The 72,089-nt window shown below is 34.5% G+C and overlaps 4 protein-coding genes and 1 long non-coding RNA gene across 6 annotated transcripts; 3 read left to right on the top strand and 2 right to left on the bottom strand.

The window, feature by feature from the left end:
- The first annotated feature begins 6,328 nt into the window (after positions 1–6,328).
- Positions 6,329–7,728, top strand: LOC117341304. The gene is made up of 2 exons (XR_004535605.1): positions 6,329–6,644; positions 7,050–7,728. It is a non-coding gene; the product is annotated as an uncharacterized LOC117341304 (long non-coding RNA).
- Positions 7,729–11,308: 3,580 nt separating this feature from the next.
- Positions 11,309–17,798, bottom strand: LOC117340692 (probable cytochrome P450 CYP44). Its single transcript, XM_033902456.1, has 9 exons — positions 17,765–17,798; positions 17,322–17,559; positions 16,463–16,653; positions 15,843–16,038; positions 15,132–15,306; positions 14,475–14,635; positions 13,644–13,722; positions 12,056–12,218; positions 11,309–11,519 (listed from the first exon to the last, which is right to left on the bottom strand). Exons 1-9 carry the CDS (start codon positions 17,796–17,798, stop codon positions 11,365–11,367), a joined length of 1,392 nt encoding a protein of 463 aa, XP_033758347.1. The 3' UTR covers positions 11,309–11,364.
- An 18,351-nt stretch (positions 17,799–36,149) lies between these two features.
- Positions 36,150–38,262, top strand: LOC117340691 (probable inactive 1-aminocyclopropane-1-carboxylate synthase-like protein 2). The gene is made up of 4 exons (XM_033902455.1): positions 36,150–36,251; positions 36,989–37,130; positions 37,854–37,999; positions 38,248–38,262. The coding sequence occupies exons 1-4, from the start codon at positions 36,150–36,152 to the stop codon at positions 38,260–38,262; spliced, it is 405 nt and encodes a 134-aa protein (XP_033758346.1).
- Positions 38,263–40,238: 1,976 nt separating this feature from the next.
- LOC117340690 (uncharacterized protein PF11_0207-like) lies at positions 40,239–41,417 on the top strand. The gene has a single exon (XM_033902454.1). The coding sequence runs from the start codon at positions 40,239–40,241 to the stop codon at positions 41,415–41,417; it is 1,179 nt and encodes a 392-aa protein (XP_033758345.1).
- A 3,729-nt stretch (positions 41,418–45,146) lies between these two features.
- On the bottom strand, positions 45,147–57,071 carry LOC117341291 (1-aminocyclopropane-1-carboxylate synthase-like protein 1). Of its 2 annotated transcripts, none has more exons than XM_033903144.1 (14): positions 54,453–57,071; positions 53,778–53,881; positions 53,252–53,311; positions 52,789–52,865; positions 52,440–52,509; positions 51,788–51,854; positions 51,333–51,427; positions 50,762–50,836; positions 50,463–50,563; positions 50,240–50,369; positions 49,421–49,562; positions 47,339–47,484; positions 46,661–46,814; positions 45,147–45,832 (listed from the first exon to the last, which is right to left on the bottom strand). In XM_033903144.1, exons 1-14 carry the CDS (start codon positions 54,472–54,474, stop codon positions 45,774–45,776), a joined length of 1,302 nt encoding a protein of 433 aa, XP_033759035.1. In that variant the 5' UTR covers positions 54,475–57,071; the 3' UTR covers positions 45,147–45,773. The 2 variants fall into 2 exon arrangements, with proteins under 2 accessions (XP_033759035.1, XP_033759036.1); XM_033903145.1 differs by having other exon boundaries at positions 53,279–53,311.
- Positions 57,072–72,089: the final 15,018 nt, after the last annotated feature.

Below are 72,089 nucleotides of genomic sequence, written 5' to 3'. Positions count from 1 at the left end.
GTTATGTGAAGTTGTGTGCACTTGTTCCATTTCATTTCGGATTTTACTTTGCTAGATGCCTACACACGGACGAAATGAACGTTTCAATCAATAAAATGACGGTAAGAATGATGTTAACGAGTTTTGTTAAATTTATGCAGTTAGGGGAAAGTCGGGTAACTTCGATCATGCGGGCAAATTCGATCACTTTACATATTCTCACATACATTACGATTACTCCACAACACAGTTTTCAAACATCGTTGCTGGAAAAACTGGAAATCCCCTTTGTTATAAAAAGAATACATGTCACATGACGAAATATACGTGAAGCGATATGATTGGTTGTTTCTTTCCGATGACGAACACACCTCCAAAAGGCGGCTATTTCGATTACGAAACTCAACTATACACTCAAGAGATTTTTATTCGCTGAGAGAGTAAGTAATTGTTTTAAAAATGCTTGTATCACAATTGGAATATTCTAACTTAAAACTAACGAATTATATAAGTTTTTGATTTATGTGTAAATAACTGTTATATGTATTTTAAATAAGCTATTATAAATGATCGAAGTTACCCTCCACGGCAATATTCTAGATGCGGGTAACTTCGATCACACGTAATCGAAGCCAATATGCACGATCATTTTATGATTATTTGTAAAATGGGTCGTTTGCTTCTTTGAAAACTATTTTGAAAATAAGATAATATTTCAGAAGTGGTTCTCCGTACCAAACTAGATCCTTCAGTCACAAATGAATATGTGGTCCCAGGCATCAAACTTGTATGTTAAAAAAGGGGCGTGGTTATTAAAAAGGGGCGTGGTCAACTGTAGGCTACCGGTACATAAGATTAGATCTATATATCGTTTAAATTTACAGGATGAAGTATCTTATTATCCCCGGGATATCAGTTGTTGGGATGCATCACTGGGGCTACCGGCATTTAGAAGTTGGAGAGGGATATTTGCTCCAAAGGGTAGTGTCGGATGTAAGGTACACGACGAGAGCAAACTTCAAGGGGCAATCGACATTCTGTCTTCCTTTTTGATTCCAATATGAAGTAAAATCGAACTAGAAAAAAATGTGTGGACAATTTACACTTCGTCTTTGAAAGTTTAATATATATAGCATGAACGCCAATCTGATGTGTTGCTGTTTCTTTCTCAAGCTTAAACTATTTTTTTTAAATATTGAATATCAGTATTCAGCAAAAAAGTACATGTACGTACTACAGGTCAACTTTTCCAATACGATAAAGGCGACGTATAATAGAAATTGTATCGATGCCGAGCCGTTTGTTACTTGATAAATTGTATACCATACACACAATCATACATTATTCCGATAACACAAGACAATCATGTACTATAATGTATTACTTGATACCAGCACATACACAATAACGCCATTCTTACAAGTCACGAACAAATATATGGTCATTTATTTCTTCGACATCATAGAGCCACTATAATATTATCATATAATCATTTTGATTCACTTTTGTACTGACATACATTTTTATTATTGAAGCAAACATTTTAGAGAATACAGGAGAGTAGTTATCTCATTTCGATCAGGTTGAAATATGGCAACATTTTGTCATAATACGGACGTCTCATCATAACAATATAGTGTATTTGATATTTCGTCAATATAAATATCATCAGAAAAATTAACAGTAATTGAGAGAGAGCAAAATAGTCTGCACCAGTTGTATCAAATAGGAGCGGTACCGACATAGAACAAAACAGAAATGTCTAATCACATTTATCATTTTTTGTTGTAATTCAGTGATTTCTATTGGTTAAAATAGCATCATGAATTGTACGTGATATAGCGTACAAAAAACGTATAGCATGCTGCAACAATATTATAAACCCCATGTTTCTAAAAATAGATCTGGGTTGGAACGTTTATACTATAATTGTAGCAAGCTATAAGGGTTTTTGTACTATAATCTTGAAATTTGTTGGTTTTGAAAAAAAATATCTTTTTATTGTTAAGAATTAATAAAGCAATTGTAGCATGCTGATATCGGTCTATCAATGACTGTATCGCACAAACCAAGAACAATATCAGCCTCGGAATTCTTCCTCGGTCGATATTGTTCTTGGTTTGTGCGATAAAATCATGAAACAACCTCATCAACATGCTATAATTGTATAATGATCTCGAGAGCGTCGGACCATGCACCACCTTGATCTGCCCGATTTTACGCCGTTGAACGCTCTAACGACTCAGCTACTGCATCTTCATAGGTGTTGACGTTTTTGACAGGGTATCTAGTTAGGACGGAAACCACACTACAAATATGTTACTGTACAATTGGAAAAGAAATATCAATATTAAGGAGTGTTTATTTACTTACAGAGATGCCCCTAAAGAAAGGGAAAATCTACCAAACATATTCAAACGAAAATTTGGATAATGCAATACAAGCTGTGAGAACGGGTACACTCTCACAGAGGAAGGCTTCTAAACACTATGGAATTCCTCAGGCAACACTATCTGATCACCTTAGAGGCAGGACAGCGCCAGGGGCAAAGCCTGGACGAACACCAGTGCTTCCGTTAAAGGTAGAAGATGATATAGCCCGGAAATGTTCACAGGCTGCCACCATGGGTCTGGGCATGTCCCGTCTCGAAGTTTTAGAAAAAGTTGGTAAAATAGTAAAGCAAATGAAAATAAAAACCCCTTTAAAAGAAATGTCCCAGGGAAAGACTGGTGGAGCGGGTTTAAAAACCGCCATTCGGAAATCACTCTCTGTGTCCCAGAGAAACTAACCTCCGTGCGTGCCCGTGGTCTGAATGCTATCCATGTGGTAAAATATATGAAAGAGCTCAACGAGATAATCACGAGTCTGAACCTCAAAACACATCCGGAAGGTATTTGGAACATGGACGAAAAGGGAGTATCGATGGAACACAAACCGGTGAAGGTTGTGGCGGCGAAGACCTCAAGCTGCACACCAGGCAGATGTTCGAATTCGAGACAAAGCAACGCCATCATAGCATGTATCAATGCAAATGGTGAGTCAATGCTACCCATGGTAATTGTTAAGGGCAAGACAGAGAAGTCTGTGATGGGGTTCAATACGACAGATGGTCCGTTGGCTGCCAAGTGGACTTACCAGCAAAACGCCTGGACTTAAGACATTCTGGGTGTAGAATGGTTCTGTAACGTGTTTCTTGAAAATTGTGGTCCCCACAGACCACAACTTCTACTCATGGACGGACACCATTCCCATGAGGTATTGGGATTGATAGAAAAAGCCATAGAGAACCAGATTCACATCCTCGTTCTACCTGCTCACACAACGCATTATCTGTGTCCTCTACGCAGGAGTGTTTTTGGTCCTTTTAGTGCAAAATACAATTCCATTTGCTCAGATTTCTTACCAAATCCCTGAAATGTTGTTAACAAAGTAACATGGCCAGGTCTATTTTCGCGTGCCTATTCATCATCCGTTACCAACGAAAACATAAGATCGGGATTCCGGTCATGTGGCATCGTTCCATGGAACCCCCTTGCTATCCCCAAGGATGCTTTCAGTCCGTCCGATGCCTTTGACAGCGAACGAGGTACCACCCATACAAGTGACAATCACCCATTAGAATGGGCATTGAACTCTAGCTCATCACCTACAATTTCATCACGGCGCACTTCGACAGTGACATCGACGTTTGCTGCTGCACCCACTGCTACTGTTACACACGCGCCTGCATCTTTATCACCTCCTGTTACCTTTTCGCCAACGCCTGCATCTTTAGCACCACCTGTTACCTTTGCGCCAACGCCTGCATCTTTAGCACCACCTGTTACCTTTGCGCCAACGCCTGCATCTTTAGCACCACCTGTTACCTTTGCGCCAACGCCTGCATCTTTAGCATTGCCTAATACTGTTGCACCAACGCCTGCCTCGTTGTCGTTTGGAAATCTGGATGCAGAGTTTGACGACTCAGTCTTCTTGAATGATACTGCTCCGTTTTTGTTATTACCAGCAGTTGATGACGAAACAAGGGTTGCGGTTGAGACTCTTATCTCCTTAGATGTTAGTTCTCCCGACCCCAAACCATCAAAAGAAAACATCCCTCCTTCTATGATGGATTGGAATGAAGCTGTAACAGATATGTTCAGTATTGCTCCACCGCCAACTAAAAAGTCAAAAGGAAAAATCAAACATACCGGACATCGACTCCTTACATCAAAAGAAATTTTAGAAGAAAAGAAAAGGGCTGATGAAAACAAAAAGCAAAGAGAAATAAAAAGGAAAACCGAATAAAGATAAAGGAACTGAATTCTGCAAGGAAGTCGTTAGACATGCAAATAAAAGAATTGAAGAAACAATCAAAGTGAAAACTTATGACAAATATGATACTGATGATTTGTGTTCTCGGTGGTTGTGTATTGAACAGTTTTGTTCTGGATGGTTTCGTTTTCAAGAATGACAATTGTCCATGGTAAAAGGTTGACACGGATACAATAAAGATTAGTTAACAAAAGAGGCGTTTTCGCAAGTTAAAAAGGCTCGACAATATAATAGAACACTTTCGTAAAAAGTCTACGTTATTAACAATGGGTGGCGTAATTGACAACAACAAATATAGAGAATTTATCTATGATACAAATGTAAGTGACTAGGACAAATGGATAGTATCTAAGAGTTAAAACTTAGACTCCATACTACGAGTACAACCAATATAAGTCATCATATTATTCATTATCGGGTTGTTAAAGATATCTTAACGATCACTGTACGTACTAGTATTTAAAATGTTGATAATTAGGTGCATATTAAATTTAATTCAAATCATTGTTCGTTGTATTGTACATTTGAAGTCGTCTGAAGTTAAGGCAAAATAGTATACTAGGAGAAATGTATATGTATAGCCAATACAGAAGAATGTACATATTCGCATACACCACAAAGACGTGGAATAAAATTTATCTAGAATACTAGTAGAAATGTATATGTATAGACAATACAGAAGAATGTACATATTCGCATACATCACAGAGACGTGGAATAAAATTTATCTTTGTTATCAATCCGACGGGTTCTGATGTTATACTGGAGATATAAGGTATACGTTATCGCAAGATCGTCAGAAAAAATCGGACTGCATGCTTACATTACAACAAACAATAATATCAGAGATATATATGAAGAAAGGAAAAAACAAACTTGACATCGCCCAAAGTGCTGTCGTTGTATCTGAACTTTCTACCAATAATGTATAGTCGTCCCAATTGAATGGATGATTATTGAAGGTGAAATTATTTGATATAAACTTTATTCGAGCCTGCGAGTGAAGCTTTCAGTCAAAATCGATATGTACAACTTCCCAAATATGTGAACCCGGAAGTGATCGAAGTTGCCCGAAGTCCTGATCGAATTTACCCGACTCGTAGTTTTGACACATTTCTTCCGTTCTAAACTCCAATTATAGAGGAAGACGATGTAGTTTTTGTATTTTGGGAGCATTCGACCCTAATTTCATTTACGTAAGCGACGCAGAGCCTAGAATCGATCATGTGACCTCTCAAATCCCGAGAGAAACTGAAGTGATCGAAGTTACCCGACTCATTCTTTTCGATTTTTTCAATTTTGATTCCAATCTCATGGGTCATAAATCATAAATGGTGCAGAGTGTTGAATTTCGCTACGAGTCGAACTTGACGCCATATTGTTTTGATTAGAAAAGGGGCATGGCTTAACACAATAGATCATGGTTCTATCGCAGATTAGAACATGGTCCGTAACCAATCAAAACACGCGTTGTAAACGAATCGTGTTAAAATGAAAGAATATAACAATATAATTAGTGTCGACGTCCCGATAAAATACTAAACTGTGTCTGTGTATATGTTCATTGTAACATTGTAAGAATATAATAACATAATTAGTGAAGACATACAACAACGTTATTTTACATTCTGACCAATCAGAACAGTTCTACCATTCTACCATTAAAATGTTTTAAATAGTAATCAGTTCCGTTTAAGAAAAACGAATCTAGTTCTATTTAAGAAAATAAAGATACAGAAATCATTAGAAAGATCAAAGAACATGTACATTATGTCAAGATAACTATATTGGGGATGAATATAATTTTATTCTCAAATTTAATTTTCATAGTACATACATTAAGGCATATTATAACAGAAGACCAAGTGTTTTAAGTTGATACAGTTAAGTGTGATTAAGTGTTCAAAATGTTTTTGAATTGAGTAAGCTAGGGAAATTTCTTTATTTAGCGACAAAACAACGCAATAACGCCATTTTGTCTAATTTACAATGTTAGTCTATATATAACGTACATGAACTATTTTGTACTTGTCAAGATATGACATGTAGGTAGTTACCCTTTCCTCAGATATAGATTGAACTACGATTTTACCGTAAATATAAATAGTGTTACTTTACGTGATTTGAATTTACCCGCCTAAAATCCAGACCGTGGTTTAGAATGTATATACCTGTTGCCACGGGGTTCACTTGTATAAAACCGGGTGGGAGGTTTTAGCCAATCAGAATTAAGATAGGCCGATCTCCGGGCAGAGGAGAAAAACACGATCCACCTGGGCGGCACGTTGCTGAAAGCAGCAACAAGTGTATGGAGATATTTCATTGTTTCACTAGTATTTGACCATGGAAATGTGAGTACAGTTTGTATTTTGTCATTCTGTCACTGCAGGTTCATGTATTTTTGAGTGTCAGTCCGTTTTTTGGGTAATAATTGGCTATTTCTTGTAAGTGAGGCGAGACTCGAGCTGGGCGCTCGAGCACATGTTTGTAAGCAGTATTCGCACTTCACAATGTTGTACAGTAACAATATCATATTAAATTGTTGACAAAATGTTAAAGGAAGACCAGTAGTAGGTAATATTTCACTGTCAGTGAATAATATACTTATAATTTGTATTTTGTAAGGGAAAGATAAAACGTAAGGTCACGTTAGGTCACGTAGGTCACGTTTCACTTCCGGTGTCACCGGAAGTTTCCTGTAAAATGTAAACATAGTCTGTTGTAAAGAGAAAGTAACAATAAGTTTGGTCTGGCAGGCTCCGTGGAGGTAGAGTGATGGGGTGAACGTGAGGATGGGGACCTGACCAGGACAGCGGGGCATGACTTAGGCCAGTATCAGCTCTAGGCATCTTCATGGGCGAACGACCTGTATACTGTGGCAGTTTGAGTGTACGTCGTACAGCTGACCACACGGACCATCCCTCTACGGCTCATATATCTATGCGGCACTCCAACGTAGACGGCGATACACCTGGGGTTCACGCACCGAGACTCTCTCATCTTGCTGGAATGCGGTAACCAATACAGTGGCTTCCAATATGTGATGTTCTGAACTGAACTGTGTAATTGAACTGTGTACTGGAACTAATTACAACCCTTTATTCTACGGACACGGAATTGAGTTGAATTATGTGACATTCTAGGGTAAATTGAATAGAATTCTAATATTAATTCATGAAAAGTATTCATGGTAAGGTTATACGCAGGCTAGTCAATAGTTTATCATACTGGTAATTTTGTAATATGTGGTAAAAGACGTTGTGTACGTTTGCTCTAGTCATATTGTATCATTGAAATACTTAGTGGCCACAGCAGCCAGTATTGTTATTTTTCCTATCTGGCGTGTGGAAGTAAATCATTAGGGATGGAATTCCTGATATTATAGTACTTTACTTATGTTGAATATTTGTATATAAATTGTTACTTGAAAATTTATCTCTGGGTTTGTGTATTCCTTTCACTTGGCACCAGACCTTCGGCTAACTCTACAGTACTGTCATAATGACATTATGTTCATTTTTGTAATATATCGTAATACTATAGTGTCTTATATGTGTATGTTTGACTATTAAGCGTATTGTACATGTACTTTTGTAATTGTGTATTGTGTCATACTATATTACATTGTATTGTGTCATACTGTATTACATTGTATTGTGTCATACTATATTACATTGTATTGTGTCATACTATATTACATTGTATTGTATCATACTATATTACATTGTATTGTATCATACTATATTACATTGTATTGTGTCATACTATATTACATTGTATTGTGTCATACTATATTACATTGTATTGTGTCATACTATATTACATTGTATTGTGTCATACTATATTACATTGTATTGTGTCATACTATATTACATTGTATTGTGTCATACTTTATTACAGTGTATTGTGTCTATATTACATTGTATTGTGTCATACTATATTACATTGTATTGTGTCTATATTACATTGTATTGTGTCATACTATATTACATTGTATTGTGTCATACTATATTACATTGTATTGTGTCATACTATATTACATTGTATTGTGTCATACTATATTACATTGTATTGTGTCATACTATATTACATTGTATTGAGTCATACTATATTACATTGTATTGTGTCATACTATATTACATTGTATTGTGTCATACTACATTACATTGCATTGTGTCATACTATATTACATTGTATTGTGTCATACTACATTACATTGCATTGTGTCATACTATATTACATTGTATTGTGTCATATTATATTACATTGTATTGTGTCATACTACATTACATTGCATTGTGTCATACTATATTACATTGTATTGTGTCATACTATATTACATTGTATTGTGTCATACTATATTACATTGTATTGTGTCATACTATATTACATTGTATTGTGTCATACTATATTACATTGTATTGTGTCATACTATATTACATTGTATTGTGTCATACTATATTACATTGTATTGTGTCATACTATATTACATTGTACTGTGTATTTTGTCATACTATATTACATTGTATTGAGTCATACTATATTACATTGTATTGTGTCATACTATATTACATTGTATTGTGTCATACTATATTACATTGTATTGTGTCATACTATATTACATTGTATTGTGTCATACTATATTACATTGTATTGTGTCATACTATATTACATTGTATTGTGTCATACTATATTACATTGTATTGTGTATTGTGTCATACTATATTACATTGTATTGTTTTGTATTGTGTCATACTATATTACATTGTATTGTGTCATACTATATTACATTGTATTGTGTCATACTATATTACATTGTATTGTGTCATACTATATTACATTGTATTGTGTCATACTATATTACATTGTATTGTGTCATACTATATTACATTGTATTGTGTCATACTATATTACATTGTATTGTGTATTGTGTCATACTATATTACATTGTATTGTTTTGTATTGTGTCATACTATATTACATTGTATTGTGTCATACTATATTACATTGTATTGTGTCATACTATATTACATTGTATTGTGTCATACTATATTACATTGTATTGTGTCATACTATATTACATTGTATTGTGTCATACTTTATTACATTGTATTGTGTCTATATTACATTGTATTGTGTCATACTATATTACATTGTATTGTGTCATACTATATTACATTGTATTGTGTCATACTATATTACATTGTATTGTGTCATACTATATTACATTGTATTGAGTCATACTATATTACATTGTATTGTGTCGTACTATATTACATTGTATTGTGTCATACTATATTACATTGTATTGTGTCATACTATATTACATTGTATTGTGTATTGTGTCATACTATACTATATTACATTGTATTGTGTCATACTATATTACATTGTATTGTGTCATACTATATTACATTGTATTGTGTCATACTATATTACATTGTATTGTGTCATACTATATTACATTGTATTGTGTATTGTGTCATACTATATTACATTGTATTGTGTCATACTATATTACATTGTATTGTGTCATACTATATTACATTGTATTGTGTCATACTATATTACATTATATTGTGTCATACTATATTACATTGTATTGTGTCATACTATATTACATTGTATTGTGTCATACTATATTACATTGTATTGTGTCATACTATATTACATTGTATTGTGTCATACTATATTACATTGTATTGTGTCATACTATATTACATTGTATTGTGTCATACTATATTACATTATATTGTGTCATACTATATTACATTGTATTGTGTCATACTTTATTACATTGTATTGTGTCATACTATATTACATTGTATTGTGTCATACTATATTACATTGTATTGTGTCATACTATATTACATTGTATTGTGTCATACTATATTACATTGTATTGTGTCATACTATATTACATTGTATTGTGTCATACTATATTACATTGTATTGTGTCATACTATATTACATTGTATTGTGTCATACTATATTATATTGTATTGTTTTGTAATGTCTCTCTGATGTGTTGAAAAATTCAAAGAAATAAAAGAATCTGAATCGCAACAACAACGCCTTTGATAAAAACAATATTCAATAACCTGGTAAATAGTGCTGTATGTGAAAAGAATAAGTTAAATGTAATGTTCCATATTCAATTTATATATATATATATATTCTTTCCTGAAGAGTAGCAAGAGCTGTGAAAGCGCTAGAAAGTTTGTCATTAGTTTTGTTTGTTGTTTTGATATAACCAACTCTACATGGACACGAACTGAAATGAAAAAAAAAAAAAATAAAAAAAATAAAATAAATCAATAAAAAAAATAAAACATAAAAACAGCACATCTGACGTACACATTTCTTTTGTTTGTGCTAGATATACATGAATTCACGAGTAATTTGCTTAATATCAAGGTTTAAAAAGACACAGCCGCTTTGCCTATCTTTCCGGCAAATTAATCTTAATGCAAAAACACAAAGCAAAACAACTAATACAATGCTTGCGACACACTGTTTCGTTTAAACTAATACGAAAATAAACTCTTCATAACAACTTCTTTTTAATTTGTTTTCGTGTATTAAATCGCGCCTGTCTTATTCAAGCGTATGCTTAAATGACCCACATTTCAGTGAACTATCTGATAACAATAACATCATCGAAATATATAGTGTTAATGCAAATAAAGTTGACTATACCCATAAGTCTATGCATCAACATACTGATATTGTTGATAATGTGCGTGTGATCGCCCGCCGATACATCCACATAATACTAGAGTAAAGACACTACAATAGCTGTATAAACGTAATATGCATGCACATATTTATTGATTAAATTTATAGGGCTATACAACTGGTATTATAAAGGACTATCAGTGTAATGACGTCAAATATTTTTATTCCACACTGACGTACAATATAACGACAATCTGATAATTTACATATGTCGTGCCTGGCTTATTTACATAGATAGAATTGCTGTTTTTGCGTATGATAGTTCTTTCGAATCGATGTATGAACACAAATGCACATGGTACAAAGTACAATACTCTGTCCTCGTCGCTGCCTCTATCTGCGTTTCTCAAATGTGAACGTCACCGGTCTGTCAAGCGTTTGAATGATTTGATATTTTAACCCTAAATCCTCCATTGGCGTAGCGACTTTGTACTTCTTCAGCAGCTTAGCCATCATCACGTACATGTCTTGTTCAGCTATTCGTCGACCTGTAAGTATTTCATATATTAAAAGTATTACAAATAAAAACAGTATGATGTAGTTGGTGTTTACATTTCTCATACTGTGACATTTATAACAATTATACGGAATATGACTTTAATGCAGACGTCTCTGTTTCCTTATTGATACTATTACGGTATTGATTGGTTTGGTTTATTTTGCTTAACGTCCTATTAACAGCTAAGGTCATTTAAGGACGGCCTCCCGTGCGTGCAACATGCATGTGTGTGGTGAGTGCGTATGTGTGTTTTGGGAGGCTGCAGTATGTTCGTGTTAAGTCTCCTTGTAATAGGCCGGAACTTTTGCCGATTTATAGTGCTACCTCACTGGAGCATACTACCGAAGACACCCAGTATTGATGATTTAAAGAAATAATATAAACGGAAATATTTTATGTTTCATTTCAATCTTTATTTAACGTCGTTTTGTGGTTGACTGCACGAATCATGACATCATTTTACTGTCAGAATATTAGCGATCAATAAATACACTTAATCCAATAATAACGATTTGGTAACCTTACCAATGCACATTCTCGGACCATGGCTGAAAGGAATAAGAATGAATGGATGATGATTCTTGAAGTGTCTGCTTCCACGTATCCATCGATCTGGTTGAAATTCTGTCGGATTGTCAAAATATTGTGAAGACATTTGTTGCACGAAGGAACAGATTTCTATGACAGTCTGTGAATAAAATAATGACAATTATTCAAAGGTTTAATTCAATATGAACAAAGCATTATTAATGAAGAGTAGAGCTACAATTCCATTATTACTGATAAAGGTGCCTTTAAATTATGTGGGTTTGTTACAATCATTCTATGTATTCCTGTCTAAATATATCTGAAATAGATGCCCTGCCCTAAATTATTGTGTAAAAGACAAAGCAAAGCAATGCAGTCGACCCCGACCCTGCTCGACGCCGGATACTCTGATATGCTGGTAAATAATTACAAATCGAACATTTGAACAGTACAGATCAGTTACACAACATTTCTTTCTATGTGAAATGTCGCCATAGAGTTGACAGGGATAAGGTTTGATAATGCAGGGCATTCGTAACGTCATCTAGCTCAGCAATATGGTGTACATGAGATAGCAATGGAAGACTGCGCATTACGTCACGACGTCAAGATATAGGTATACGTCTCACAGACACAGAGAGAAACGGAGACGGCAAGTCAAGTTGTTAGCACTCATGGTCGGCCCGTGAACGGTTATGAATTGGTTGCAGGGGTTGCATGTAAGGCAATGACGCCATTAACGCAGAGGGGACGTCAACGTCGAATGCAGTGATTGCTTGGAAATGTACCTCGTCGTTTTCGTTTGGCCCATTAGATACGTGTATTGTTCACTGACAAGTCTGGCTTTACAGGTCAGATGGACGACAACGTGACTATTGACGTCGTGGTGAGCGATATTCTGACGCTTACGTAATGAAAAGCGAAATATTCGGTGGAAGGTCTGTTATGGAATGAGCAGACATATCTCAAGGCGTGACAACACCTCTCATGGTTATCCATGATAACCTTACAGCAGTTAGATATCGGGATCAGGTCTTGAGACCACAATTGTTTACTCTTATCCATCAACGTAACCTTATGTTGCAGCAGGAAAACAGCGTTTCAGTGATTGGTCACCAATTAAACCAGATATGTCACCAATCGAACATTTCTGAGACAAGCTAGACAGTAAAGATAGGCAGCGCGTCAACGTCCCATATAACGCTCAACATAGTCATCATAATGTATTCACCAATCATGCTATAATCGAGAAACGCACACCATGAACAAATCATCAAAGAATCATGCAAAACTTTTACTATCGAATATAAACATTTTTGTTCTTTTCTTTTTTTTTCGCTGGTATATTTGAAACAGTTGAATATCTCATGTTTACCTGACAACTTGTTATCATAATGCTTTTTATACTCTATCAATACTCGAAACAGTATTGCAGATATATAAATCTAAAAAAAATCAACATTTTCGCAATATTGTTTCATTTTAGAATTTCGTTAAATTTAAGTATTATTTTCACAGAATGCTATTGTTTTGAAGGAATCACATGGATTATATAACAAGAAAACACTGATAATAAAGAACTCACCCCGGCCGGTATCTGGTATCCTTCCACAGCGATATCGTGATTTAAAACCCTTTTTGTATCGAGGTTCAGTGGGTAAAATCTGTAGCCAACAAAAGATCGTAATGCACTGATATAAATCTTGAGTGATTTTACTTCGATAACAAGTAACTGGAAAATATAAAGCCAGTAACACAACAAACATATTAGTTAAGGTTAATAAACTCACCAAATTACAACCAAATGGATTACAAAAAGGGACAAAAGCTCATTCACTGCCAATTAACTCCAGAGTAATCAATTTCTGTAGTTTCCCCCCAAAGAAACTCACTATAGTAATAAGCTTATGTTTATTTTTTATATTTGTATTTTTGCATAATTTATCTGCGTGACAAGAATAATGCAGACTGATAACTTAAACAGAGAAAATTTCACTCCGTTAACGGTATTTGCTGTGTCTATAGAAAACCTCCTAAATTCGATCCGGACAAACAAGAGTGATTGTTTTAAACTTGTATAGTTTGTTTTGCTCTTTTAAAATTAAAGTGTACATGATATATTTTATGCCTTTCCGATGGTAGGAGATCAGAAGTGAGCATTTAGAAAACAGTAAAAGTATTATTGAATATCATAATAAGTATTAATGGAAGCGATGTTAGCAAATAATAACCTTTCATACCGAATAAAAATAAAATGAAACAGTGGCTTGCTTAAAATAGCAATACATACATCAACGTGATTTATCTCTCAAAGACTAATGTGTTATTTCAAAGCTATGAATTAGTGACGAACAACAGTACCAGAATAGTATCTCTTACATAAAGTGTAGCTGTAATAATCAAGCTGTGTATTTACCTGTATGATTCCTTAAAGCAAGCTTTCAAATAGGACATTTTTTGCAAACAATCAACAGTTATGCCCTCAGATGTATTTTGCTGTAGCTCTTTGAATGCCTTTTCCTGAATCTGTGGGTTTTTTGCAAGACAGTACAATGCCAGAAGGAACGTTGGTACTGTCTAAAAAAAAAAAAAAAAAAAAAAAATCACCCAGCACAGTACATCACAATAGTATGTATTATCCATGCAACATTTACCGTAATTAAATCACGACGCCATCATCATTTAGAAGGGATTTGTCAGTCGCTAATGTTTAATATAGAACATACTTTACCATTATTCACAAACATTATATTAATGTTCTTTAAGATATCCTCTCTGAATAAAGCACTTATGATTATTTGAAATATGATTACATGAAATTATATTTTGTAGATTCTATATTCTGGAAAACGCCTGATATATATGGTAGTGTTTTATCCATGTTCATAACAAACACCATCTTAAAAATGTATAACCAAACAAAAACAAAATTTCAAAAGTGATCTTGCATATTATGCATCTTATATATTTGAATACAGTATGTCAAATCCTATAGGGGAAATCTTTGCAAAAACCCGTTATTTTACATAAGATGGTATAAAAAATAAAATTATATTATGCTAAGGTAACGTACTGCATTGAGCCCGTCAGCAAAAAGGGTCAGCACAGTGATGCTGAGATCCTTGAAGTTGAGGTTTGTGTTGGATAGCAGGTGCGAAACGAAGTGAAACTGGCCTTCCTTTAGTTCACCCTTTTCTATGCGACTCTTTATGTGCGACACCGTGGTGTTGACAAGATGCTGACTATTTCTGTAGGAAAAACCGTACAATGACTAAATATGTAACACACAAGGGCAAACTTCCAAACGGCTATTAATTCCCATGAAAAATCTTTAAAAGGCAATATCAATGATGAGACAATGTAATTTGAAAGAATATTGGAATTCAGCGAAAATCTCTGCTATGTAAATCTATGTCGAATCACGGTTCCGGTTTAATCAACATTCCTTAGCTTAATAAATTTCCTTAACATGAAACATTTAAACAAGTATAGCAGGATTTAAGGAAAAATCTTATTTACGAAATCATTCTTTAATCTGGTAATGCTTTTCCTATAGATTATTTTAAGTTAAGAAATATTGATGAAACTAGCTCCGGCTTATTTACATTTAAACAAGGACCAGTTATGTGTCAAAATCTGTAGACATATCTAGCAGAAACAGAAATAAAACTATAAACTGGCTGCATTTTATTGCGTTTGGATTATGAATGACATTTGACGAGACACACTTAATGCCACCATCAATTTTCAAAAGAAAAATCATGATTACTCAGCCAAAAGTTACCTGTAGAAATAGTCTTCTGCTTCGAAATGCCTTTTCGATAGTCTTGAATATGTTATGTGTTTCCAAGGAGGAGTAAACATCATTTTCGTTGATAGGTCAAATATATCATAGTTTGCTTGTATCATTCTCTGGGAATGTGAGTCAGGTCCTTCTTTCAATGCACCAAGCCTCTTGTCAAAGCAAATCATACCCGCAGCTGAAAAAAGAAAACACAAAAAAAAAACTATTATATTACGTAATGAAAACTGATATGAAATATATTACTGATTATTAGTCCAAAAAGGTGAAGTCGGGTGACATGTTGGTAACAAACCTGCCTATCACCTAGGCGGTCTTGTTGAATACAATATTTTTGTCTGATGATTTGTCATCATAATGTTTTTTTATAGTCAATGAATAGTCGATACGATTATTGCCGATCTAAGAATCCACAAAAAGCAACCTGTTTGCAATATTTCGTTAAATTGGGAGCATATGCATCTTTTATAAAAAGGCCCACCGTATACATTTCATCTGAGTGGTAGTTTCCATCAGAATCAATAAATTGCAAAGTTAAAAGTTCTGATAGTTATAATATATCATATATAGGCAAATATATACGAAAGAAGTCGTCCTCTTACTTTCCATATTCCACCGTCCCATGGTGTCATTGAAATTAACGATGTTTCCTTCGGTGTCCTTCATGTGTTCTATTTCTTCTATGACGTCATCGGCTACCTCGTTCACAACTGGAAGAAATTTAGCTACCTCCTGGGGACGAAGCATTATGGACTGAATAGCTTTCCTCATTGTACTCCACTCCTCTCCATTTCTATTGTACAACAATGTGATATACATGATATACATATATCATTATATTATGTAAAGGTATACATTTTTGTGTACTTTTATTTGCTTTTATGATACGAAAGTTATCTTTTGTTGTTTATCAGTACGCAGTATAGTCACCAAGGCGCTTGAATACATACCACAATCAATAGCAGGAGTTTGAAGATATATTGGCACCGATGTATTTATTGTGTGACGGAGCGACTTGAATTTCCGTTCCAGTAACATGTTATCGGCGTACATGTAGTTTATTTAAAAAAATAACAAAAACAAAACAACAACAAGAAAACCAAGAAGATGTTTTACGGCGAGATACATTTAGCAGAGTATAGTAATATATTGATACTATTGAATATCTACTATGCATTATTCAACACAGTACCAATAAATCATGAAACTAAAATATAAAATATTGTTGTGGTAATTGTATATAGTTACACAAATAAATAAAGAAGACAATTTATGACTCGTTCCCTGACCAGGCGAGGAACTCACGACACCGACTATGGCAAATAATCGCATTGACAGAAAAAAAAATTCAACCACTACACCAAGTCAGCGTTTCATTATGTACATTTATAATTTAACACAATGCATAGTGCTGGTTAAAAACCCAGCATACTTTTTGAATGCTTCAATTGATATACTTACATATTACCCAGCCCTGGGGACATGTCACGTGATTCCCTGTACTTCATGGAACTCTCTAGGATTGGGATGATTTTTGGCCATACCCCTTCATGTTTATAAACAGTCTGAACATCGTCGGGGTCAAATAACCTGACTGTCGTATTTCTCCCGATAGTTTCCTTCACGACAGGTCCATACTCCTTCCATCGTGATTCGAGAACAGCCTGGTAGCCCGATATGTCATACTTTCTGAAAGGACCTGTCAAAAACGTTCATTCAAATACTGTCTAATGCCAATACGAATATTAGTGTGTCAAATACTAATTATTGAAGTTTGCTTCCAATTAAAAGATAAAAAAAATAACAAGAACAACCTAGTATATACAATATTTGAAATAATCAATGTAAACAAATCTCGCAGTACATATGTATGTAAAACATTTATAACGCGAATTACAGTGTACTTCTGCCTGGATGGAAATTTTTATGAACTCCCATAGTCGCTGTACCTGGCATTAAAGCATATTGACTAGAATTTTGTCAATCAAATAGGTCGAAATTTGAACGCAATGCGCCTTTCACCTAGAAATTTATTCATAACACGACTTACAATACATCTCTGCCAGGATGGAAATTTTAAGGGACTCGCATATAAACGTTATACACTGTACCTGGCCTTAGGGCCTATTGATTAGATGTGTGTTAATAAAATAGGTTAAAATTTGTACGCAATGAGCCTTTCCCTTGGATATTTATTCATATATCATATTTGCGTTACTGACGAAAATATCATAAAAAATAATAGAATAGTTCCATAAAAAAAAAAAAAAATAGCTTGCATAATCTGTTAATTTGTTTCAAGTCATTTCGTCCTACAAAGCAATATAGACATGCTGTACAGAAATGATTTGCTTCATATGCATGCTGTGACGAAATGGTTTGTTTCGATGACGTCGCAAAATTAACAATTCGCCCTGAAATTGAAATACAAACATCACAAAGGACATCAGAACGTGACCCCGTATGGGATCTTGTTAGATCTTCATATAATGTAGTGAGAATGACCTACATTTTAATTAGATGGATCTTATACCCAACTTCCGGGTAAAAGCAAACAGCTAAAGTACAAATATAATATAGAGGAAAGTTGCGAAGAATCAATGAATTCGCATAAACATATTTTACAGGTTCATTTGAGTTATTAACCTCATTCAGTTTACGGCAAAACATGTATTTCTAAAAGTTTGTTCATATTTTTTGTTATTTGTCTATTTCTTAATATCAATGTTTTGGCATATTAAACCATATATTTTTTCAGGCACCGACTGAAACTGAGGATTTGATGGCACTAAGAAATGTTGAACATGCTTGTACGGACTATAACCTGTCGGGCGGTTGAAGATGACAAACGACGAATAGGTGAAATACCCTGCAGACGGCCGCAGATGACACACAGATAAACAAGTAGAACATGCGATCAGAAGTAATGAATGCATTTTTCGTAACAACGAAGCAATTATTATTTAAAAGCTTTCAAATGTATTCAAATATACCGTAATATCTTTCTTGTGATATCGGAAGGTGAGTGGAGGTACTGGGTTGTATGGGGGATACTGGATCGTGTATGCAGTATCGGGTATGAATCATTGATAGTTTCACTATGATGTTAACTGCAGAACAGTTGGTATGGTATACATCTTTTATCGCAAATCTACTCGTCTGTATTAGATAAACACCTTAATTCAAAATCTCAGAAAGATTATATCATACTGAAAGATGCCATTACACTTCCTGTCTGCCATATAATTCGTTAACTCGGGGACAGGCAACACATGCATTGTATATTCATCATGTACAAATTAGGGAGAACCTTGAAAACTACACAGAATGAAATCTATATCACTATATAGTTGTGTTATAGACCGTGCAGCCTATACGTCTTACTCATCCAGACATTTGCGACAGGAAAAATCTAAAAATAAACAAAGCCTTATAAACAAAATATGTGGGTTAATGTATTGAAAGCTTTTAACACTACACAATGACATGCATGTACAACTGCTTTACATATATGACATTTTATTGATGTCGTGGTTGAGGAAATGTCTTAGGCTGCCTAAAGCTAGGCATTTATAAGTATTGAAATGTATTGTAATTGTTATAGAGTTTTATTCTTCTAAATTTGCATTTACAGTCAAACCTGCTCTAACGACCCCCTGTATATAACGACCGGTTTTAAGATTCCCCGTGATATTTTACTATATAACGACCCTCTGTATAGCGACTACTTGTCTAATGTGACTAACGACCGGTGATTTCGGAACGGCGGTCGCTAATTTGTTTTCTATAGCGACCAATTTCTGTCAGCCATCTTCTGCTCTCGGCAATCATCCCTTATAAAATCCCCGGAAAATTCAGATACATCGACCCTGGCCTGATTATACAAACAAAGGACCACCACAACCCTGGCCTGATTATATAAACAAAAGACCCCTACCACCTATAATTACTGTAGCTGCCATGGCCTGGGGCTCAGTGAGAGAGGAGTTGGGTCACCATTACATTACAACTGTGCATAAGTGGCTTCATTTGACACGGTCAGTTAATTTTGTGATTACAAACACTGGTCATATCTGTCAACAAGATTTACTCACATGAAATATAGCTTGTATGCAAAATGTACGTACACAAGGGTCTACTATGACCGGAGACACATGGACAAAACATGGTTATATTATGCCCAGGTTTGCGGTGTGTCCAACTTATTTTGGCTCTGCCACATATTAATTACTGGCATTTAATCAAGTAAATGACAATGTTTACTATATGCCTTTGTGTTGTTACTTTGCAAAAACATATCATAGCATTTCTAGTGTGCTATTTGTGATATGTCGCATGCTAAACACGCGTGTAGATTTTAATTTATTTAGCACATAAATTATTCATTTAATCTGTTTAGTTAAGTGCGGTTTAAATTTTTGTTCCATCTGATTTTGTTGTTATTTTGTTTCAGAATAGGATGTGTACTGGTTATCCGTTTCCAAGTTCTTTGATTATTTTTGAACGCAAGTTCAAAGGTCACGTGACTAGACTGTAAACAAATTGTTATCAGTAAAGTATACCTTTTTTTTTTTTTACAGAATTTTACAGAAATAGATTTATGTTTTATAAAATAGTTGCCCTCTTCCTCCCCTAACATTTGAGTCCACACTATGTTTTCAAAGTTGGTGTTATATGTTAATGAAGCTGCTAAATAAACAGAGTTTGCATATTACATCGTTCATCTTTTTATTTCACATTAGCCAATTGCTTAACATTGGCACTTTTATATTTTGTCTGCTATTGTTATCACATACATTAGTCTAGATATGGATGTTGGCGTTTTCATATTGAAGAGCCAAACATCTTTCTTTTTCTGAACACATCTTATGAGTTTAAATACATTTACAAAACAGTGTATGTACCTTATATAAGTTTGCACATATTTATTACTGGAACTTTAATGAGATAAATTATCTTTTTCGAAAATATATGTTTTTGTTTTGATATCTGGCAAGACATAGCATACCATTACCAGTGTATTGTTCGTTATATGTCGCATGCTTAACACGACTGTATACAGTTAATGGAACAGTATATATGACGAATAGTCAATATAAAAATGAATCATATCGCTGGTCCGACATTATATAACTAACCAATTATACTAGGGACCGAACTTCTGGTTACCTGCAACTGAAGCGCCTGGAAATTCATAATTCGCCCCGAATCGAATTGTTGGGGCAATTAGGCAGAAACCATACACCATGACCAAATTTCGCAATCAAGACGAACTGATCGATTAACAATTATCTTCTCTTGATATTTAGTCTGCACTCAATCAAATTTCTTATTATTGCCAAATGCTAAGAAAACGATATGATAAAAATTACAACTTTTCCAGGCACAGTGCTTTTCAAAGTAATCGGATAAGAGAATTTCATATAATTTTGATGCTGATGACCGGATATTAAGAAAATATAAACTAGTACATCACTGAAATCTTAGGTCTGTTTCATGTTTCACAATTTCACGAATATTTAACGCTTGATTAGTTTTAAATCTAATTGAGTATTGATGTCATTTTTTTTTACTTTCATTGGGATATGAAAAAACAATTGTTTGCAAAATGTATGAATCCGTGTAGCGGATTCTTACAGTAGTTTGCAAACAGATTTTTTTTCGTACCCCTATGAAACTAAAAACAATTGACATCAACGCTTATAATTTATTTTTGAAAATAATGTTCTTATTTAAAACATGTTTCATGTACAATTTTACTGGTTTTATCTGGAATTCCTTTTCTCAGATCAACACGCAACGTCAAATGTCGTATTGTGACGTCATATTTTTCGTACCATTCACGGAATTTTTTTCATAGTGGTATGACAAAAAAATCTCAACCAATCAGAAAGCCGTATTCTGCGTACAAACAATGGAAAATTAATATGACAAACGAAATACCTGTGTATTGCATGATCGTTCCAATACCAGGAACACTGGATGGTCCAGGGATCGCACTGAATGGATGGGCATTGGAATACCCATTGTCTGTGTGGTCGGAAACAGATCCTAAATATCTGCTTTGTTTCATTTCACCAATTCCACGATGATAAAGACTCTCATTTGTCAACAATAATGTCCTACAAATCGAAAATCTCTTCAAACATGCCATATTTGTATGTGTTTATATCCAGAGTAAATAAATAGATTGTTTCCCAAGTAGCGGTTGTTCTATATACGCTCATACTTTTGACCTTCGTTTACGGCCACTGATTTTCTTACTGGCGCGTCTACTAAAAACACCCCTGGCCCATTCAAAATACATATTGGCATTCAGCCATAAACTATGACGTCAGTGGAAAAGGATTAGTGTTTCAGCATACATATATACATTTATCTTTTAAAATTAAGAATACAGAATGTACGTCCGATAACAATTTCTTTGCTATGTTATGTACAGCCATGCAAAATAGTTAAAAACAAATATTTGCAAATAATGAGAGATTAATTTTTGATTGTAAGTTAAAATGATGTGAATGTAATTTCGAAGGTTTTTTTTTTATAATAGAACTAATAGATTAGTGAAATACCGATACCGAACATTTTGATAAATGAAATTACATGTCCACGCTTGTAGTAAATTATAAAATTTCATGATATATTTTTAAGAAAAAAAAAGAATGAAAAGGGTTTCAAGAATTCTTCATACTTGTGTATATAATGGTCAATCCTATACGATGATTGCACTGTATCCCAGGGTGATACTTATAATTCACCTGTCTGTGTGATCAATTCAACCGAGACAGCGACAAGACAAGTAACTCTACGGTCAGGTGGCGGTATAGCCATGAAATAAAGTGAGCACCTGGTTTCTCCAATAATGAAATAGGGCTGTGTGTCCTCAGATAGCCACCAATGAAGACCAGCATATTGTGAAATACAAGTTGGAAGATGCTTTCAAACTGAATTAGTGCTGAAATGACAGTGTGCTATTGGGTAGGTTTTCAGTAGTTATGTGCTTGGGGAGCTGTATGCCCGGAAGTTATGTGGTTTGAGAGCTGTATGCCCCGGAGTTATGTGCTTGGGGAGCTGTATGCCCAGAAGCTGTGTGCTTGGGAAGCTGTATGCCCAGAAGTTATATGCTTGGGAAGCTGTATGCCCAGAAGTTATGTGCTTGGGAAGCTGTATGCCCAGAAGTTATGTGCTTCGGAAGCTGTATACCCAGAAGTTATATACTTGGGAAGCTGTATGCCCAGAAGTTATGTGCTTGGAGAGCTGTATGCCCAGAAGATACATTTATGTGCTTGGGGAGCTGTATACCCAGAAGTTATATGCTTGGGAAGCTGTATGCCCAGAAGCTGTGTGCTTGGAGAGCTGTATACCCAGAAGTTATGTGATTGGAGAGCTGTATGCCAAGAAGCTATGTGCTTTAAGGGCTGTATGTCCAGAAGTTATGTGCTTGGAGAGCTGTATGCCCCAGAAGCTGTGTGCTTGGAGAGCTGTATGCCAAAAAGTTATGTGCTTGGAGAGCTGTATGCCCAGAAGTTATGTGCTTGGAGAGCTGTATGCCCAGAAGTTATATGTTTGGAGAGCTGTATGCCCAGAAATTTCATGATATATTTTTAAGAAAAAAAAAGAATGAAAAGGGTTTCAAGAATTCTTCATACTTGTGTATATAATGGTCAATCCTATACGATGATTGCACTGTATCCCAGGGTGATACTTATAATTCACCTGTCTGTGTGATCATTTCAACAGAGACAGCGACAAGACAAGTAACTCTACGGTCAGGTGGCGGTATAGCCATGAAATAAAGTGAGCACCTGGTTTCTCCAATAATGAAATAGGGCTGTGTGTCCTCAGATAGCCACCAATGAAGACCAGCATATTGTGAAATACAAGTTGGAAGATGCTTTCAAACTGAATTAGTGCTGAAATGACAGTGTGCTATTGGGTAGGTTTTCAGTAGTTATGTGCTTGGGGAGCTGTATGCCCGGAAGTTATGTGGTTTGAGAGCTGTATGCCCCGGAGTTATGTGCTTGGGGAGCTGTATGCCCAGAAGCTGTGTGCTTGGGAAGCTGTATGCCCAGAAGTTATATGCTTGGGAAGCTGTATGCCCAGAAGTTATGTGCTTGGGAAGCTGTATGCCCAGAAGTTATGTGCTTCGGAAGCTGTATACCCAGAAGTTATATACTTGGGAAGCTGTATGCCCAGAAGTTATGTGCTTGGAGAGCTGTATGCCCAGAAGATACATTTATGTGCTTGGGGAGCTGTATACCCAGAAGTTATATGCTTGGGAAGCTGTATGCCCAGAAGCTGTGTGCTTGGAGAGCTGTATACCCAGAAGTTATGTGCTTGGAGAGCTGTATGCCAAGAAGCTATGTGCTTTAAGGGCTGTATGTCCAGAAGTTATGTGCTTGGAGAGCTGTATGCCCCAGAAGCTGTGTGCTTGGAGAGCTGTATGCCAAAAAGTTATGTGCTTGGAAAGCTGTATGCCCAGAAGTTATGTGCTTGGAGAGCTGTATGCCCAGAAGTTATGTGCTTGGAGAGCTGTATGCCCAGAAGTTATGTGCTTGGAGAGCTGTATGCCCAGAAGTTATATGTTTGGAGAGCTGTATGCCCAGAAATTTCATGATATATTTTTAAGAAAAAAAAAGAATGAAAAAGGTTTCAAGAATTCTTCATACTTGTGTATATAATGGTCAATCCTATACGATGATTGCACTGTATCCCAGGGTGATACTTATAATTCACCTGTCTGTGTGATCATTTCAACAGAGACAGCGACAAGACAAGTAACTCTACGGTCAGGTGGCGGTATAGCCATGAAATAAAGTGAGCACCTGGTTTCTCCAATAATGAAATAGGGCTGTGTGTCCTCAGATAGCCACCAATGAAGACCAGCATATTGTGAAATACAAGTTGGAAGATGCTTTCAAACTGAATTAGTGCTGAAATGACAGTGTGCTATTGGGTAGGTTTTCAGTAGTTATGTGCTTGGGGAGCTGTATGCCCGGAAGTTATATGGTTTGAGAGCTGTATGCCCCGGAGTTATGTGCTTGGGGAGCTGTATGCCCAGAAGCTGTGTGCTTGGGAAGCTGTATGCCCAGAAGTTATATGCTTGGGAAGCTGTATGCCCAGAAGTTATGTGCTTGGGAAGCTGTGTGCCCAGAAGTTATATACTTGGGAAGCTGTATGCCCAGAAGTTATGTGCTTGGAGAGCTGTATGCCCAGAAGCTGTGTGCTTGGGAAGCTGTATGCCCAGAAGTTATGTGCTTGGAGAGCTGTATACCCAGAAGTTATATGCTTGGGAAGCTGTATGCCCAGAAGCTGTGTGCTTGGAGAGCTGTATGCCAAAAAGTTATGTGCTTGGAGAGCTGTATGCCCAGAAGTTATGTGCTTGGAGAGCTGTATGCCCAGACGTTATGTGCTTGGAGAGCTGTATGCCCAGAAGTTATGTGCTTGGAGAGCTGTATGCCCAGAAGTTATATGTTTGGAGAGCTGTATGCCCAGAAGTAAACAAGCATTATGTACAGAATAGTATATACCATTGCTTAATTTATCAAAATGTCTATGTTAAATAGTAGGAGGAATCTTAAATATATTATGTGTATAAAGTGCTAAAATGCACCGTCATATTAAGTTAAAAGATACGAGAATTATCGTATACCCTCTGCAAGACGCAGTGTAGGATGGTTATGTAGTACACATTGACAAGTAGGTTACCTTTGGGATCCTAGAAGTTCTTGGCCCTACCTAATACCTATATGACAGTGATAAGCCCATAAATACCTACTACAAATACAATGCTGTACATATCTAAACCATTAAAACGGCCTTGTGAGCGACTTGAGGAAGAGACTTTGATACATGATATATTTTTAGAAACACCCAGTCAATCAGCTTTTCACACAACTGGTCAATATCATCTTTTTCCGGTAATCACGTGACATTATTTCAGCCTATCAAGAAGAGCGAATCTCATAATTTTGTAATCATAGTCTGTATCCTTCGAGTTTATTTCTTGTGATATTCGTCATGCGTTTGATTGTTTTAAGTAAAAGTGTACCTTTTCCTACAAGGAGGTCAGCCTTACATTGCTGAGGCAAATATCAAGGAGCAATGAGCCTTTCACTTTCACTTATTTATTTATATATTTGCAACATTTGCGTTACTGACGAAAAATATCATAAAAAATAATAAACTAGTTCCATAAAAAAACTAAACAAATAGCTTGCATAATCTGTCAATTTGTTTCAAGTCATTTCGTCCTACAAAGCAATATATACGTTATACCGAAATTATTTGCTTCAGATGCATGCTTTGACGAAATGGTTTGCTTCGATGACATCGACAAATTGACAATTCGTCTTGAAAATGAAATACACACATCTTAAAGGTCATCAGAACGTGACCCCGTATGGGATGTTGTTAGATGTTCATGTAATGTAGTGAGAATGACCTTCTACATTTTAATTAGATGGATATTATACCCAATTTCCGGGTAAAAGCAAACAGCAAAAGTAAAAATATAATATAGAGCTCTTTTTTATTATAATTGATGCGTGAAAATGAAGACATACAAAATATATGTCAAATCTCCGAAACCAATCAGGGTGAAAATAATAATTATCTAGATATTTACAGCAGCTAGAACTATTTATAAAATGTAAATATTTGTCGTAAGAACCACTGCCGGATGCATTCGAACCTGCGGTCGGCTCAGCATGTTAAGACCTCTTAAATATCATTTTCAATATGTAGACTACTAAAAGTTTGTTTATATTTTTTTTTGTTATTTGTCTATTTCTTAATATCAATGTTTTGACATATTAAACCGTATATTTTTTCACTCACCGACTGAAACTGAGGATTTGATGGCACTAAAAATGTTGAACATGCTTGTACGGACTATAACCTGTCGGGCGGTTGAAGATGACAGACGACGAATAGGTGAAATACCTTGCAGACGGCCGCAGATGACACACAGATAAACAAGTAGAACATGCGATCAGAAGTAATGAATGCATTTTTCGTAACTTACGATTCTTTTTTCCGGTAGTTATCAGACATTTCCTAGTGGAATAACAAAAAATGTCATTACGATGAAATCTTATATCTCTTTCTGTATATATCTATTATTAGCATTGTTTCAAGAATATAATAACATAATAAGTGACGACATACACAATGTCGTCACGATAAAATCCTGTTCTGTCGCAGTGTACATACCATTATAAGCGTTCTGGTATTCTATACTATGCAACACCTCCAGTTTATACAAATGATGGTCAACTTACTATACATATATATGTACACTTATCAACCTCTTAATACTGTAAGCTATATATAATTCAACAATGGTACATATTTATCCAAATTGTTCAATACATACTTTATTTCTATTAGCCATTAAACATTGTTTCAATATATATACATATACGCATTTTCTAAAATGTTGCTATTATGTATACCAACTCATTGTCACCCTTGATGCTCTTCTCAAAAATGAGATTGTGCTTCTGTAAAACTGTATCTATAATTGATGTTTTTTTTCTATGTATTTCATGTACTTGTAATATGCAAAAGGATAAATAAAAAGATTTTAAAACTGAAAAAAGAAGATTAAAATCGAAACGAAAAAAAAAAAAAAATAAAAAAAAAATAAAATAACATAATCACTGATGACATACACACAATTTTACGTTCTGAATAAAATAAAACAATTTTGACCACTGACGCCTCTGAACTTCAACAACATTTTTTGTTGAAATGCAAATGAAGCGAATGTACTCGTGTAATATGTGCTTATGTTGCTGCACTTTTTCCATCGACACTGTTTTTTAAGCAAAAATGTACTAAATCTAATTCATTAGAATGATAGATATATTGATGAAAGAAGGTAATAGTACATATACATCAATGTACAGGCTCATGCAGATAACCAAGGGCTACCAGTGAGTTGTATATGTGCAGTACAAGCAGGTAACTAACGGTTACCAGTGAGTTGTAGATGACCAGCACATGAAGGTTAGCAATGGTTACTAGTGAATGGTATATTTACAGTACATGTAGGTTACCAACGGTGAGCGGTATATGTACTGTACATTAAGGTTATCAATGGCTATTTTAGCTATCACGTTAGCATCGTGGAGAAGGTTAAAGGGCTTGGAGGGCGCATGCCTTGCGTCCCCTTGTATTAGGTTGCGCGGCGAAGGATCGTTGTTTACGTTTTCACTGCTAAAAACAGCGAGCCTGTGACGGTCTTGCATACTGTATTAACTTCGTATGTGATATATATATGGCTTGGTCGATGCCTCATATTTTGAATATAATGGTCTGAAGGGCGCATGCACTACCGGCCTAGGTTATTGAATTTTATTTATTATATTTTGTTTAAAAAAAGTTTTTGAAAGAGTTAATAACAACAATTAATTCTCAAACTCACTGAATTTTAATTAGATACATAGGACGAAAAGGATCGGTGGTAAGACCGAACTGAACTAATTAACATGCTATATCGGTTGAACATATATATTAATTCATATCTCCTAAGCTCACATGTTCATAGACAAACATTATACTGTTATAAATAAAAAAAATATCTGTGGAGGAATGTGTCGAACAATAGCTCAATTTATTAATGAATTATTTAATCTATTATAAGTCATGTACGTTATTGGTACGTTATTGTCCAATAAACCTTATATCTGTTTTTCCTATTTATCATTGATGGTGTGTGTATTGTATAGATAGTTCTGGGCAACATCTCTGTATGTCAAAAGTGCACATAGGTGTTTGGTATATGCGTTTACTTTCATATAGAAGAGTACGTGTTCTATTACGAAGTTGGTTTGACGTTTCCAAATCACAGAGTGTTTTAAAATTGCCCGTGTTCCATGCGACGAAAAAAAGGTAATCTTATTTCATAGGTGTACACAAATTCCACAACATTACATGTTAATGGTGGTAATAAAAACTCGTCAAGATGTTGTGTTTTTTTTTTTGCAAAATAAGAAACATGGCAAAAAAATAAACAGTTATTAGTCATTATACGTCTTCTGTTTTCGATTTTTGCAACGTCAGAGAATTTTCTTATCTCGTTAAACCCTGATTATTTAACTAAAAAAACGAAATTAAAGAAAAAAAAAAAAAAAAATGGATGTATTTACAGCTGGCCATCCACACAAGGCATTGACTGAAATGTTTTTCAGTTGGTTCAATTCGGTATTAAAGAGTTCCTCTCATATATTGACAGTTATGCAAGCGAGATCATGAAACTTTTTGTCACAAAACGAATGTCCAATATATCCAAAGTTGATAGAACCTATTGTTGATTACCGACTGTGATAAACAAGGTTTTCTGATATTGTCACAAAACGATCTTCTATAATGAGGCCCGGGGTTCAATAATGAGAAAAACTATATGACACAACTGAACATAAGGATCCAAAGCAGATAGGACATTTAGTTAAAGTGTGTTAGTGATAATAAAACTATGGGTGTTATGATGATTATGCGACAGCTCTGAATTTTGTCTTTACCGATCAGTTCGAATTCTTTGAAGAATTCCATCAGGTCTATACCTAACATTGAGGCAGCGTACAAGAGAAATAATATGAAATCGTTAAAGGGAGGACAGACAAGCAGACAAACAGACAGACATACAGACAGAAAAACAGACAGACAGACAGATTTGTATACCGGCCGGACATACGTTCAATCGTTACTTATCACGAGTATATGCTAACGATTTTGCATGGTTATCAGGCATTCAGGATTGAAGAGTATACATAACCCCAACTTTTACAGCATGCCATTACCTGATCTTGATATGTAACACATTTTACACCATGCCATTTGAAGTATTTAGGGATTATAGCAAAACAATTAATTTAGCCTTGGACGGTGAGGTTTATTGTGAATTCTTGGCGTAATGATATCTAAGGGTTGTGAACGCCACTCTGGTATGCAAAGAATTTCGGTTGTATGATATAGCTAAATCTGGAGCATTTTTGTTACAAGGAAGCCAAGCGAAGACTATTTTTTTTGAATTCTATAACAATATGAGTATTTTTTAAATTGTTTTTCTATGTGGGAATTATTTTGAAGTTGACGAAACGCAGATTTACACTGTGTACATTGTCTCGGATGTCTCGCTTCTCAACAATAATTCCTTTGATTAAAACAATGTTAAATAACCTTTTACCTTAAATGTTACATATCGTGTTCAATGTATGACAAAGACACAACACATGTAATGTGCACAAGTGTTTTGTTCGTGTTATTTAGCCATGATTTATTACAATACATGAATTCATTGGGTAGTGTGCCAAATATTTGTATCTCTTTTTTTCAAAATCTGATTATATCAAAATCATATAATAGTTAAGGTACACAGACGTATTGCCACAGATGAACCTATATGCACTCTAGGGCAAAACGAATATAATGCATGTGATATGCGCTAACTGCTTCGGCTTAACTAGTATAAAATTAACCATTTTAATCATCATTTCGTTTAATTCTGTTGTCGTGTATTATGATGCGCCTGTCTCATTCAAACGTAGGTTAGTTATAGTGATCGCCGAATATCTCAGCAAAATATTTGTTAAAATTTTTAACAACATATGATTTTTTTTATTGCAAATGAAGTTGACTATACCAACCAGGCTATGCATTTACATGCTGATATGGTTGATAATGTGCATGTCATTGCGGACACATCTACTGACGCTACATAACACCACAGCACAGAACTGTATCAGGTAAGTACACATATTTATATTATAATATTTTATATTTCTTTTAGTTAAATTGATGCAAACTGTATACAAACCCAATAACCCATCTAGTGGGTACTTGACGTTCTGTAGGAGAGCCTTACTCAATTTTCTACCAAATGAAAATTTGACGTTGTGTAGGAGAGCTTTACCCAATAACCTACCAGGTGAACATTTTTATGTTCTGTAGGAGAGCCTTATTCCATAAACTACCTAGTGAGAGTTTGACGTTGTGTAGGAGAGCCTTATTCCATAAACTACCTAGTGAGAGTTTGACGTTGTGTAGGAGAGCCTTATTCCATAAACTACCTAGTGAGAGTTTGACGTTGTGTAGGAGAGCCTTATTCCATAAACTACCTAGTGAGAGTTTGACGTTGTGTAGGAGAGCCTTACTCAATAAACTACCTAGTGAGAGTTTGACGTTGTGTAGGAGAGCCTTATTCCATAAACTACTTAGTGAGAGTTTGACGTTGTGTAGGAGAGCCTTATTCCATACACTACCTAGTGAGAGTTTGACGTTATGTAGGAGAGCCTTATTCCATAACCTATCTAGTGAGAGTTTGACGTTGTGTAGGAGAGCCTTATTCCATAAACTACCTAGTGAGAGTTTGACGTTGTGTAGGAGAGCCTTATTCCATAAACTATCTAGTGAGAGTTTGACGTTGTGTAGGAGAGCCTTATTCCATAAACTACCTAGTGAGAGTTTGACGCTGTGTAGGAGGGCCTTATTCCATAACCTTTCTAGTGAGAATTTGACGTTTTGTAGGAGAGCCTTACTCCATTACTTACTAACATGGAATGACATGTATGATACCATATACTGAGAACTCAGCAACATACAAAAAAGAGATGATACTTTAAAACGGTAGGTGCTTTGTAATCTGAATATCGTTCAAACCTAAACAACCTTTTTTCACAAACGCACTTAATATTTATTTCATGTTTTAGATTATTCAGAGTTGACCACATATCCTAATAGTACTTGAAGAAAATCTATTATCAATGCAAGATGGGTGTAATATTCAGCCAAAAGCACATACAGAAAGGTAAGCCCGACAAATTATAAATTTATTAAACTATAAATAGATAAAAGAATATTTCTACTTCTACGGCGATTGCTAGTCGTGCTGAAAGGAACCACAAACACATTTTTCGTTGCATGGACAGTTTCTAATTCTAGATACAGTAGTAAGTTGTAGTTGTTACAATACAGATTTAGAAATACATTCATCACCTGTCACAAATACATTTCAGATATATGTTTAATCATGATCAGAGAAAAAAACTAAACTCTTCTTATCTATTTCTAATTTTTTGTTTGTTAATTTTTTGAAGCAATTAACACGACGCTAAGACATTTGCGATTTAATCGTTAACAACTCGTCCCGCTTCGGGGTCAAACAAATTAATGAACAACTGTATTTTATTTTCTGTACCTGCCTTGTGGTATCAACGAATTATTTTGAAATTTAGATTTGACTATATTTTTTAGCTTTGCATCAACGTTTCGTAAATGTGATACAAACATGACGCGCATACGTTGAATTTACTTCAGTTTCCATTCTGATTTTTTTTCTGTATATCCCTTCATATATATAATTTTTTTATATATAAATAATTTGATAAGGAATTTTGAAAGTAGAGAAAGATGTCTTCGAAATGTTGTAGTTAAGAAAAATCTGTTATCAATGTTATTGATGATCTCTACGATAGTCACACGGTGGAAATTTTAAATTTTCAGATTTGATCTCAAAAAGGTCACAGGTTAATCCAAACATTGATTTCCTTACAACAAACTTCATCAAAGCAACCGTCAACAAATATGATCCAATCACCAATCCACAGGTAGGTGTCGCCAAACGTGTGGACACACTCTATTCAGAAGACAAAAGACTGTTTGTTAAATAGCTGTTATAAATCAATGCCTTCAGAGGCATTCAAGCAATAGCTTAATATTAGGTAATTGTTTTATACATGGCTAGTATGTTTTTTAAAACTCACCTGAAAGAATGTAAATCAATGATGTATCTTGTAATTTAATATCTAGTAGTTATTTGAAGAAACATTTTAAAAGCAATGTTAAAATGATTGACGGGGAATATTTGTTTATGCGAAGAATATATGTAATTCATATAGATATTTTGAGGGGATATATATAATTTGGTAATACATTACTCTTTACAGATTTAAGACAATACATATGTTTTCAGCAATAACATTGAAAGCATTTTTTCCGTATATGTAAATGGTCAAAACGGTTAAATGAATGACTTTTTTTACCGGTTCTAATCTGACTAATGCATCAAATCATTCTACAAGTAATAATATATCGAAAACTCAAGCAAAATTAACGTGAACAAATTTCAACTTGTTTATAAACATCTAAAATTTTGGAAAATCGGGTGACATAATGGTAAAACACTTGCCTTAACATTTTGCTCCTGTAAAATACCTTTGTGGACCAAACGGGTCTTTTATATGCTATTTCAAAATCAGCTATACAAGAAAATACATGAATATGTTGTTCATTAAATAGAAATTTCTTTATATATAGGGTTACATTAATCTTGGATTATCTGAAAACAAGCTGTGTGAAGACCTCTGGCTCAAGAAGGTAATTTTTTACCACTTTCTTTAATATCTCATTAATAATTTTAAACATGTACTTATTCTTTTAAGCTGTATTTAACTGAATATTACTTAAATATGTTAGAAGTCACATCATATAATTTTATATTTTATTCGAAATGCCCGGTTTTTTTAATTTGCAGATTATGACGTATTCGTCTGCCAAAAAGATATTATTTTGTCCGTAAGCTGATGTTGTAAAATACACATACAGCAAATATGCAATGTCTTGAAATCTCGTGATTACTTTAACTTCACGGTATTGTACCAAACGATTGATATTCATGTCGTCGAGAAAGCAGTTTGCAAAATTTTACGATATTATTTGGATATTACTGTTGCGTTCGTCGTTGTCTCCAGGGAAGGTGTTTAGGGCTTTTTTGACCTTAGATAAATGGTCTTTTGCAGATAGCTGAAGTATCAGGGTCATCCAACTTTTCTAGTACGGACATACTCTATTATTACTCTTTTCATGGAACGCAACAGTAAGTTAACGCAAAGTTTTGCTATCATTTGTCGGAATGTAATAGCATATGTAATGGAAGCAATTTGAACTTGTAAGCAATGGCTATCATTCTCAAAAACGACGCAAGCTAATGTAAGGGGAACACACATAGACATAGACTTATATTTCTGAGTAGTCTCCTTTTCTCCAATAAAAAATTAATGTTCCAATAGTGCTTTTAAAAATGTATTTATAGAATAGAAAGTAATGATAGTAAAAACAAGTGTCGGATATGATAAATCCATTGCAATTCATATTGAAGTTGCGGGTTGTACATAGAAAAATGATCAGATTTCACTGAAAAAATGTACCGCGTTTTTTTAATATATGAAATGCAGGCCTGTCGAACGTTTTGTCTTTACTTACTTTGTTGCTAATTTCCTTTTAAGACTAAGAAGAACATTGAGCACATTCATTGAAGAACGTTTCAAGAGCAAGGAGAAAATTGACGAGGAAAAGGTAAATATAAGTTATATATTTGTTTACTTCCTGATTGACATTTGTATATACCCTAGGAGTTACAATATTAACCTCCCCCTCATGGCGTTGGCTGTACAACAGATATTATGGTGATTTCATTCAAGTACAGATGTACTATGTTATACACACACAACACCGACTGCTATCAATTCTAGGGATATCATACACTATGTATACCAACATGACCAAAGATCAATGGGAACTGAAACGAAGAAAACGACTTGTAGCTCAATTCAAAATCTGTTTAAGTTTTAAGTTAACTTGTTGCTAATATTGGTCCCATTGAGGCATGTTCAAGAGAAAAAGGAATCTGAGCTGTCTGACGCGAACAAAATGTTGATTTCCAAGGTGTTCCAAGATGCATGTACAGAAATATGCTATATTTCTCATATTTGAGTTTTATCACCAAGACGTCACTTTATCATAAATGCCTTTGAAGTAAACACAATCTATTGATTTTATAAATCTTACATATGTTGAATGATTTACAGATTGTGTGCATGGACGGAGTATCTGCAATAGTGAACGCTCTGGCCTTTACTTTGGCTGACCCAGGAGGTATAGTGACCATTGACAGCATTAAATGTATCTAATCTCCCTAGTTAAGTTTCAAGGTCTGCCATTTATTCTGTACATCTTCGTAATTTATTAAGGTAAATCTCATACTGTGGTTGTGCATTGAACTGGATCTAGTAAAGGTAAGCGAGTTTGGTAAATAATAAAGTATGACGGTATGTAAGCAAAGTCGGCTATACAATACAGTCCTAGATTATATAAAAACACTAAAACGTGTATGACAAATCATGAAAAGGTACGTGATAAGCATGGTGCTAAATATGGTGTTAATGTTGTAAGTTGTATTTATTTTTTTTAAATTGTATTTGTAATATAGATGTTTTCCTGTGCCCAACTCCTTTATACACCCGGATCAAAAATGACATGCTGGATATGGGAGGAGTTGACATCTATGAGGTTCCAATGTTTGACGTAACTATTACCACTTTTCGTCTGTCTAAGTGACGTCTTTAGTAGTTTCAAACATTAAGGACAAACCATTTTGTATTCATTTTCATGTTTATTTTGTGTATGTAATTAACACCAATATTGCATTTCTAACTGGCTTTGTTGTATATTAATTTACGCCAACAAAAATACACTGCCAGATGCATTAGGCATATCTGTAACATTCCTTCGCCCTCACTATAACAGTTTGTTTTGCTGTTTTATTTTGTATCTTCACATTTTATATCCGATCTTGGACATATTTGTATCCCCTGTTTAGTTCTAAGTAGATCTTGCAATACACCATCTATATCGTCTAGCAAAATTAAGTAATGCGGGTCTGGATTATATGCTAACGTGGAAGTAGATTTTATCTTTAAATATAACATACGAAGATATTTTGACATAATTAATGTATTCTTTATGTAACATTATCTTTTGCAGGTAACCTCACCTGATGATCCGTTTAAGATGCGAGTAGACGTCCTCGAATCATACTTGCAAAAAGCAAAGCATGATGTATGTATTTAAGTTTTAAAAAGTCACATTCTTCAAAATTTAAATAACTTCAAGCAATACTGTGTCATTATGTGTATTTTATAGTTCTATTAATATCAATATTTAATTCATATCATTATTTATATAGCTATTTATAGTATTATGGTATAGTGACAACTCCTTGTGTTTTATAGGGTTTTAATGTACGTGGCGTAATCCTGATTAATCCTAACAACCCAACTGGGAAAGTTTACAAGCCACACGAACTGCAGCAGTTAATGACATTTTGCGAAAGGTAGGAACTTTCTAGTTATTTTTACTCAAATACGTATCTTTAAAATTATAAAATGCTACCGATTGTTATTTTTCTGATACATATGTAGGGAAGACCTACATGTCATAGCTGACGAAATGTGTGCGCTGTCAACGCAAGGTCAAGGAGGTTTCACGAGCGTCTTGTCATTATCTATTCCTGATCCACAGCGGACTCATTTTGTGTGGGGATTAAGCAAGGTACAAAACAGATACAATTCCTTGTTTGACTTTCTGGAATATGCATTATAAACTTTTAATAGAAATTATTTTAAATTAAATCATTATATGTAATATTTGCATTTGATAATATGTTCATTTCGTATGCAATTTTATTTATAAAACGCGTCACAGCGAGCAAAAAAATTAAAATTAAATTCCTAAACATTTTTATTTACTTTTTTCTCAGTTAACTTTTTGATATTTTTAGTTTGGTTTTGTATTCTTTAACGTTCTTGAGGGCATTTAAGGGCGGCCTCCCCTACTTGCGAGATGCATGGTCATGGTGAATTTATGTGTAATGGGAGGTTGCAGTATGTTCGTGTTTGTCTGCTTGTGATAGCGCGGGACTGATGTCGACTGAATGGTGCTACCTCAATGACGTATACCCACATTATACTGACATCATTATGGAGGGCAAAGTTGAACAGAGGCAACCAGTATATACATCAGTTACAATCCATGACGTAACGTCGTTGTCATCCTATGACGCAATCGATTGCTGAGAATGAAAGCAATACACAAAATATTACACATAATTTATAGTGCTATCTCATTGGAATATATTGCTGAAAAAAATCCAGCAGGACATCCGGTCACATTATATTGACAGCCATGTAGAGGGCAAAATCAAACAGAGACTGTCATTGATTCAAAAAAGGTAAATATGATATTGTTTGTGTCCATGTTTTATTTGTGTTGTTACATTGTTTTTGTAGGATTTTGGACTGTCCGGGTTCCGTTGCGGAGTGGTCTATTCCCATGACATTAGGATAATTACTCGACTGAAGCAGATAGCTTTATTTCAGGCTATTCCTGCCCCTACACAGAAACTTATTAACGGCATATTATCTGATTCAGGTACGTGTGTAGTTAATTTTCATAATGGGACGTGTATAGCTCATTTACATAATGGAACGTGTATAGCTCATTTACATAATGGAACGTGTAGCTCATTTACATAATGGAACGTGTGCAGCTCATTTACATAATGGGACGTATGTAGCTCATTTACATAATGGAACATTGTAACTCATTTACATAATATAGCTCATTTACATAATTGAACTATGTAGCTCATTTACATAATAGAACGTGTGTAGCTCAATTACATAATAGAACGTGTGTAGCTCATTTACATAATGGGACGTATATAGCTCATTTACATGATGGGACGTATTTAGCTCACTTATACCATAACAAATGGAATGTGTGTAGATCTTGGCATCATGGAACGTATCTAGCTAATTTATATCCAAACAATGGAATGTGTGTTGCGCATTCACATCATAAACAATAGAACGTATGTTGTTCATCTTATATAAAAAACAATGGAATTTATATCTGAAAAAATGAACATAAGTAGGTCATTTACAGCATGAACAAATGAGCGTGTGTTGCTTAGGAAAATAAAACAAAGGACAATGAACCTCTCTCACGAATTAGATATGCTAAATTACCATCACTTCATGCTAGATTCATGTCTATTCTGAAACACAATATTTAAAGATTCCTGCAACGGCATACTTATATGATAAACTATTCGAAAACAGCAGTATTGTATGTTAGATATATGCTTTTCAGAATGGATAGACAAAGTATATTTCCCAGCATATTACGAGAGAGCAAAAGACATGTACAAGTTTGTGATGGAAGTTTTGGACGAGTTGAATATCCCAACACCTTACAGCTGCCGAAATGCGATTTTCATTTGGATGGACTTGTCTCAGGTAAATTTTGATTTTTTCATTTATTCATCTGTTACAATTGACGCGGTGTCAGATATTTCATTGTTAGTCATTGTTCATCAACGTAAGGAAGAGTTCTGTTTTACAAACCTCGAGACCATTCAATAATCAAACATTTGACTGTAAAATAAACTTCTTAATGAATGTTTCGTCATAAAACTATTCCTTTACTTCTAAAATGATGATTGTACAAGCATACTCAAAGACATTAAGACTGAAATATTAACAAGCCTCCTCCGAAATAAGAACACCTTGTAAATATAACCAATAAGATACAATAGAAATGACAAGATATAGTTAACGCATAGATCCCGTTAATAATACTTGTCGTTGTTGATGGTTGAGGACTGTTAGATAGGACCTTACCTCGGCCACAATAGTGCTATATTCAATACAGAATATCGAGTGAAAATTGACCAAAAAATAAAACAATAATTCGGATTATTTCCAGTTTTTAAAGGAACAGTCGAGGGAAGAAGAAACCAAACTGTTCAACAGATTAATGGAAGCCGGTCTCTACATTATACCCGGCATGGAGATGTACAGTCAGATCCCCGGCTGGTTTCGACTTACTTTCACTTTGCCAGAACATGATATCAAAGAAGGTAATATTCAATCTCTTAGTGTCAGCAATATCTGAGTCTGTAGAGCATCGGTCTTTATGTAACCTCAGGTGAAGTTCCAAGGTGCGTAGTTCGACGTTCAATTCCCGTTGCGATTTGTCTTTTGTGGGTTAGTGTTAGGGTTAGGGTTAGGGTTAGGGTTACTTTGGGCGAGATACTTCACCATAATTGCCCTTGATGATATACGGTGGGTCGCCCGTATGGTGTTCAGTGAGGTAACCACCAGCTGCTTCTACTAAGTTCAGACTTAAATTTATTCCTCCCAAACTGTTATCAACATTTTCAACAATATTTTCATGTTAATGATGTTTATATGTGTGAAAAATAATTGATGTTTGCATGTGTCTTAAATCAACGATAAATGCATACATGCATCATAAATTAACGATGTTTACACCTGTAAAAATTAACAATACTGACATGTGAGAAATTAACAACGCTTACACCGAACAAAAAATAACAATATTTACACATGTGAGAAATTAACAATGTTTCACATGTCTATAACCAACAATGCTACATGTGTGATCAATACAAAAAATCTAAAACGTGTGAAATAGCAATGTTTACGCGATGTTACAAATTGACAATGTCTATGAGTGTGCTATATTTACTGTACATTTACTAGTATGTCGTTCTCGATGATTAATTTTACTCTGGATCAGGCTGGAAACACCATCTGTGTTATCTATTATATATTTCAGGGCTTCATCGTTTTCGTACAGTTTTGACGCAAAACCGGAAGCAATGCGACTTCAAGCCGACACAAGTACCTTCAAAGATGGCTACCAATGCTGATGCATTATGATTTCATATAATGCTTGAACACTAAGGAATATATCCATCTAGACGTCGTTTACAAAAAGCAATCTATTTATGAATTGTTTGTGATACATGTACATTGTACAAGCCCCCAAATGCAGTGTATGCATTATGACAAAATTGTAGATGTGGACCAATCAGTAAGACCGGGAAAAAACACAACATTATATATCTTAATTGAAATAAAAATGTTATTTGTTTTTGGTCGGAATTTTATTAATATTTTTACAATTGTAGGGTTCTTACCAGAATAAAATTAACGACTCATCTGCCAATAGGGTATGTTATATAACAATAAACTCATTAGGTAACATATTTACCCAGTGAACACGGGTCTTTGAAATTTTCCGTCCTAGATAATAAGATCAATTTCAAATAAATGGGTTGTTCCAATACTATCTTTTGATACACTTATTGGGTTAAATTCCTGTATGCATCATAGTTAAGAATACAATGATTTGTCTATGATTATTTATCTCATAGTGCACATATGCAATACAATTTTCAATATCCTGGACGATGTATTATGACCTTGGATTGTAAACGTGCAATGTTTTACCAGAACTAAGCTTTTGAAATTAATATTTTTTCTGAAGTCTCCAGAGGAGGACATAGGTACTCAAATCATGATAATTCATTGATTCTACAGAGAATAACATAAGTCCTCAAATCACGACTTTTTAATTTGTTTACGTGATGTAAGACATTGTAGGTATCTTTTACTGCGTTGTCTTATACACCAGATAAAATGTCATACAAAAGAGGTTAAAAGTCGTATGAAAGAGGTTAAAAGTCGTATGAAAGAGGTTAAAAGTCGTATGAAAGAGGTTAAAAGTCGTAGGATAGAGGTTAAAAGTCGTATGAAAGAGGTTAAAAGTCGTATTAAAGAGGTTAAAAGTCGTATTAAAGAGGTTAAAAGTCGTATGAAAGAGGTTAAAAGTCGTATGAAAGAGGTTAAAAGTCGTATGAAAGAGGTTAAAAGTCGTATGAAAGAGGTTAAAAGTCGTTTGAAAGAGGTTAAAAGTCGTAGGAAAGAGGTTAAAAGTCGTATGAAAGAGGTCAAAAGTCATATGAAAGAGGTTAAAAGTCGTAAGAAAGAGGTTAAAAGTCGTTTGAAAGAGGTTAAAAGTCGTATGAAAGAGGTTAAAAGTCGTATGAAAGTGGTTAAAAGTCGTAGGAAAGAAGTTAAAAGTCGTAGGAAAGAGGTTAAAAGTCGTAGGAAAGAGGTTAAAAGTCGTATGAAAGAGGTTAAAAGTCGTATGAAAGAGGTTAAAAGTCGTATGAAAGAGGTTAAAAGTCGTAGGAAAGAGGTTAAAAGTCGTATGAAAGAGGTCAAAAGTCATATGAAAGAGGTTAAAAGTCGTAAGAAAGAGGTTAAAAGTCGTTTGAAAGAGGTTAAAAGTCGTATGAAAGAGGTTAAAAGTCGTAGGAAAGAGGTTAAAAGTCGTATGAAAGAGGTCAAAAGTCATATGAAAGAGGTTAAAAGTCGTAAGAAAGAGGTTAAAAGTCGTTTGAAAGAGGTTAAAAGTCGTTTGAAAGAGGTTAAAAGTCGTATGAAAGAGGTTAAAAGTCGTAGGAAAGAGGATAAAAGTCGTAGGAAAGAAGTTAAAAGTCGTAGGAAAGAGGTTAAAAGTCGTAGGAAAGAGGTTAAAAGTCGTATTGAAGAGGTTAAAAGTCGTATGAAAGAGGTTAAAAGTCGTATGAAAGAGGTCAAAAGTCGTATGAAAGAGGTTAAAAGTCGTAAGAAAGAGGTTAAAAGTCGTATGAAAGAGGTCGAAAGTCGTAGGAAAGAAGTTAAAAGTCGTAGGAAAGAGGTTAAAAGTCGTATGAAAGAGGTTAAAAGTCGTATGAAAGAGGTTAAAAGTAGTATGAAAGAGGTTAAAAGTCGTATGAAAGAGGTTAAAAGTCGTAGGAAAGAGGTTAAAAGTCGTATGAAAGAGGTTAAAGTCGTATGAAAGAGGTTAAAAGTCGTATGAAAGAGGTTAAAAGTCGTATTAAAGAGGTTAAAAGTCGTATTAAAGAGGTTAAAAGTCGTATTAAAGAGGTTAAAAGTCGTAGGATAGAGGTTAAAAGTCGTATGAAAGAGGTTAAAAGTCGTATTAAAGAGGTTAAAAGTCGTATGAAAGAGGTTAAAAGTCGTTGGATAGAGCTTAAAAGTCGTAGGATAGAGGTTAAAAGTCGTATTAAAGAGGTTAAAAGTCGTAGGAAAGAGGTTAAAAGTCGTAGAAAAGAGATAAAAAAGTCGTACGAAAAAGGTAAAAAAGAAAAAAAACTAACGTTGAAACTTTCAAGGGCCATACACACATTTTACGATGATACGTCTGATTTCAACTGTCAGAAAACGTTAATTGTTTCTTTATGTATTCATAGTTTCAATTGGACATGAACTATCTGTACAATCTAGACTTGACGGTCCTCATAACACGCTCGACTGCTGCAGCGTTGATTTCGTTTTGGGCATATACGAATTTTATTTGATATCTCTCCAGAACGTATTGATTTTTTTAGATCTAAATTATATGCCATGATCAGTGCAAATCAGAATTGGTATTTAGAGAATACATCTATCATCACGAGCACGTTGGAATAACCATTGTTTTAACTTTTGAACGTGATCATGCCAATCAGATTCTAAGACCATTGGTCTAGAATTCCAGTCCCGAGTATCATAGCTCGTTTCAATGGGAGTCGGGGGCATCTCTTAAGACCACTGTCATTGAAACCATTTTGATGAGTTATGTAGGTACTGTTTTAGAATGTATACAGAAATTAAAGAAAAAAAACAACATTATTAAGAGTGAGAACAGTTGTAAATGCCTACAATCAGGTCAATTTAAAAATAAATCACGAAAAAAGCCAGCTTATCCAAAATCAATCAAATTCCCCCAAAATAGTGAACATCATGTACCAGTTTTCGCATTGATTCCATCTTTTGTCCCAAAATTTCGTGATATGCATTGTAAATCAATTTAAGGGTTTTGCGATTAAGCATCCATATACCATATACCACCTATTTTTACCCTTCGTGGCTCGGCCTCTTTAAAATATACATTAAAAAAATATGGCTTCCTCGTATCGTCGGTGTTTTTCCGGTGAAAATGTATAAAGGAACTGGCAGTATTGTCAATGAATGTCCACGACTTTTTGTCGGATTTGATTTCCTTACACAGATATCCTACTTCTTGACATCTACAATGCTTAATGGAGTTCTTAAAGATCACGTGACAAGTTATTTATTTAAAATTTCAAACTCCTACACTAAAACTCTCTCTAAATTGGAGGAGGGGGCATTAGCCCCGTGAATAAGTCCATATTAAATAAGGGGATATGCGCTTAGTAAATTATTCAATATCATTGGAAGGGAGCATAAGCCCATCATATTTTCCTATAAAAAAGCCATTAGCCCTGTGAATTATTCAATTTTAAACGTTGGAGGATAAGCCAAGTAAATTATTCTATATTAATTGAAGAGAGAATTAGCCAAGTATGTTATCCTATATACAAAACATTATCCAAGTAAATGATTCTATAATAATGGATTAGAGAAGCATTTTCCCTCGTAAATCATTGCAATCTAAAAGGAGGCAGGCATTTGTAATCCAATATCAATGGAGGGGCATAAGCCAAGGTAATTATAGAGATAGTAGCCCGGAACATTATTCTACGTTAAAGGCTCAATCAATTTAAAGTCACAATCGAGAATGGAAATGACAGACTCTTTCACCATAACCCTAAGGGATTTTGTCCATTTTACAAAATACGCTTGTCTTGTTTACTTTCGGGTGCTACATCGTCTATATCAACAAAACAAATGAGACCAGTCCTTTGGTACACGGCCCTATAACGTCAGAGAATAGTAGGACTTACAAAAAGAATATCCTAGAGTACCTTCTTCAATACGAGGCTCACAACTTATAAATCAACCCTTGTAACTTTTTATATATTAAAAAAGGGGGAATTAGCCAAGTATATTATCCTTTATGAAAGGCATGAGTCCAATAAATTATTATATATTAGGAGAGAGCATAAGCCCACGAAAATATTCTAAAATAAAGAAGTTTGGATTAGCCACGAAAATTATTCTGTCTCAAATAGGGAAGAGGCATTATCAAAGTGAATCATATCTCATTCAAGGAGGGCAGAGGCACTATGCTAGTAAATCACTTTATATAAAATGAGCGGGGGACGTATGAGCCAAGTAGATTATCATATTTCGTAACCTTAGAATGTTACATCAATACATAACTACTTGAAATAAGTTCGTTTATTGTCAAAATTGTTCGTGAATGAATACAACCTGTGTCTGAGTAGTCTCCCTTCGCCCATAACATATTCCTGTGACAGAGCATCAATTCGTATTAACTATCAGAATAACAATGCGAGTAGGAAGTATGGGTAATTTCATGACAATGAGGTAGCGTTACCGGATGCTAGCTTCACAATAAAGTTTATTTTTGTTGTATTTTTGTCGTTTCTTCCAAAGCGGCAAAGGAAATATTTTTAAGATGTAAAACTCAGGCTTCCAATGTTAAAATTGTTTTTTTTTCTAGCATAACAGGTGATTAAAGTGTTTATGCCTCTATGACTTTTATTGATCAAAGATTTCAAAAATAATAAAGATAAAAAGAAATAATAATAATAAAAATAAATGAAGAAATAACACAACACACCATAAATAAACAACTAAGATCAGAACTGGCCACGTTAGTCTAAGTGAAAATCTGAGGTGCATGGTTCGACGCCCCTTGCCTGTGTCGGTTTGAGCTTCTCTGGAAGCCGTCCTGTGCTGTCCTGGTTGTGTTCTCGGCCTAGACACTTTACCCCATTTGCTCTGAATAACAGGCGACAGCCCCCCCCCCCTCCCGTGTGTTTTTTAATGTTGTAGTCACCAACTACTACAAAACGACCATGGCTGCTCACGATAAACCCAACAAACAAACGCAAATGAAATGCCGACAACTTATAGATTTACACAGAGACCATAACAAAATTAAAAGGTGTTTGGAGGTGTAATGATATACCATTTGTAAAATTAATATCCATGGCGATCAAGGTATCTAAAACATCAAATATCTAGGATCACTCATCAACGCGCTTTCGAAATGTATTTTTAGGGACGTGGAATAGGTGTAGTGGTATAGGCTGCATGTGTTTCTAGCTAGGTGATTATGTACTGCAGATTGAGGGTTCGAAACCCGTTCAGAAAACGAGAAATGAAATTGTCTTCCTTCCTTATATATGGCATTGCGTTATATATTATAATATTAACACACCGCATCGTATGCACTAAGATTTGTTCAACCGAAGGTAAAGGTTTGAATTCCCTGTCGTAGTTGTAGTGTGTCAAATATATGTAATAAGTCCACCATTCGTATCCATGTTTGCATATATATTTCAACGGAGGTATCCATACCATCTAATAGACGGTTTGTCATTATGATCCTGTCAGAGTATATACTTATCTGGTCGAACATACGGGTAACTGTGCGATTGAAGCGGTGTTACATTAAGAATGAAATTATCGTTTTCACCTGAAAACAGGTCGATAACTGATTTATTACATGGTAAAATTGTAACATTTTCACATCACAGAATGATAATCATTACTTGTTATAAGATTGGGTAATTAATAGTGATCGACTGCAGAATAGTTTAAATGACAATAAATAAGACAAAATCAGCAATGAAATTAAACTACGTTATTTATTATTGCTTAAGATTCAACAAAATGTGAATATAACAGCATGTCCGAATTCAGTCTACTAAACTCTGTCCCGGAAGCCCATACATACATGTATTTTTGATGTCATGGATAGTGGGAAAGTCCCTTGTTTCTATATTAGGGTACAAACTCGAGTTGTTTTATTTCTATATAACCCTGTAGCGTGGATTTGACGTCACGGATTGTGGGAAAGTCCTTTGTTACTATATTTGGGAAGGAACTCGAGTTGTTAGATTATTATATCACCCTGTAGCGCGTATTTGACGTCACGGATTGTGGGAAAGTCCCGTGTTACTATATTTGGATAGGAACTCGAGTTTCTGAATTGTTATATCACATGTAGCGCGGATTTGGGATTGATAGTTAGAGTGAATAGTAGTTGGAAAAAGACAGCATGCAGTCCCGTTATCACGCTTACACTGGTTCGGTGGATACGTATAACGTATACTAATCACAATCAATCAGCCGTGTGTCCAACACAATGTATCACTTTGTTTTCTTTAAACACAGGTAGATATATATGTATGTTGAAGTATTGTAAGAAATTATAAAACATCAGTATAAGCAGTTTTCTTTGATTGATACTATGTCAGCTGGTAGTTGCCTTGTTCCCTTTTTGCGTCAATACTGCGCGGAAACGACGAAGCCCTGAAATATATAATAGATACAAACAGTTTTTGTCAATTTCTGATAAATTTAAATCATATTTCTCACACATATGATGATTATAAATTTCTCATTCGTGTAAGCATTCATTCCTCACACCTGTAAGCATTTATTTCTCACATATCTAAGCACTGTTAATTCCTTACACATGTACATATTGTTAGTGTCAGACATACGTAAACATTGTTGATTTAAATCAGTACATGTCAACATTGTTTGTTTTTTCAAATACATGTAAACATTGATAATATCATGCATTTTAAACCACTGTTAAAATAGCAAAATTGTAAGCATTTGATAAAGCTTGATACACGACGCACGGCAAGGAACAAAAATTGGAAAAAGTCACAAAATTGCATCATACATGCAAAGCGTGTTAAATATCATTGACTATCTTATTGCTCAATACCACACAGTATTGGTATATCAGGGATCGCAACAACATTGCTGTGTTCAGATTGGTAAACATACACGTGTGTCTTACAGTATCTATGAGATACACATTTCACACTACGGAACAGACAGTAGTACCTGTAAGTGTCAATAAAGGTAAAACGTATATGATAACAATGATGATAAGCCTTAGCAATGACGTAGTAGTGGAAGGTGACTGATTCACTGAACAATGTACGGACTACCCACTTCATACCGTCATGAACAGATAGTATCCGGCCCAAGAGAATACAACCACTTCAAAGACGAGTCCTTTTCTCAGTTTTTCGAGCAACAAATCGTCGTACTGCTCACCTTGGATCGTCACCTGAGGTATGTATGTATATGTATTGCTACCTCGAGAGATTCAATACTTACCTTCTTGGATTTCATGTTCTGGCAAAGTGAAAGTAAGTCGAAACCAGCCGGGAATCTGACTTAACATCTCCATGCCGGGTATAATGTAGAGACCGGCTTCCATAAATCTATTAAACAGCTTGTTTTCTTCTTCTCTTGATAAATCCTTCAAAAACTGGAGAAAAAAATAAAAATAAGAATAATAATAAAAAAAACAACAAAAAAAACAAAAAAACAAAAATAACGAGTTATCTCGTTGTTTGTTTTGTCAATTATCACACGACATTCTATATTGAATGCAGAAATATGTACGTTACATGCATCTAGAGCCCCGATTAATTTCCTATCTAAGTATTATTAAAAGGGTCTATGCAGTAATTATCGTTGATCACATTCAAAGTATCTGATCGGTTGTATTTGCATGTTATTTTCATTTTGGAGGAGGCTTGATGTTTCTGTCGACATGTGTATGACTGTTCAATTAACGGTCAGAAGATGTAAAGAGTTAGGGAACAGTTATAGTGACGGAACATTCATTAAGACAATTACATAACGTAAAATGTAGATTTAATTAATGTGCTCGAGGTTTATGAAACTCAACTCTCCCTAACAGTTATAGAGAATGACAGAGAAGTACATATCTAACGTCACGTCATTGATGAAGCATACGGAGTATGTTAGAAATCAGTCATAATTTACCTGAGACAAGTCCATCCAAAAGAACATTGCATTCCGGCAGCTGTAAGGTGTTGGAATATTCAACTCATCCAAAACTTCCTTTACCAACTTGTACATAGCTTTTGCTCTCTCGTAATATGCTGGGAAATATACTTTGTCTATCCATTCTGAAAACCACATATTCAACATACAAAACAGCTGTTTTCAGACAGTATGCTATATTAGTACACCACTGCATGGTTCTTTAAATATTGAGTTTCTGAACTGACATAAATATTGACACTTATGCAATCAGGCAATCAGCATGACTGACAAGTCCTTGAAGTAAGGGGTTTGGGTTGTTTTGTTTAACGTCCTATTAACAGCCAGGGTCATTTAAGGACGTGCCAGGTTTTGGAGGTGGAGGAAAGCTGGAGTACCCGGAGAAAAACGACCGGCCTACGGTCAGTACCTGGCAACTGCCCCACGTAGGTTTCGAACTCGCACCCCAGAGGTGGAGGGCTAGTGATAAAATGTCGGGACACCTTAACCACTCGGCCACCGCGGCCCCTCCCTAGAAGAAATGAGTTAAACGATTAAGTTAGTTCATTTTCGCTTTAATGTACAATCTTTCAATAAAAGTTTTGTATAACTGGTGTATAATACAGTGTTTTACCAGTTTACTATGGTTAAAATTCCTGTCTTCTGGATATTATAAATACAATGTCCGTTGTTTATGATGTGAAATACACACGTTTACGATGTAAATGAGTTACACGCGTTCCATTGTTTACGATGTAAGTGAGCGACATATGTTCCATTTTTTATAATGTAAATGAGTTACACATGTTCAATTATTAATGATGTAAACGAGTAACATAAGTTCCATTGTTTATGACGTAGGTCAGCTTTATGCGTCCAACGAGGTAAATAAGCTAATATGTCAGAAGAAATTGAAACTATGACGTAAGCAAAAGAATAAGCGGGACATTTGAAATCGTAAGAATTGGCTGTAACAGTGATGGTAAGTCAATATATTTGATTCATGAGAGTGGCTCAATGCCCATTACTGAATTGTCCTAAGCTCACACATATTTATTCATGGTATCAATTAGCTACACACTTTACATTGTTTATGATATAAAATGAGCCACACACGTATTATTGTTTCTGATTTGAATGCGCAACACACCACGTTCAATTGTTAATGATGTAAATGAGCTACACACATTCCATTATTAAGATATAAATGAGCTACACACATTCCATTGTTTAGATGTAAATGAGCTTCACACATTCCATTGTTAAGATGTTAATGAGCTTCACCCATTCCATTGTTAAGATGTAAATGAGCTTTGCACATTCCATTGTTTAGATGTAAATGAGCTTCACACATTCCATTGTTTAGATGTTAAATGAGCTTCACACATTCCATTGTGTGGATGTAAATGAGCTTCACACATTACATTGTTTAGATGAAAATGAGCTTCACACATTCCATTGTTTATGTCATATGTGAACGTCCTATTATGTAAATGAGCTACACCATCCTATGATGTAAATGAGCTACACAAGTTCCATTATGTAAATGAGCTAAATACTTCATTTGATGTAAATGAGCTACACAAGTTCCATTATGTAAATGAGCTACACACTTCATATGATGTAAATGAGCTACACACATTACATTGTTTAGATGAAAATGAGCTTCACACATTCCATTGTTTATGTCATATGTGAACGTCCTATTATGTAAATGAGCTACACACATCCTATGATGTAAATGAGCTACACAAGTTCCATTATGTAAATGAGCTACACACGTCCTATGATGTAAATGAGCTACACACTGCCTATTATGTAAATGAGCTACACACGTCCTATGATGTAAATGAGCTACACAAGTTCCATTATGTAAATGAGCTACACACTTCATATGATGTAAATGAGCTACACACGTTCCATTATGTAAATGAGCTAAACACGTCCTATGATGTAAATGAGCTACACACTTCCTATGATGTAAATGAGCTACACAAGTTCCATTATGTAAATGAGCTACACACTTCTTATGATGTAAATGCGCTACACAAGTTCCATTATATAAATGAGCTACACAAGTACCTGTATCAGATAATATGCCGTTAATAAGTTTCTGTGTAGGGGCAGGAATAGGCTGAAATGTGGCTATCTGCTTCAGGCGAGCTATTATCCTAATGTCATGGGAATAGACCACTCCGCAACGGAACCCAGACAGTCCAAAATCCTACAAAAATAATATTACCATGCAAACAAATCAGCAAAAAAAAATAAATAAAATAAAATAAAAATAAAAAATAAGACATTACCACATCGAACATATTCACAACAAACGTTTCCACACTGATAAAAGGACATCCTTTGTGTCAGATGACATCAGATGACAACGACGTAATGTCATATATTGTAACTGAATAAATAGAATGCCTGTTTGATTTTTTCCTCTACAGTGCTGTCAGCTTAATTGTACGGGTGTCCTGTTGGATTTCTGGGGTATAATTCATTGAGGTAGCACTATAAAGTCGACATCAGCTCTGCTCTATCACAAGGAGGCAAACTCGAAAATATCGCAGTCTCCTACTACACATACATCCACCCAAACGCATTGATCTCGCACACAGGGGAGGCGACCGCTGATAGGACGCTTTAACACAAAACGCAACCGAAACTGCTAAAATGGAATACTAATGGTTACTTCTGTAATAAATAGTTGTACCTTTGTTTTATTCCAAATAAGATTTTATTTCAATTTTAGCGCCTTACGACTCGTTTTATAATTTTTCCTTTGAAATGAATTTATGTATAAATCGCATATATCACATGTTAAAATTCCATTGAAATTAATAAAAGTTTATAATGCATATACCAGAAAGTCAAACCAAGAATAGATTATCTGTGTGGTACCTTGCTTAATCCCCACACAAAGTGAGTCCGCTGTGGATCAGGAATAGATAATGACAAGACGCTCGTGAAACCTCCTTGACATTGCGTTGTCAGCGCATATATTTCATCAGCTATGACGTGTAATTCCTCCCTGCAAATTTGTCAGAAAAAAACAAAAACAATCGGTAATATTTTATTATTCAAAACATAAACATTCGTGCAAAAATAATTGGAAAATCGCTACCTTTTGCAGAATGTCATTAACTGCTGTAGTTCGTGTGGATTGTAGACTTTCCCGGTGGGATTATTGGGGTTAACAAGGACCACGCCACGCACGTTCAAACCCTTTAAAACAAAACGATGTCACTTTCATAATTTCAAAAACAGCTATATGCATAATTACATATATACATTAGGTATATAACTGTAATATAACTGTAATGTATATATAATGACACAGTTTTGCTTGAAATGATTGAAATACTCTATAATCAATAATATTATTAGAATTTTGAAATCCTTAACATTAACTTAACTACATACATCATTCCTGGCTTTTTGTAAGTACGATTCCAGTAAGTCTATTCGCATCTTAAACGGATCCTCAGGTGAGGTTATCTGCAAAACATAATATAGCACGAGCAGTACATAACATGTCATATTACTTAATTTCTAGTCGAGATAGATAGTATATGAAATGATTTATAAAGAAATAAACAAATGGTAAATACAGCAATAAACAAAAATAAAAAGATAAGAAATAAAACAGCAAAACAAACTGTTATTCCGAAGGCGAGGGGATGTAACATATGTTAGGAAAAGCATATGCACCATGCACCTTTCAGTGCATTTGTGTATGATTGCTTTAAGTAAGATATAATCAAAACAGTTAGGCATGTAAGTTGTGATGTTCATTGTAATGCAATAGCCCACATACAAAAACATAAAAATGGATTTCGTATTTTTGAAATACCAATATGACGTCATATTTTGATAAGAAGAGTTATATAAGAGAAAGGCAATATTATTTGAATGTTAGAGTTTTGCCCTCAAAGTATGCATCAAATAAAGATTACGTCACTTCGACAGACGAAAAATGGTAAAAATCACTTACGTCAAACATTGGAACCTCATAGATGTCAACTCCTCCTAATTCCAGCATGTCATTTTTGATCCGGGTGTAAACAGGAGTTGGGCACAGGAAAACATCTATAATACATTTAAAAAAAAAACAAAAAAAAACCAGCATTAGCCACATAGTAAGCTATTTTACTTTCATTATAAGAACGTGTCATTACTAATATTTTACATATAAACTTGTCCTCACTGTAGACCTGCATTGTTTGTTTTTTTCCATTGAATTACTGACTTTGAGTTAGAATGACCGTTTCGTACTTTATTATTGATGCAACTAATGAGCTAATCTGTACTAGATACTTAAACAGTTTTATGCACAATCACAATATAAAAAGAATCCTAATACATTACGAAGATGTACAGAATAAAGGGCAGACCTTGAACTTAACTATGGAGATTAGATACATTTAATGCTGTCAATGGTCACTATACCTCCTGGGTCAGCCAAAGTAAAGGCCAGAGCGTTCAATATTGCTGATACTCCGCCCATGCACACAATCTGTAATGCATTGAAACTACATAGTTAAAATGTATTGTAAACGCATTAATGATAATGTTATGTGCTTGTGATAAATACTCGAAATAAAAAACAAAAAAAAAATGAACATTTACGATATGAAAACTAGAGGAAGACAGCAGAAAGAGTATAATGATATGAATATACGTTTGAATGGGTACATGTATAAGCATTTGTAAGGATACATGCATAAACATACTGTAGTAGCCATCAACATTTTGACCGCGACAGGCAGACCGATTTATTCTGCTTTAGCGCATACCTCTATGAAACCAATAAAATCACCAAGTAACCTTTAAATCTACATATTTTGAAATAAACTATAAACCGATATCGTCTTTCCAGTCACCATTGATCTTTTGTCATGTTGGTAAACAGTATGTATGGTATCCAAAAAATTGATAGCAGTCAGTGTTGTGTGTGTATAATACAGAGAATCTGTATCTTAATGCAACCAACATACTCTTTGTTGTACAGACAAAGCCTCGAGGAGAATGTTTATAAATGTAACACCTACAGTATATTAATATTTCAACCAGGAAATAAACAAATTAATGCATATCTTACCTTTTCCTCGTCAATCCTCTCCTTGCTTTTGAAATGTTCTCCAATTAATTTGCTCAAAGTTCTTCTAAGTCTAACAAGGGAATATAAGCACAAGTAAATAAACAAGAAAATTCACATACCCGCAAGTGTAAGTGCAATATGATGCTTTCTCTGTGTGCAAACCGAAACATGTTCATACTACCGTTACTATTTTGAAAATACACTTTTATAATACTGCTATTTGAACATTGGTTCTTTATTGATCAGAAGGAAACTACTCCAAACATAAGTATATGATGATGTGTTTCCCCTCAAATTAGCCGGCGTCGTTGTACATATAAAATACAAGTGAAATATTTCATTAACGTACTGTTGCGTTCCATGCAAAGCAAAATAGTAGAGAATGTCAACACTAGAAAAGTCGGATGACCCTGCTATTTCAGCAATCTGAAAAAAAAACAAACATTTACTTTCCCTTAAGACAATGGCGAATGGATTATTCAATTGAATTTAACAAACAATAGTTTCGACATGAATATCAATCGTTTAATGCATAACCGTGAAGTTCAATCGAAAGCTATCACGGGATTTAATCACATTTCATATATTGTATGCGTATGTTACATCAATAGAGGTTTGGTTGTTACAACAGTATTTTACGCACACAAGAGTACCTGCATGGCAGATGAATACCCCAGATTTATTCTGCCAAATCATCAAACAAATGATAATGTGCTTTAACTTATAACTCATTTAAGCAATATTAAGTTATAACATATAACAACAATTTTACAATCATTAACAAGATATCTTAGAATGAGATACAGTTTTACCTTCTTAAGCCAGAGGTCTTCACACACCTTGTTTTCGGATACTCCAAAATTAATGTAACCCTATATTTAAAACATAGGGTTTCTATTAAATGAACAACAAATTCAAGTTAAAAATTCATGATATGCTTTTAAGAATCTAGTATGTATAACTGATGTTTAGATAACACATATGAGATACGCTTTTACCGTTTTTACATATTATTGAAAGAACCACTGTTAAAAACATATGCATTGTTTGAAAGAGAAATGTATTAAAAGTTACATGTATCGCCTAAATATATATATTGATTAATTACACATTTGCTACGCATGGCAAAACGTTCTCTGTCAATCATTTTAACACTAATTTTAAAACAGTTTCCTGAAACAACTAAGGAAACACAGAATGCATATAATTGATTCACAATCAGACAAGTTAAAGAAAAGCTGTATATACAACAATTACATAATATTATTCAGTTGTTGCTTGAATGCGTCTGAACTACATACATATCAGTTATTTGAAAAAAATGTAAGGTATACCTACCTGTGGATTGGTGAGTGGGTCATATATGTTCCCTGCTGCTTTGATGAAGTTGGTTGTAAGGAAATCAATGTTCGAATTTACCTGTGACCTTTTTGAGATCAAATCTGAAAAAAATTAAATTTCTATCGATTGACTATCACAGATACCATAACATAAATCTATCAGGTGGGATAGCGACATTTCAATGAGAAGAAAAAAACAGAACGCGTCATGTTTACCAAAAATGGATGATAAGCTAGAAATCTAGATGATTATAGTAAAATGTAGATTTCAATAGAACTCATTCATACAACAAAATATAACTTAACCATTTATTAATTTGTTTGTCCTCGAAGTATGCACTTTGTAGACGATTTAATAGCAAATGTTGAACCATCGTCTAAGCGGCGTTTTAATTGATACAACAAATTGACAACCCAAAAGTGACAAGCTACTAACATAGATTCAAAACTGCTTTTATTAAACGTATATCATGTTTGTATTAGTGACAGATAGTGTTTTCATTTCTAAATCTAAATTGTAACGGTTACATCTTGCCCCTGTATCCAGAATTAGCTTTCAAAAAATGGAATATGTTCTTGTTGGTTCTATCAACATGACGAGTCATCGCCATGGAACTAGACATATTTCTTTTAAACATTTGTATTTGATTCATTTATTATTTGTCTAATTTACCTTTCTTGATTTCCTTTTCCATTGAGAACCGATTTCCTTGCAGAAGTTCTATTACGATATGTAAGGCAAAATCTGAATAATTAGATGCATGCAATATATATCGAGTGCGTTTGCGAGATAGTTGGTAGGCTTTAAAGGAGATAAATAAAGAACAATTCACATGGTATCACCACTACTTTGATTTATTTGTTGATTTTCCTGACAGGATTATAATGATGAGCTATCGGTTTATGACGCCATACATGATTTTAAAATCAATATTAATAATGATTCCCTGGCAGTAAGTTATGGAGTAAGGTCCTTTTCAGAACGGCAAAACTCACTAGATAGGAAATGGAGTAAGGCTCTCCTGCAGAACGTCAAATACTCAAGAGATAAGTTTTGGAGTAAGGCTCTACTACAGAACGTCAAAAACTCACTAGATATGTCATGGAGTAAGGCTCTCCTACAGAACGGCAAATTGTCATTAAATAGGTTATGGGATAAGGCTCTCCTACAGAACGTAAAATACTCACTAGATAGGTTATGGAGTAAGGCTCTCCTACATAACGTCAAATTCTCACTAGATAGGTTACCGGGTCAGACTCTCCTACAGAATGTCACTGGATAAGTTATGTAGTAAGGCTCTCATACAGAACGGTAAAATAGTCATTAAATAGGTTACGGGGTCAGGCTCTCCTACAGAACGTCAAAAACCCATTAAATAGGTTATGGGATAAAGCTCTCCTACAGAACGTCAAATTCTCACTAGACAGGTTATGTAGCAAGACGTCGAATTCTCACTGGATAGGTTACGGGGTCAGACTCCCCTACAGAACATCACTAGTTTGGTTATGGAGTAAGGCTCTCCTACAGAACGTCAAATACTCAAGAGCTAGGTTATGGAGTAAGGCTCTCCTACACAACGTCAAATTTTTACTAGATAGGTTATGGAGTCTGTATGTGTTTTGTATCAATTGGAAAGATTTTAATGTATTATGATATAGATATGTGTACCTAATTAATACTGTCGTTGCTGTAGTGTTATGTCGAGTCAGTGATTTTTTCAGCGATCACACGCACATTATCGAACATATCAGTATGTTACTCCGTTATATGTTTACAGCCAGGTCACGATTAGATGATATACCCCACCGCCTAAGGTCATTCGGCGAAATGAACTGCTATCATCATAGAAGCACTTTAAATGGCATAGTGTAAAATGTGTAACATTTGAAGAGCAGGTAATGACACGCTGTAAAAGTTGGAATGTTGTATACTCATCAATCCTAAATCTGTGAGGAACACAAAAACTAGCTAGCAATATATTTCATAATAAGTGAAATTGGAAAAAAAAATGTGTTGCTTGATCAGCCATTTCGTTCTATGCCGTCATTTTAAATTCAGTTAAATTTAGAATTAATTATTGTCTGGTAATCCGTTTCTTCTTATGACTTGATTTGAATTGAGGAGAATTTAGAATAGATTGTTGTTTCTTCCCATGCCTTGATTTTAGATTAAGTAAAATTTAGAATTAATTGTTTGATAATTCATTTCGTTGTATGCATTAATATTAATTAAAATTTAAAATGACTTGTTGTCTGCATGAAAATACACTACGCCCGATGCTGTGATTTAAAATAAAGTGAAATTAAGATCAAATTTTTGTTGCTTATCCTTCCGAAAACTTTCAAAAATTATCTTAATCAAATTTAAAAACCTGTCCCGGTAATGCATGAACCCTTTACACTGTTATATTCCGGTATGGTTTTGTATTTGATGGATTATCATCAATATTATCACTTATAAATCTTTGTTTTGTTTATTATAGATATGCTCTTATTGATATTGTATTCGCACAGCCATAGTTAACACATCTTTAATTAATCGGTAAATGTTCCTTCCAGCGACTGCGGCTTATATAGTCATGATATTATCCTAAGGTATGAAGTCGCTCATTGTACGCGATATTTGATAAAGTTAACATAATACATGTATTTCATCTGTGTAATAGAATAGACAAATGTATTCAGTGCTTTTTTTAACCTGGTAAACGTTGCATACAAAGTGTCATTATATTAACTATATGTTATCCGTTCAGATACTAAAAGTTGTTTTGTTGCAAACCGGGGAAAATAACAAGAGAAATTTAAATAATTCAAAAGATAATCATTATTGTCATGAAGTTGTGAGACTACTGGTACATAATTTTCAACAAATACATTGAATTATGTTATATGATATAATAACAAGTATAATGGATTATGCTAATATGTTTAGATGGGTTAAACCAGGAAAGGTCTACAAATATATGCATACATCACATTACTAACCGCATTTTAAAAGGGTGGAGAGGAGTAAGTTTGATGTCCAGATAGCAGGAGAAAAATAGAAACAAAATGATACAAACCTGGGTCTCAAGGGGAAGCAGGCGGCCTCAACACTGCGCGCATACCTGATTGGAGGTATATGGCTCTGAGTGTCACAGTAAGGACTGAACCCAAGATATAGTACAGAACGGTGATTGACCGTCGATAACCTACATGTACTGTACATATACCACTAACTGGTAGCCAATGGTATGTCATGACATATATGTTTGTAAACTTACCTCATGTTATCTAATAAATTAGAGTTAGTTCATAAATGGTTATAAAAAAGTCAATGGAAAATGTGCAGCGACATTAGCACATAGATGAATATTCGCTCAATTTGCATTTTAACAGAATGTAAAATTACATTAAAGTTATGATATTATAATCTTACAATAACATTAATGATAAATATATAAAGAATGATATTTAAAATTTTATCTTGACGATATTGTGTATGGCGTCACAAGTTAGGATATTATATTCTTACAACAACATTAATGATAAATATATACAGAATGCTATTTAAAATTTTATCTTGACGATATTGTGTATGTCGTCACTAATTATATTACAATAACACTAATGATGGATATACAGTCACAGCGACAGTATAATATCGTATCGTGACGTTATTATATTCTTACAAGAACGCTATCTGACTGTCACAACAAATGAAAAACACGCCGGGCAATATTACACTAGTTGTATACACAAAAATATTAATCAATTAATGTAACAATGATATGTAGTATCCTGTCTTACATATGCTGTTATTAGGTTTACTAATGACATATGGGAAGATTGAACGCAGAATGTAAATTTAATTATATTGAGCAGGTTCAAAGGGCCTGTTTCCAAAATGGCCCCTTCTCTGATTCAAATTTCCTGTTGGTGGTGCATTGCCCATGCCGTTGTGGTCACAAATCTATAAAGTATAAAGATTTAGGTCACTTGGTTTGTTTTTTATGGTTCCTCAAAGTTGTACCTTTCAGAAGCTGTCTAAGTGTTGATAAAATGTGCATGTTATGTAAAATATTAATGAAAATCTAATCAAATGATGGTCACTGTAAAGAATACATTCATGGCATGATTGTGACAAGAAATCATGTTTCCATCGCGCCATTTGGCTGTTTTATGGAAGAAACAATCTCAAAAATGCCATTTTCGATGATAACATTTTAGACACAAAAACTGTGTTTTTTTAGAGAATACACCCTTTTATGGGCGTTGGATGCAAACCAATTTTTATCCTATTAAACAGTACGTAATATGCTATTGATGAGAGGAAAAATCATCAATATGTAAGTGGTGGAACATTTTCAAATCTTGGGTTGAATTAGCCTATGGTTGAATTGCCGATTTTCCACTTTCTTTAGATAATTAACAAAAACACGAGAGTATTTGCTCGGTATGTTGAGAATATGTACACAGATATGAAAAAAAGTGAGAGAAACACTTTTTCATAAAAAAAAATCCAAGATGGCTACTTCACAAGTCCCCGTGGTTGAAGACATTGGCTGACAAATAGACAGAACAACAAACAAAACTAGATCAAGATCAAAACACGGGATTTCCAACTAGAAAATGATTGCAGACATGTTCTCGTTCTGACGAACGCTTTTGTACGTTTTACCTACGATTTCTCTTCGTTTTCTCTTCGCTTCCCTTCTTTAACCGATCAATTGACTTTCAACCCTCTCTGTGACCTTGAACTTCGAAGGTCAAGGTCAAATATGTGCATACCTTTTGTAGCCAGTCATTAATGCTTTATATGTGCCAATTATCAAGTCTGTTGGTGTCAGAGTATTGGAGGAAAAACATTTCAAGTGTAATTGTAGGATAATATTTAATTTTGGCAGTTAAATGTTTTCCTATGTATTTTTTCTGAGATAAAGTTGACGTTTTGACCTGGAAACGTTGCAAACATCTTCAAACAAACGTTTTCTTAAATATACAATAAAAATTAACCGTTTGAAAGAGAATTTGAAATTTTCGATTTTTGATCATTTGACCTCTGTGACCTTGAACGAAGGTCAAGGTCATTGAAAAGCAATCAAGTTTGTAGGCATCCGTACATGCTATCACTGTGCCAAATATAATATCTGTGTGTGTAAAGATTTTGGAGCAGAGGGTAATTAAGTGCATTTTGGGGAAAATTTGAATTTTGGCGGGAAAACAAACATTTTTCAAAGTGCCATTTCTACGTCATTTTTTATCGCACGACCATAAAACTTGCACCGTTCGTCTTCATTATTCATGCACTTTGCAATGCAGTCAACAAATTAACTCATTTTGAATTTTGAATGTTTGACCTTGATTTGACCTTGCGCTTAGACCTTGACCTTGTCATATTTTCTGATAGCATATCGCGGAATAAAGTGAGCCCCGCCAATGAACTACAAGATGCATTGATTGTTTAAGGAAAAAAACGAACGAACAAAGAACCTGATTCAAAAGAATTTTTGTTTAATTTATTTTTTTGATTATTTGACCTTGAATGAAGTTCAAGGTCAGTGAAAAATAACTTCTTTTGTAGCCACTCTTACGTTCTATGGTTGTGCCAAATATCAAGTCTGTATGTGTTTAAATGAAGGAGCTGAAAAAAAATTAGGCATTTTGCTCGATTTTTTAATTTTGGCGGGGAAAACTTTGAAATTTTCAAAGTGCCATATTTCCGTCATTTTTTATCCGATGATCAAAAAATTTTCAAATTCCGTCTCAGTGCATCATACTCTTTTATTTACAGTGAAGAAAATTCTCAGATCGAGAAATTTTTTTTCGACATTTTCTTTATCCCATAGCGAGGTCATGACCTTGACATATTCTCTGATAAGATGGTATGGAGAAAAGTTAGCTCTGTCCCTGATCTATCTGGCACACTGAACCTGAACGCAATAGAACGATGGCGTGGTCGGCAGGCACAAAGAAAGTGAGACAAGTCAGGGTCCCAACCCTGACAGAGCCACAACGCTTTGGAGACGGGACAATAAAACAAGGAAAGTGAGACAAGAATAGCTAGCGTCGAGTCAATGATTCCGTAAACGTATAGACAAAGACAAGAAGATACGGATAAATGTACAAGGCCACACGATCAGAAAATTCAAAAGAGGACAACTTGAGATAGAACAGTATTCATGTATCAGGGTGTCCTCAGTGTAAATCTTTATATCGATACTGTTTATTTAGTCGTTAGATATCATAAAACTGTCATGAAAATATCCGCTCTGATATTCAATATAAAATTTTGTATATAATAAGCTATATAATAGGGTTTCAGACAAGGTTGTTACTCATTTCCCCTTTTCTTTTAATTTACAACCACATTCAAACGGCGATATGAGAACGTTCCACCACATGGAATTAGCTGATTTTTGGTACACATATGAAACAAGTAAAGCTCTATCCGATTTTGTGATGGAAATTTGCATCCAAAACTATATAACGGGAGAAAATTGCAATTTTATGGCATTTTTCTTCATAATTGTGTCTCTGCAAGTGCATTTTCATCCGAGAAAATTTTTGTTTTATGATTTATGAATAAACACGATGTTTTGGAAATATTTATGAAAAGAAATTTATACTATGTTGCGAATTACAATTTCGAGATAACCTTCTTTTATTTACGACCTTATGTCTTTGATGCTCAAAATGACAACTTTATAAAAATACATTTTCACTGACATTATGAAATCTGGGTGTCGGAAAGGTGTAAAATTATTCTTCGGAAAAGAAAAAAACTGTAGTTGAGCTAGATAAGAAATTATACGGGGGCAGGCTCCTATGGAGAATTAACATTACTGGAAACAGGCCCTTTGTTAAAAAAGCAGAAAATTTCAACTTTAAATAAATCTGTTATCAATTACAATAAAATCATAACAGTAGATGAAGAAAAAAAAGCATGCCTGAGGTCAAGAAAACAGAAAGTCAAAGAAAACAACAAATCATAAAACTATGTGATCCGGGAAATATATAACAGTTTGAGAGACAAAGCCCTACTTGTGAGTTTAGGTTTAATCAATGTTTAAGTTCTGGTTTATTTAGACGACAATTGAGATAGAAAAACAAAATCACATGAATAACTATACGACAAAACTTGTGTCCAGTATAACAAAAAACATTTGGAAAAGTTTTCATCATGAAGTAACATCCTTGACATTGAATAGGTCAGTTAGAAAAATATATATACTATATCTTCATATGACTGCCTTTTCAATAGATCATGCAATCCTACAATCTACTTCACGCGTTTAATGATGACTAGAAATGTAATTGTGATATTAAAAACAGTTTCCGGTATTTTATTAATTTATTATTATTATATTTTTTAAACAAATATTCAAAATTAAATTCATAATGTTTAGATAACAAGCAAGCGTAATGTGCTAATTCTTGTATATATTCGTTCAACAATTATAAATGACTTTACACGACAAAGCCAGCGATCTGATATGTGATGCATTTTTGAAGGATAAATGTGTATGTTTTGAAACACTGTCACACTTCCTGTAACTCAATAGCGAATACCGAATTATAAGATTATTATGAAGGAGCAGTTTTAGTAGTCCCGACTGTAAAAAAAGTGACTTCAACGAAGGCAAAAAGTCTCACCCAAATACACGACAACCCTCCACTTGGTCAACAAGGTCATTAATTACTCTGTAACAAAAACAAAAAACCTGTTTGAAGAGATTTGCGATTGTTAGTGTTTTGCAACTATCGATAAGACTTCGAGGTTCGACAAAGAACAAAAATGTAAACATCCGATAATAAATTTTAAAAATCACGATATTGAAACGGTTGCGTGCCTACATTCAGTTACCAAGTTCCAACATGTACCCAGTATTAATCTTACTGCTGTAAGAAACATAAACATTGCCGACAATATATACAAAACGATGGCTACCTGACTTCAATATCTAACGATTAATAAATTACACCTGGCATATATTTAACGCTGTGATAGCCTGACTACAACCTATACCTATATAATACTACTGTATCACAATTTACCTACGCATGTAACCCTGTACCGCAACACTATATGATCACGTCAACTTGACCGCGACACATGTACACTGTTACTGTGACCACCGTTACCGAGTCACCCGTTTACCAAAACACGGCAAACACTTGTCTCGGTACCTGTCAGTCACCGTAACACAGTACGTCGCCCTGTACTGTGATACCCCGTAACGATATGTGATACCGGTACAACAGTGGAACCCTAACTTATGCACCTAGGCCCAAACTTGGTCAATGTTATTTATTTACCTTTTATTAAGTAGAGAGTCGTTCGAGCGAGAGAGAGAGAGTCTGCTGGTCTGATGGAGCCCCTATTTATACCCCCGGCCAGGATGGAATCAAGCAATCAGAATCGCATTTACAGACACACAATACTATACCGCTGCAGATCGTTTATTGGTTACAATATTAACATTCATTTGCTTTATTATGAACCTTCGAAGTCTTATATCATAGGACTACTTTTAATAGATGCCTAAACTATGAGGTTTATTATTACCATATTATACCTCGCATATCATTATTTAAACATATGTCGTTAGGGAATATGAGACACAAGACATGAATTAATTTGAATGTGTATTTATGAATTGATACCAAAGTTCTCTAATAACGCCAAGAAAAAAACTGAAGGGAGGACACTTAGAGCGCCATCTTATGTACGTTATAGAAAGTGTAGTTATTCCCGTCATATTTGTAAAACATTCTCACTTTAATCCGTAGATAAATGTCGAGTAAACCTAGGATGCCATATCATTAAACAATTATACTCAGAAATCAAGTCTAAAACTAGTTAACGGACATAATATGATTTCCCACATCTTGCTTTTTTTATTTTTTTTATTTTGTTACTAGATGTACAATATTATAACAAAATAAACAAAGCGGAATACGGATCGAAACGAGATACTCACAATTGATCAACCATGGTTAGATATGCTCAAACACGTACAGAGGAATTATGTTCATGTGATCTAGAATGTAGGCAACACTCCTCGGCAAAGTTAACCTAAATAAGATATTATATAATCCGGTCAAAGTAAGTACACTCCAAGGATACAATCCTAATAAAAACATGCATGAAGCATCATGTAACTTGTACTCAGATGACACAGCCCGTTATCTAATTATTTAGATTTATACAGCCTTGGAACAGTAATAATATGTCAAGAGGCTCGTATGTTCGCTTTTATCATTGTCTCATATTACATCGCTTTGTATTCTAATAGATGTGGACAGCAAGGTCAGAGTAACAGCCAATTGTGATGGCATTCACGATGTTATAACGTGAAGTTGATGGAGATATATATGAGAATTTAAATGTCGGTTAAATACTGGTCTCAGGAAATTAAAATGTAAAGAATAAATGTGTAATATATCTCACATGTATGTTCATACAAATCCAACTTATACCAGTCGAATGTACGTATTTATGTATCGGGATTTTCCCCATTACACTTTGCTGCACCCAAACGATATCAGCATTTCGGAAAGTAATATATTGGAGTACAGACGGGTATATCTAAGTTATGGCACAAAACTTTCCGCAATCCAAACCTTGATATCTGTCTCCCGTATTCACAATTACGAAAATGTTTTTAGTTTATTATTCATTTAAACAGGTTGCAATTTTTCGTCTCCCAAAACAATAACACCCTGTATGTTTTTCTAAAACTGATTTTTGTCAAACAATGTTAACAGTTGTTGAGTCAAGTACATTCATAAGAAGACTTGCATAACGTAATATATGATGTTTCGATTGATTATTATCGTAAAAACAAAATTGAACGAGAAATCCGAATAAAAATCCGTACCAACCTACTAAATAAATCATCATCACTTGTCGTAACGACAATCCACTTACCTTCATATACCAAGAGCCAAGCAAGATATAAACAGAGGAAAAATTTGCATCTAGCGTATGTGCGACTTTTTCAAATCCGCACTCTGTACCAATATTAGATAGATATTAATTTGTTCTGATGTTCTTTGTTCTCGGTAATTTATAGATTATAAAACAATCGGTTATTATCACTTAATATTTCTATGTATTGCCACACGAATTAAAGTTCACGGATCCCAAAAGTTGTTTATAATAAACTCAGTTTAGAAATTTCTTGGCATTCACTTAAGAATTTTGCAAGTGATATTTCAGTAGATAAACTTAATTTAAATGTTGGGCCAACTTGATATACAACTTTCAATACTCAGGTTTTGAATGTTTTGTTCACCTTTTCCGACAAAAAAAAGACATCCGCTTTATTCTGTTACCTGAAATTTACTCTTTATTTCATCTTGATTTCTACAAGCAAAAAATACATGTAGGGAAACATGTTTTAGAAGGACTGTTATATGCCTAAGTATCATACTTACAATTATGAAGATCGTATAATGATATATATCGTATGCTGAAATTGTGACGAATAAAGGTTAAATCAAATGAATGTGTTAACTCAATTTTGGTATAGCCATTGTCAATGTCAAAAATGTTGTTAAAAAGCAAAAGAAATATGGAATGTTTCAAGCCTACCAGCTACGATCACTTTTTTATATAGTAGTATATAGTACAGGTGTGATGTGACGTCACAAAAGACACGAGCTTTAAAATTTGGATGTTCTTATACAGCTATGTAGCACGTGTATTAACTTTATATGGCAAGTATTACAACAAATAATGTGACCCCCGTTAGCCTCCAATAAGCTTGACAACACCACTCAGATATCGTCTTACCCCATTAGTGGAACTGAAGAAAAGCCCCATTAAAGAAGCTCAGCAGATCAAATCGAAAGCGGTATGAAGTGTTTTGACGAACTATTGACCACAACTATATAATTAGTTTACAAGTACACTCATGACTTTCCCTATAGTTGTGATATAGTAGTGTAATAAGTGAAATTGATTAATATATTATCTACCTGACCCTTGGGTGTAACCCATGTGTTTACCTGCCAAAGCGTATCTATTAGCTTATGTAAGAACCGGCCCTTTGGATCTGTGTGACCCTTGTGTTACCTGCCAAAGCGTATCTATTAACTTATGTAAGAACCGACCCTTTGGATCTGTGTGACCCTTGTGTTACCTGGCTAAAGTGTATTGATTGATTTACTTATGTAATTATCTATTGACCCTCCTATGTATATTTAATCCGTTGGTCAGCTATTTCCTATGAGACCATGTAATAGTTTTATGTAATAGTTTAAAGGTCAATAATTGTGAACACGTGTTCTGTTCCTTTATGTATATAAGGAGCACATTATACCTGTTAACTGCGTCAAACTACCTAGGAGTCAGAGTAACAACATCTATGTTCTGTCTCCGAATAAAACTTCATTCATCCATACGTGTGTCCAGACCTTTCATTTTCATTTTCAACACTACATCATTCATCTATACATTTTAGAACTGTGCAATTCATAAGTATTAACATAATGACTTAATAGCGATTTCCTAATGAGTTGGAAGCACAACTTAATTATATTTTTATATCAATTTTAAGAGGAAAACAAATGGAGCAATGCATGCTTAACGAGTGTGGGAATCGGAGAAAACATTTCGGCGAGGTCATATGCTTATGACGTCACGTTTCCGCCGTGGAATTTTGTCCGAACTTTTTCTTGAATACTATTTGTTGTATTCTGATGAAACTTTGCACAAGTATCGGAGTGGATTTTGAGGGGTGCAAGAGCCCCCTTTTCGAAATCGTGTAAACAAAATGGCCGTCATGGCGAGGCTTTTGATTGGTTCAAATCAACATATTGTCCGATCTTGAGGCGACGTGCGAGATTAAGGGTTCCTACAACAATACATTATATTTATTGTGAAATAATGCATGAACACAGATGCAGACTGCAAATGTTACAAGGTACAATAGTCAGTGTGTGTGTCTATGAATGTGTCTGTATGAACGATCACCAGCCTGCCCGCCCGCCCGCCCGCCCGCCGTCCTTAGATAAAATAACTGGAACATAATGTAACCAACGGCGGATAGCTCAGAAACAATTTCTGAATAATGAAATGTCCTTTTTTTTTTTTTTTTTATTTCAAATGGATTTTTTTTACACATGCATTGTTAGCGTTGCTATAATATTTTACAACATATTTTTTTGACGACAAACACAATACCGTCACAATAAAATCTTACATGTCATTCTGTATATATTTATCATTAATGATGTAAGAATATAGTATTATAACTTGGGACGACAAACATAATATCATCAAGATACAATTTTACATATAATTCCATATCTAGTTATCATTAATGTTGTTATAAGAATACAGTATCATAACTTGTGACCACATACACAATGTAATTTGACACTCTGTTGAAATGCAAATGGAGCGAATGCTTATGTTTGATAATTTCGACTGTAGCTCCACATTTTCCATTGACTGTTTTATAACCATTTATGAATTAACTCTAATTTATTAGAAGAATAGATATCTTGATAACATAATTTTACATATATATATATGACCGTATATTCCATTGGATACCAGGTAGTTGTATATGCGCAGTACATGTAGGTTATCAACGGTAAAGCACCGTGCTGTACTTAATCTTGGGTTCAGTCCTTACAGTTGCACTTTGGGTAATTTACCACCTGTCAGGTGTGCGCGCATTGTTGAGGCCTCTTTACCTTGATTTCTAGACCCAGGTTTGTATCATTTTTTCTATTTGTTTTCTTCTGTTATCTAGGCATAAAACTTACAGAAAATCTTCCTATCTCAACCCTTTTACTTAAGGGTTAACTGTAATATTTTTTTACGTTATTGAGCAATAACACAAACATCTGGTGTGTACTCTGAATAAACTGAAAAAAGTACACCCAAGTTTTTCACGAATTAAATTCACTAGATTTTTGAATTGCACAAGTGGAAAAAATGTACGAAACTCAAATCATTCGTTCTTTCATTTAATAGGACCATGTCAAAAACTTCGTAAGAAATATGTATACTAACATTATTAGAACGTCATAATTGATTGATGACGTAACAATAACTACACTACCTACAATTTTCTCAGTAGCACACCGTCTGAGCCAAAATTTGCCTGATCTCTATAGAAATCAGCTTGATAGCTTTAACGTATATCGTTATAGATATAGGGTACAACTGTATGTTAAAATAGAACCGTTCAAAAATCTCATAATCCTGATGCTTTTTGTGCATCAAACAATTAAACATGTGCGATCCCCAATTTTATGAATTTAAGTATAACTACTGTGCTGATTATTATGATAATTCTGTTTCATCAATATCATCATCGGGTTAACTAATGTTAGGTCGCCGTGAAGGCCCGATAACATTTCTCAGTCGCGACAGTCGATAAAAAGTTTTACTGACCTGCAAAGCTGCTATCTACGAATCACCTAAAGATAAAGAGTTCAGTGGTATGATAAACAAAGTATCATGATGCACTGTCACTTAGAACATAAACTATAAACTTACCTATGATTTGTCGATCTGCCGTCTCAGCTAAAACAAATCCTCGGGGATCAGTTGAAAAAGCACAGTCTAAATACGCTTTCTCTATAATCCATTTTCTTCGTTCATTAACTGGTATACCGTTGGTAAGTTTTGCGTTCTCATCGATCGAATCTTGAATTTTACAACGTCAGCGTGAATCTTTAAAATCAAATGTAAAGAAAAAAACTTTTAATACTCAGGTTTTGAATGTTGTGTTCACTATTTCCGACAAAAACAGACATCCGCTTAACTGTGTTACCCGACATGTACACTTTATTTCACCTTATTTTTCAACAAGCAACAAATAGGTAGGCATGTTTTAGAAAGGCTGTTATATATACCTAGAGTTGCATTTATACAGCGGTGAAGAGTGAATAATTAAAGACTCAAGGTTAAATAAATGTATTTACTCAATTTTGGTATAACCATTATCAATGTTTAACATGTTGTAAAGGCAATATCCTAATTTGCTACAAAATGTATATTGGGAGATGTATCCTACATTTTAACACAATCCAAACGATATTGACGAGACAGCATAGACTCTATTGATATCAATATATATCGGTTCATGTCTGAACACCATCAACATCGGCATTCCCCTTTTCAACAACTCATTTCTTACTGCTAGCCTTGTACCTGCGTTACTTTCTAAACGACTCACATAATTTACAAACCGGCCTGTTGGAACTTTGCTGGCCAATCGTAAAAACAATTCATTTGCTATATACTCATTGTCCGCATACAGTGGTGCAATTGCTGTGTGAGCATCTTCTGTCCGCAGTACAGCGTATCCACAAATTGTGTCATTTTTTACTGCTACGTACGTCTTTGAGTTATCATGTGTGATCCAGTTTGTGATATAAGATTTCCGTGGAATTTTGAGGACTTTGGTATCATACAAGACCACATCGAATATCATTGAATGGTGCAATCGTAGAATCATCAAATGTTTTTCAATGTATTTTGATTTCCTTTCAGCTCTTTGTTCAATCTGTCCGTAATTATACCAGGTTGTGTACGTTTGTGTTGTCTTGCTTTTCTGCAATGAGTCGATACTTTCCAGCAAATAAGGGCATGTGAATGTCCCAAAGTTTCTTTGTGGACATTTGATCGTTCTCTCTACAAGAGCAGCTTCAACTCCAGAAGATCGATATCCTTTCTTGACGTACCACAATCCTAACGTGTCAAGAATATCTGTCAAGGGAAGAGACCCATGGAAACCTAGATTAGGAAAAGTTAGTATGCTCATATGTTTAATGAAACTAATATTCAGAAAATGTTATTAACTATTAAACACACAAAAAGTGCATAAGTATGCTTTCTTCAAAGAAAATTGATTAAGAATAAATAATTGTGTACTTACTACATTTTAACATATTGCATTGTTCAAACAATAGAACTGAACATCATATAAATGCATAGATGTGTTCAAAGAAGTAAATGATGCTCATCTGTGAACAATTTTGAGGATGTGCATTAGTTAGAGCTTCACCTAGATTTATGTGAAGGGTGTCGTCGTTGCTTACTCCTCTGGAACACTTGCTGTCATTCTCCGTCAGCAAGGGTATCAATGCAAATTAGTTGATCTGGGTTTTTTTCCTCGTTTATAATGTTTAATTTAAATTATGAGTTCGTTATTATTTCTATATTGTATTTATCGTTTAGCCTGATGCCGCAAAACGCGGTCTCTTTGACCTGAACTAGATGTAATTAAAAAACATATATCTATTACATCTGTTCCCAAAAAATCCATGTGATTTAACTGTAAATCCATTTGTATCTTTATCATATTTCAATTTTATCATTATAACAGGTTTGCATTGAAAATCAATACGTTTTTTATTTTGTACGCCGACCATGTACTTGACAATATACCTGCACTCGTACTAGCATTACTTTTTATCTTAACATAGCGAAACGGTGTAAACAAAATAAAAAAATCAAAGCAAACCAAAAACAAAAAATAATCAGAAAAAGTTGAATTCAATTTTGCGATTTTTAGAATTTGGAAAATTGACGATATGCCTGCAAATTGTTGAGTTAAAGATATATCATATTGACGTAAGTATACTAATCCAATTTTCTTTGTTTAATAACTGGTAAATTGTAAGTACAGTACTGGGAGGGTGATTTGGTACTCAAACCCTGCGGGAGCGACGAGCGTAGGTCGAGCGGAGGGGATTAAAATCACCCCGCGATGTCGCCCGAGCGATCCCGCGACGACATCGCTCCCGCGGCGAGATCGCTCCCGCAGCGACATCGCGGCGAGATCGCTCCGGCAGCAATAACTTGAGCGATGGGTATGACCGCTAGCAGTTGAGACGATTGGTAGATTTTGTGACTTACATGCAAGTGTTCGCTATTCCAAACGTTAGACTCGAGTTTGTGACTTACATGCAAGTGTTCACTATTCCAAACGTAAGACTCGAGTTCGAGGTGATACGGTTCTCCGTGATGACCATGTGTATAACTAAATAAAAAAAACATCTGGATATCGTATAGTGAGTCTACGAAACTCGCTTAACGTCTCAATTGCTGCCGTTGTTAAATGATCTGGTTTAAATGATCTGCAATTCATTGGTTGTACAGTATAGATTTAGCTGACCTGTTTATAGATGGCGCTTTGTGCATGACCGCAGATGCCATGACCCTCTGAGAGGCCATATAAGGGGTTAGTTTTTTTTAAAGATCACGGACTTATTTCTATGTGATCTAGCAAAGTTCAGTTTAGTCATCACATATATCTGAAGTATTCAGCTTGTAACATGACTGTTGGAGAAGTTGATCCAGATACATGTACGACCCGTGAATGAAGAAAAGACGATAAACATCAGATAATTACTTTGTCCACGCGGGGACATACATACAAATGTAGGATCTATATCTGTACATCCTTGGTCCACATGCTTTTGCTAAACTTGTTTCGTTGTTGCTTAAAAAAATATCTTCATTAATAAAACTGATTATTATTTTGTTTTTGACTTTTTGTAGCGGGTTTCATAGACTGTAACATTATTTTAACATTCCGAAATTTAAATACGCGGCTTAAAATGTTGCGTTTTTTCTTACTATCATTATTTATATATATATGTTGATATGCTACTTGTAGTTTACAGGGACGACTCTGGCGTGGCGAATAGCATATATATACACTTCGGTGCGTTCATATAACCGGTAGATATCGAAATCCGTGTTCATATTTTCCAAACTATATATGTAGTAGTTAATTAATTTGAAAATCGATTGATTAATTAATTAATTGATTTCAGGTGCTTGCTTTTGGCCAGCAAAGAAATAGCACAGCCTTCGAATTCATGGCAGGATTGATCTAAGTGTGTATACTTTATATGTTGTATATACATTGTTAAATGGAAATTGTCAAATAAAATATTGTTTAAGACATATAGACCACAGAATGATGTGTATGCATAGTCCAATGTTTTCTCTTTATTGTGAGAAAAACAATACATTGGTGTCATCTGGCATGTGTATGTAATACTAACATATTTAATTAGTAATAAGCATTATATAGGAATCTTTCCCGTCCCTTTTATTATGGAAGCAAACCAAAATAACGTACAAACAAAGACATCACCATTACGATCAAGACCTACAAATTGCATTGTCCAAACAATGTGAACTATTTCGTTCTTCCTCTACCAGTCTATTTTACGTCCAAGGAAGCCTGATATTAGATCATATAATTTGAAACTGGTAGGTTACAAAGGAGTTCCAGAAGAAGAAATCATTTACCTTATGTTACGAGAATATCGGAGATGAGTATGATATATATATCATTATCTTGATTATTTTTACCAATCATTGAAAATTTGCTAGAAAGTCATAATGATTGAATATTCCAAATTATTACCGCTCAAACCCAAAAGAAACTAAACTAAACGGTCTATTAAACGGATCTTATAAATGAGTTATAAATGGTTTATCATTTTTTCTAGAAACAAATCTCTATATCGCGTAATCTAATCATACTTGAAGTTAGTTAAAGCGATATAGATTAATTCTCTATACACAGGACAATTACCGATCGTGTAGTTACCGTTATAGAAATGTTTCGCAATGACTCCAACGGCCCCCTACGGTTATTTTACCTGAGGGCAGTATGTTGTTATCCAGAAGGTTTTTAGGCTATAGTTGGTCCATGTTTACTACCTGTATCTCACATCTTACGTGTAGGATTTCTAGTATATGACACCTGCCGTTTTCCTTTAATTTCCGAATGCAATGTTTAGGCCTTCTGAAATTTTCTTAAATCATAAACATATTTCAGTTTTAGGAACGCAATGTTATTGTTGCTATAGATTTAATATTTACGGTTGTAGTAATTTAAATGTTAACATTGGCTTGGTATTCATTAAGATTATTTGATCAAATATATGACAATCGCTTTATTAACGTACAACGAATTTATTGCAGAAAGTTTTGTTGCGTAAAGTACACACGTTGAAACATGGATAGAGTACCTGGTTGAAATAAATAAATGAAATTACAAATTTTAAATCTCAACAATTAGTGTTCCTGTATTATTTCAATAAGTAAATACAAATACACGGGATAACAGCTTCCGTAAAATAGATTTTTTTTTTTATATTTTTAATGTAAATATAATCTTAATATTGTGAAATTATACCCTTATGTTTTTGTGTAACATTCTCATAGGACGGCTTTACAGAGAATTAATTAGACAATAGATTGCTGGGATACCTGCATCGAATGGGGTGGGCAGTTTACCTGATGACACACCCTAATCAGGCACAGCCTATTATACAT

Source organism: Pecten maximus, chromosome 13, assembly GCF_902652985.1.
Source record: "Pecten maximus chromosome 13, xPecMax1.1, whole genome shotgun sequence".
Classification (NCBI taxonomy): domain Eukaryota; kingdom Metazoa; phylum Mollusca; class Bivalvia; order Pectinida; family Pectinidae; genus Pecten; species Pecten maximus.
The sequence above is the reverse complement of the archived record's forward strand: the minus strand, read 5'-3'. Positions and strand labels throughout refer to the sequence as shown.

Coding starts and splice junctions, on each gene's coding strand:
- LOC117340690 (XM_033902454.1), top strand. CDS start 40,239: ATGAAAGAGGTTAAAAGTCGTATGAAAGAGGTTAAAAGTCGTATGAAA.
- LOC117340692 (XM_033902456.1), bottom strand. CDS start 17,798: ATGGGAGTTCATAAAAATTTCCATCCAGGCAGAA. Junction 16,654..17,321: donor TCCCCAGGGCTGGGTAATAT/GTAAGTATATCA, acceptor GTTGTACAATAG/AAATGGAGAGGAGTGGAGTA. Junction 15,307..15,842: donor GCAGAAGACTATTTCTACAG/GTAACTTTTGGC, acceptor TTTTTCCTACAG/AAATAGTCAGCATCTTGTCA.
- LOC117341291 (XM_033903144.1), bottom strand. CDS start 54,474: ATGGAAAAGGAAATCAAGAAAG. Junction 52,510..52,788: donor GCTTTGCATGGAACGCAACA/GTACGTTAATGA, acceptor TTCCCTTGTTAG/ACTTAGAAGAACTTTGAGCA. Junction 51,855..52,439: donor AGAGGATTGACGAGGAAAAG/GTAAGATATGCA, acceptor AATGCATTACAG/ATTGTGTGCATGGGCGGAGT.
- LOC117340691 (XM_033902455.1), top strand. CDS start 36,150: ATGTGTGCGCTGTCAACGCAAGGTCAAGGAGGTTTCACGAGCGTCTTG. Junction 36,252..36,988: donor TTGTGTGGGGATTAAGCAAG/GTACAAAACAGA, acceptor TTGTTTTTGTAG/GATTTTGGACTGTCCGGGTT. Junction 37,131..37,853: donor CGGCATATTATCTGATTCAG/GTACGTGTGTAG, acceptor TATGCTTTTCAG/AATGGATAGACAAAGTATAT.